The sequence below is a fragment of the Erythrolamprus reginae genome, unplaced genomic scaffold, assembly GCF_031021105.1.
Source record: "Erythrolamprus reginae isolate rEryReg1 unplaced genomic scaffold, rEryReg1.hap1 H_49, whole genome shotgun sequence".
Classification (NCBI taxonomy): Eukaryota; Metazoa; Chordata; class Lepidosauria; order Squamata; family Dipsadidae; genus Erythrolamprus; species Erythrolamprus reginae.
In genome coordinates this window covers 211,448-278,967 of record NW_027248505.1, presented here as the reverse complement: position 1 = coordinate 278,967, position 67,520 = coordinate 211,448, and the positions used below count along the sequence as shown (strand labels likewise).

Sequence of the window (67,520 nt, the reverse complement as noted above, 5' to 3'; positions counted from 1 at the left end):
TTGATCTTTCCCCCAACTAACTTCAGATTGTGTCCCCTTGTTCTTGTGTTCACTTTCCTATTAAAAACACTTCCCTCCTGGACCTTATTTAACCCTTTAATATATTTAAATGTTTCGATCATGTCCCCCCTTTTCCTTCTGTCCTCCAGACTATACAGATTGAGTTCATTAAGTCTTTCCTGATACGTTTTATGCTTAAGACCTTCCACCATTCTTGTAGCCCGTCTTTGGACCCGTTCAATTTTGTCAATATCTTTTTGTAGGTCAGGTCTCCAGAACTGAACACAGTATTCCAGATGTGGTCTCACCAGCATTCTATATAGTGGGATCATAATCTCCCTCTTCCTGCTTGTTATACCTCTAGCTATGCAGCCAAGCATCCTACTTGCTTTCCCTACCGCCTGACTGCACTGTTCACCCATTTTGAGACTGTCAGAAATCACTACCCCTAAATCCTTTTCTTTTGAAGTATTTGCCAACACTGAACTGCCAATACAATACTCAGATTGAGGATTCCTTTTCCCCAAGTGCATTATTTTACATTTGGAAACATTAAACTGCAGTTTCCATTGCTTAGACCATTTATCTAGTAAAGCTAAATCATTTACCATATTACAGACGCCTCCAGGAATATCAACCCTATTGCACACTTTACAGTCATCGGCAAATAGGCAAACCTTCCCTACCAAACCTTCCCCTATGTCACTCACAAACATATTAAAAAGAATAGGACCCAGAACAGACCCTTGTGGCACACCGCTTGTAACCTGACTCTGCTCAGAATACTCGCCATTAACAATAACTCTCTGATGTCTACGCTTCAGCCAGCTGCAAATCCATTGAACTATCCAGGGATTAAGTCCAATCTTCACTAATTTATCTATCAGCTCTTTATGTGGAACCGTATCAAAGGCTTTGCTGAAGTCCAGGTAGGCAATATCCACGGCACCACCTTCATCCAACACCTTTGTGACATAGTCAAAGAAATCAATGAGATTAGTCTGACATGATTTGCCTTCAGTAAAGCCATGCTGATTTGGGTCCAATAAGTTATTGTTTTTTAGGTGCTGATTTACCCTCTTTTTGAGTAGAGTCTCCATCATTTTAACTACAACTGATGTCAAGCTAACTGGCCTGTAGTTACCAGCTTCTTCTCTACTGCCCTTCTTGTGAATAGGCACAACACTGGCCATTCTCCAATCCTCAGGAACTTCTCCTGTTAACAAGGATTGGTTAAACAAATCAGTCAGGGGGGTAGTAATGACAGATCTGAGTTCTTTAAGAACTCTGGGGTGGATGCCATCTGGACCCATTGCCTTATTTATCTTTAATCGTTCAAGTTCTTCTAAGACATCGGCTTCTAAGATCACTGGAGCTGAATCCGTACAGCTGGAAGCAATGCTATATCCCTCTATAGTATTATTTTGTAAGGTGTCTTTTGAGAAAACTGAACAGAAGTAGCTATTGAAATGGTCAGCGATCTTCTTATTCCCATTAATGCATGTATTATTCCTGGTAGTAAGCTTCGTGATGCCGCAGTTTTTCTTCTTCTTATCACTAATATATCTGAAGAAGGTTTTATCCCCCTTCTTTACAGATTTGGCAATTTCTTCCTCTTTTGAGGCTTTAGCAGCATATATTATCTGTTTCGCCTCCTTCTGTCTCATTTTATATACCTCCCTATCAGCTATACTTCCAGACTCTTTATACCTCCTATAGGCAGCCTTTTTTTCATTGACTATAGCCCTTACATCATTGCTAAACCATAGCGGTTTCTTCTTCCTTTTACCTTTAGTTATTTGTCTTACATACAGTCCAGTGGCTTTTAAGATGGCCTTTTTTAATACAGTCCACTGGATGCTCGCTCCTGCCATTTTATCCCTCCCCTTTAATTCATTATCTAAATATTCTCCCATTGCATTAAAATTTGTTTTTCTGAAATCCAATACTTTGGTTGCATTATAGGATTGCTCACAATGAGTTTTTACATCAAACCACAAACATAGATGGTCACTGCAACCTAAATTTTCTCCCACCTTGACATCTGAAACCCAATTCCCATTCGTAAAAACTAAATCTAGAATATTCTCCCCTCTAGTTGGTGTCTTAACCAACTGTGCCAGAGCTGCTCCTGTAAAGGCCTCTACTATATTCTTACTTTTGCATGTAATGGCACTGGGGATATTCCAGTCAACATCAGGCATGTTGAAATCACCCATAACCACAATATCTCCCTTTACTGCCATTTGGGTAATTTCATCCACCATCTTGTTGTCATATTCCTCGGATTGCCCTGGAGGCCTATAGATCACCCCAATTCTAATGACAGAACCTTCTTTATTTTGCATGCAAATCCAGAGAGTCTCTAGATCTTGACACGTATTTTGAATTAGTGTTGTTTTTAGATTTTCTTTAATATAAATGGCTACTCCACCTCCCCTTCTCTCTATTCTATCCTTCCTATACAGTGTATATCCTGGTATGGATATTTCCCATTCATTAGAATCCTTAAACCATGTCTCAGTTATGGCAACCAGGTCCAAATTATCTCTAGATATTATGGCCATTAATTCACAGAGCTTGTTGCTCAAGCTTCGAGCATTTGTGCACATTACCCGAAGAACATTATTTTCGTTATTAGTTTGCCCCTTATCATCAACAACTACATCTATATTATTTGCAGCTCCCTTTTCATAAGCTTCCAAAAACTGCTTTATCCTCATTGGTCGGGGACAGAAATCACCCACATCAGTTACATCTCTGTCCCCTTTACCTAGTTTAAATGCCTGTCCAAAAAAGTTCTGAATTCCTCACCGAGCACCTGGGTACCTCTGTATGATGGATGCAACCCATCCCTCTTAAACAACTCCCTATTAGACCACCTACTGACATCATCACTTACATAGCCAAAACCTTCAGCTTTACACCACTGCCTTAACCACACATTAAACTCTCTGATACACGTTGTTTTATCCTCTTGGCCACAAACCGGAAACACCTCTGAGAAAGTCACTGAATCAGTTATTTTACCCAGCTCCACACTTAGACATTGAAAATCTCTTTTTACTACATTAACATTTCTCTGGGACAAATCATTTGTGCCAAGATGCACCACCACATCAATGTTATTACCTTTACTCACAGTCTTAATAATGTTTGTAATCCGCCTCCTGTCCCTGCTGGCAGTGGCCCCTGGGAGACACCTCAGCACCTTCACCACATCCTTGCTCTGTCCCAAATCAACACCTCTAACGGTCGAATCACCCACAAGAAAATGTGTCCTCTTTTTATTTCTACTAACTGCACTTGATGGTTTGGTGACATTTACGACAACTTCCCCTTTGAACATCCCCTCAGATATGGCTCTGCATGTCACCTGTGGCACCCGTGCCATAACTTCGCCATCACTGTTCTAGGGCAAGCCCACCAGAATATAAACTGACAGCAAACTGCAGTCCCTCCTAGCACTGCTGATGCTACCTAATTTGTGTAATGAAACATCTGCAAAAAAATAAGGAAGTTCAGAGTCTATGGAGATTCTCAGTCATCCAGGTCACGGTTGTCCCGAAAGAGGAAACTTTTCAAAAAGGCAGCTGGACTTTCTGGTTTCTCTGAAGAAGTTTCACTTCTCATGTCATTGCAAAGAAGCAATTCATTAGAATTAATTCTGTAGGACCTTTCTGGAAGCTTTCAAGAAGAGATTGGGCTGCCGTTTGTCACAAAAGGTGTAGGGTCTCCTGCTTAGGTGGATGGGGGATTGGACTAGATGACCCACAAGGTCCCACCCCATTCTTTTAAACTGCTTAGGAGCTACAGGCTTCACTTCCAAAAAAAGCAAAAGCAGAGCCCTCTGGTGTCTAGAGGGAGGCATTACTTCTTGTTTCACTTTCCGATTCTCTGAAAGCTTTCTGTTTCCTGTAAGAGGTGGCGTCTGGGAAAGCAATTTGTTTTCCGTGTGGGCTGAGCGGCAGTCCATAAAAGTCATAAATAAATAGATCGTTAGATAGATAGATAGACAGACAGACTAGATAGATAGATAGATAGATAGATATAGATAGATAATAGAGATATAGAGATATAGAGATATAGAGATATAGATAGATAGATAGATAGATAGATAGATAGATAGATAGATAGATATAGATAGATAATAGAGATATAGAGATATAGAGATATAGATAGATAGATAGATAGATATAGATAGATAATAGAGATATAGATAGATAGATAGATAGATAGATAGATAGATAGATGATAGATAGATAGTGTTGAGGGAATTATTTGTTTAGCAGAGTGATCGTGTTTAGTTGTTCTAGTGTGCAGTGCAGTGCTCTATAGCATAGTTTTGAGGGTAGCAATTAGCACCGAGAAATACCGGCTGTTGGTTCTTTGAAGCAGCCGCTGCTGCCGCCACCGGGTAAGTCAGAATATTCAGGTAAATCGGAATATTCCGACTTACACCAAACTCAGCTTACGATGGGCCGTGGGAACAGATCCCTGTCGTAAGTCGGGGACTGCCTGTACAGGTCCTCAAAGGAAGGCAGGTTGGTGGCAATTGTTTTCTCTGCAGTTCTAATTATCCTCTGAAGTTTTTGTCTGTGTGATTGGGTTGCAGAACCAAACAAGACAGTTATAGAGGTACAGATGAGGCTAGTGTCAAATGAAGGTCCCTGTGTCTGAAGGTGTGTATGTGTGCCCAATACCTGAAAAGAAAGATGTAGGGACTGGGGAAACTGTTACCTCTAAGCTGTGCGGGCACGCGCCCGCACAGCCATTAGGAACCCCCGGCGCAGAAACTTTTGAAGTGGCGCAAAGCCATGCAGTCCCGGATCGCTCGCTTCTTCTTGTCTAAGATCGCTAAGGTGAGCAGTGCCCTGCGCCGGCCAGCAAAGCCGGCTGCCCAGGAAAGCGGCGCGTTTGAAAAGCTTTTTAGGCAGCCAACTTTGCTGGCCGGAGAAGAAAGTGACCTGGGACTGCATGGCTTTGCGCAGCGACAATAACAACAACAACGGTGAGTGGCGGCCTTCAAGCACGGCCGTTCGCGGCGCCCCACCACCTGTTCCTGCAGGTAGAGATCGGGCGCGCTACCAGGAGGCGGAGGCAGCGCAGTACCGGGTGCTGGGCGCCGTGGACAGCGTGGAGGATGAAGGGGTGGATGTGGCTGCTGCCTCTTAGCTCTGAGAGCCAGATGCGGGTGGAAGTGATGACGGAGTCTGGCGCTGGGGCCATGCGGTACCGCTCATCCAGGGGCCACGGACTGGCAAACCGCCCTCCGCTCTCTCTCCGCTCTCTGTTTCTCTCTCTGTTTCTGGCATGGTGTACGAGAGAAAGAGAGAGAGAGAGAGAAAGCAAGAGAGAGAGAGAAAGAGTGTGAGAGAAAGCAAGAGAGAGAAAAGGAGAGGTAGAGTGAGAGAGAAGAATGGGGAGAGAGAACAAGAGAGAGAGAAAGCAAGAGAGACAGAAAGCAAGAGACAGAGCAAGAGAGAGAGTGAGAGAGAAGGAGAGATAGCAAAAGAGAGAGAAAGAGAGTGAGTGAGAAAGAAAACGAGAGAGAGAGAAAAGGAGAGGAAGGGATAGAGAAAGAAATGAAAGCAAAAAGGGGAGAAAAAAGAGAAATGAGAAATATTTATTTATTTATTTATTTCGACTTCTGTGCCGCCTCCGCTTAGACACTATACTTTTCCGCCCACACCAAAAAAAAAATTAGAGGGAACATTGACTGGGGAGGAGGGACCACTCCCTAAACATAGAAACATAGAAACACAGAAGACTGACGGTAGAAAAAGACCTCATGATCCATCTAGTCTGCCATTATACTATTTTTTGTAATTTATCTTAGGATGGATATATGTTTATCCCAGGCATGTTTAAATTCAGTTACTGTGGATTTACCAACCACGTCTGCTGGAAGTTTGTTCCAAGGATCTAATACTTTTTCAGTAAAATAATATTTTCTCATGTTGCTTCTGATCTTTCCCCCAACTAACTTCAGATTGTGTCCCCTTGTTCTTGCGTTCACTTTCCTATTAAAAACACTTCCCTCCTGGACCTTATTTAACCCTTTAACATATTTAAATGTTTCGATCATGTCCCCCTCTTTTCCTTCTGTCCTCCAGACTAGACAGATTGAGTTCCTTAAGTCTTTCCTGATACGTTTTATGCTTAAGACCTTCCACCATTCTTGTAGCCCGTCTTTGGACCCGTTCGATTTTGTCAATATCTTTTGTTTGGTTTACCACTCTGTTGAACTCAGCTTATCCTTTGCTACTTGCTAAATATCCCAGCAGTTAAAAAGCTTATAAACATCTGAATATATTTGCAAACATTTCATCCATTCAATTGGACTCCGAACAGCTCTTGCATAGCTACCGATAGTAAGACACCCCCGATTGTAAGACGTATCGGAGGTTTCAGGGGGGTCGGCTAATATAAGTTGTACCCCGAAAGTAAGACATATGTCTTACTTTCGGGGAAACACGGGGGTATTGCCACCTCCCTCTCATCTAGCTGCCTTCCTTTTTTAAGCGGGAAGAAGGGTGCGCTTTCGCTGCCTTCTTCCGGGACCGGGGAGGGGAGCTGTGAGGGAGGCGGCCTGCTGAGGCCCAGCCCGCCGGGGAGTTTGGCTGACGGAGGGACGAAGCCAGACTGCTAAGCTTCGGCTCGTTAGAGGGAGCTGTCGGCCGGAGACGGCGGGGCTTGCTGCAGCGAGCGACCTGCCCCTGCCTTCGCTTTCACCTCCTCGAGAGCCAGTGAAACTTGCTGGTGGAGCCGAGTTAGCCGCAGGGAGGAAAGAGGCGGCATCGAGGGGTCACGGCGCAGCCTCTCCGCGGCAGTCGAGATGGGCGAGAGCCCTGCCTTGGCGGCTGCGGGTTCCCACCGTTATGAACCCGGCGGGCTCCTCAGAAACGGCCCTGCAAGGGAAGCCGCCCGGCCAGAGGTAGGAAAGTCCCCACCCATCCTTTGCCCGCGTCTCGAAGAGGGGAAGAGAAGGGACTGTGGTGATGGTGTTGGGGGGGTGCGAGATAAGTGAGGGAGCCTCGAAACCGCTTGTCGCCTTCGCTTCCACAGGGCTTTTGAGGGAAATAACAGTCCCTCCTGGGGGAGAAGCAGGGGACAGGCTCTCGGAGCCCTTGAAAGGACCCCCCCCTTTCCACCCCTTGTTGCCCGAGACGAGGTCGGGGCACTTCCTTCCCATTGGCGCTCTCTTCAGATCCTCCTCCCCTCGCTCTGGGTGAGCAGCGCGGCGGCGGTGATGGAGGAGGAGGAAGAGGAGGAGAACGAGGGCGGCTGTCGCCCTTGAGGAGGCTGCCCTGGAGCCCTGAGGTTGAACTTGGAAAAGGGCTCACGAGGCTCCTGTCCCGCGGCTGCCCTTCTGGACTCTGGGGAGATGCCGCCTTCGGGAACGCGACCCTTTCAAATTTTTTCCAATATAAGACATACCCCGAAAGTAAGACATTGTGGGGCTTTTGGGGATAAAAAGAAAGTAAGACACTGTCTTACTTTCGGGGAAACACGGTAGGAAGTCAACATCTTGAAATGAACAAAGAGCCACGTGGGAATCTTTCCTGTGCTCCTATCCAGTCGTGGGTTCTAAATCCCATTGCTACAGGTTTGCATATGTGCAGAAGCATCCCGGGAGGGTAGATGGAGACTCTCGCTGCTACGGTTCCCTGAACTAGGCCTAACTGGGAGCAACCCACTGCTGCTCAAATCTCATTTCACTTTGGACTGTGGAGAAAACACAGGACAAAGGTCAATCAACACTGCAGAAAGGTCAAGCAATGCCCGTCGAAGTGTCAGAGCTGCAATCTAGGTGCAATAAATCTAGTTTTGTTCCTGGGTGAAGACAACCCAGGATGCCGAGGTCCATCTTGGCAGGTCAAGGTCATGCATGGTGACTTCAAATTGGACTGTGACTCTGACCAATTCAGATGGATCTTGGCTTTCTTCTCAGGATCAGTTGTCCCCCAGCTCAAAACAAACATGGGTTTCATTCAGATGGTGGAATAAAATAAAATGTACCAATAAAGGAGAATATTTGCATCTCAGGTTTGAAATAAAGAGTCGTAGGTGTTGTCTATACTTGCTTGTTTTCCTGAAGATATTTCATTACCTGACTAGGTAACATCATCTGTGCTAGTAAGGAGTGTGGTTCTCTGACAGGAAGCTCAGAGACTGCCGAAAACCCCCAGTGGGAGGGAGAGGGAGTTTTCAATTTATGATCATAATTGAGACTACTGTCCATTGTCATGATGATCGTAAAAACAGGTCGTCCTAGTGTTGACCAACGCAATTTTTACAACTTGTTATATGTTCTGTCGGGCTCTCTGGTAGAATCCTCCCAAAAATTCACAGGTACAAATTTCAGACACACACACGTTTGAAAATTCAAAACAATGTTCTTTATAATGAAAATTCACTTAACCTAAGCCCTCTTTTGGTATAGCAAAGAGCACTCGTCTCCAAACAAAGTGGTAATTTATACAAGTCACTTATCAGTTCTGTGATACTTAGCTTGCAGCTGTGAGGCAATTCAAAGTCCTTCTTTCACAAAGTGAAACACACTTTGCTCTGGTTTAGTTTCAAAGCAGGGAAAAATCAGCACACAAAAAGTCAAAGTCAGTAAAGCAGTCATGAAACACAACAAACGATAATCCTCCACAATGGCCAAACCCACAGGCTGCTCTTTATAGCAGCCTCACTAATTACCACAGCCCCACCAACCACAGGTGGCCTCATTTTCTTTGATAATAATCTCTCAGTTGTTGCTGCCTATGCATCGCTCTCCGCATGCGTGGCTGTATCATTAACTCTTGTTCTGAATCCAAGGAGGAGCTAGATAATTGATCTCCTTCTGAGCTGTCTGCCACACTCTCCTCCTCCCTGTCACTCATGTCTTCTTAGTCAGAGGAGCCTTCATCATCAGATTCCACTGGGGCAAAACAGGCCTGCAGCATGTGGATGTCTCCCCCACATCCACAGTCCTTGGGGCAGGAGCTGGACCCGAGCCAACCACAACAGTTATACAAACTGAAAAATGCAAGTAAATGCTGGCATTTGACAAAAACATCGTCAAACATGGTCCTTTGACTGCAGGAAGTTGCAAACCCCCATAAATGCTACAAAGTGGTGGGGGAGGTGGACAGCCATCACCATTTTGGAAGTAAGTTTTAAGTATCCCTGAGGAGGTCAATTCTATCTTCAAACAATTACTCAAGAACTGGTCATAAGTGAACATGTACCTGTAGGGGAAAACAAAAAGATTAAGAGAAGGCTAATGTGAATGAAATCATCTTGGAGAGCTTCAACCAAGCCTAGAGGTGGAGCTCTTGCCTCACAATGAGGTGATTGTGAATTTGATCCTAGGTAGAGGCACGTGTAGGGTCCCTGCTTGGGCAGGGGGTTGGACTAGATGACCTGCAAGGTCATTACATATTTTTGCTATCTGATGAGGCCAGAACAAGGCTGAAATAGTGCTATCCTAGTCTCTCTTAATTTTAAAAATTCAGCAAAAACATGTGATACATACAGAATATAGTTTGTCGGCTATGAATAAATTAACTGCCTTGAAATGGCCCTGGGTTGGGCCTAGAGGCAAAAAGGAATTGTGATGCTCATTCAATATACCAGGCTGATCCAACAGAAAAACACTCACTCACTCTCTCTCTCTCTCTCTCTCTCTCTCACACACACACACACACACACACAGACATATTTGCATAGATTTTCATGGGTACAGGTATGAAGGTCTTGGCATATTTAGGTTCTGAATATGAACCGAATATATCCGAATATATATATATTCTTGGCATTTTTGGGTTTCTTCCCATGTAAGTTTCAGAGATTTCTGGCAATGTTTCAATGAGGTCCCACTTGTCATCTTCAGGCTGGTGTTTTTCTCCTTGTGCTAGGGCGAACACAGCGAGTCCTGAGCTGCCTTCCCTCTATAAATACTGGTGGGTGGGTGTGGAGTGCTGGCTCAGCAGCTGCAAGCTGTGTTGAAACATCCAGGCGAGTCAGTGGGGTAACACCTGGGGTCATTGATGTAATTGATGTATGCTGATTAGTTGATGTTTGTGGATTGGGGGTGATATCCTGAGTAGTTGGAGCTTGCAGGCTACTTAGCTGTTTTGTAATGTGTGTCTGGGTGTAGCTGCCATAGCATGTTAGGATAGGATTACACTATATCTGGACTTCTAACATAAATGCCTTATACACTCTGATTCCATTAGCCAGGACAGGACTGCACGTAGGTCACATAGTGAGTCTGCATTTCTGGTGAAATCTGCTTAAGGAAGTGACTGGCCATAAAACGGTTCAAGCCACTCTCCTCGGATAACAAGAATGTGTCGACAGGAAAAGAACTGTGTGATCAAAGGATGCAATTTACATTGCCTGGGGTAAACAGGACGAAGGCTGTGATAAAAGCCCTTGCTTTGTGGTAAACAGGAGATAGCTGTGTTAAACAACAAAGGATCCCAGGAAATTGGCCATGAGAGACATTTGCTCAGTGGAAACTGGTTACGTGCCATATGGAGATAGGAAGGACTCGGAAGTTGTGTCATATCTTAGAGTTACGTTATTGGATGTTTGTATATCACTTGACATGTACATGTAATCATTCCCATAACAATTTTTGTTTGGCTGCGAGTCTGTGGTCTGGTCATGTGTTTATGGTGTTTGTCAGTTTGCTTTGTGTGCATGCCAGAGGGGGCTGCAACATTTGGGGGCACTGCTGTAGTGTGGCTCTGGTCCAGGGTATCCAGAGAGGCCTGGCTCATCCTCTTCAAAATCTGACGTGACCTGAGGTAGACAAGGAGCACTCACAATACCATGTATGTATTTTTGCTCAATTCTTTTTGCCTTTGGACATGTCTACCACATATGATAATCCAAGCCCAGTACAGTGATACCTCGTCTTACAAACGCCTTGTCATTCAAACTTTTCGAGATAGAAACCCAGATTTTTTTGCCTCTTCTTACAAACAATTTTCACCTTACAAACCCACCGCCGCTGCTGGGATGCCCCACCTCCAGACTTCCGTTGCCAGCGAAGCACCTGTTTTTGCACTGCTGGGATTCCCCTGAGGCTCCCCTCGCTGGGAAACCCCACCTCCGGACTTCCGTGTTTTTGTGATGCTGCAGGGGAATCCCAGCAGCCAAAAACGGGTGCTTCGCTGGCAACGGAAGTCCAGAGGTGGGGTTTCCCAGCGAGGGGAGCCTCAGTGAAATCGCAGCATCGCAAAAACACAGAGGTCTGGAGGTGGGGTTTCGAGGACTTTGGTGTTTTTGCGATGCTGCGATTTCACTGATGCTCCCTTCGCTGGGAAACCCCACCTCCGGAAGTGCTCGTTTTTGCGATGCTGGGATTTCCCTGCTGGGATTTCCCTGCAGCATTACAAAAAAACAGAAGTCTTGAGGTGGGGTTTCCCATGGAAGGGAGCCTCAGGGGAATCCCAGCAGCGCAAAAACAGGCGCTGCAAAAGGGGTGAATTTTGGGCTTGCACGCATTAATCGCGTTTCCATTGATTCCTATGGGAAACATTGTTTCGTCTTACAAACTTTTCACCTTAAGAACCTTGTCCCGGAACCAATTAAGTTTGTAAGACAAGGTATCACTGTATCTGATTACCTTTCCAACATTTAGCGGGCCTGTTACATCTTATAAGGCTACCAAAAAGAGCTCTTCAGCCCTTTCTGAACCAGCATGGGAATTCTGGGAGTTGAAGTCTACAAATCATAAAGGGGCCACAGTTCCCTATCCCTGGTCTAAAATGACAGACGTGGAGCCAAATAGTCACTGCAGAGCAGTTGGTTGGAAGAGGTTCAATCTATAGGTAGCTTGGTCTAGTAGTGAAGGCACCAGGCGAGTTGAATGAAAGCTTTCTGAGGCCTGTCACTCTCTTTCAGCCCAATCCACCTCACAGGGTTGTTGTTGTGGAGAAAATAGGATGAGGAATGTTTGTTGGAGATGTTACTTATAAAGGTGCAATAAAAATCTAATAAAGATGTCTAATTTGATCTTTTTTCTCCTTAATTTTTTTACTTTTTGGATTTAATTGCAGCTCTGTTTCTATTTGTTTTAATTCTTGTTCTAATTTCTCCTGTTTAATCTTTTTTTTGTTTATGTTTCATTGCCATATATGATGTTGTTAAACCTCTGATGTAAGCTTTTGTCGTGTCCCAAAGTGTTTGTGGTGAAATTTTGTCTGTTTTATTTATTTCAAAAAATATTTGTAATTCTTTCTCTAGCATTTCAGTGTACTGCTTTTTCTTTATTATTTTTCTGTCCATAATTCATTTTATTTGTTTTTTGTTATTTCCCTTTCTCCAAGTTAATGATATTGGGTTGTGGTCTGCCCAAGTGTTTGCTTCTACAGTAGTACCCCTAGATACGAGCATAATTGGTTCCAGAAGGGAGCTTGTATCTTGAGCAAACTCGTATCTGGAACAAATTGCTTTAGACTTTGTTTTCCCCTCCGAGATAACCAAAAACAAGGATTCTAGCGCCACCTAGTGGACGCTCGGCTCGTATCCCGAATTTGAGCTCGGAACTTGAACAGAAATGTCTCTTCCTTCCTAGCTCGTATCTGGAAATGCTCGCATGTAGAGCAGCTCGTATCTTGAGGTACCACTGTATTTCAATTTTTACAATTTCATTGTTTATCTGCGGTGTTGCCCAAACCATGTCTATACGCGACCAACTCTGGGGTGGATTTGAATAATATGTACAGTAATACCTCGTCTTACGAACTTAATTGGTTCCAGGACGAGGTTCGTAAGGTGAAAAGTTCATAAGATGAAACAATGTTTCCCATAGGAATCAATGGAAAAGCCAATAATGCGTGCAAGCCGATTAGGAAAATCCAAAACATTAAGGCCTCCCATTTTTTCCCACCCTGTCCTGCACCTTTCTCCCCTCTTGATCTCCATGGGTCCCTCCTGTTTTTTCCCACCCTATCCTGCACCTTTCTCCTCTCTTGATCTCCATGGGACCCTCCCGAAAGGTGCAGGACAGGGTGGGGAAAAATGGGAGGAACCCATGGAGATCAAGAGGGGAGAAAGGTGCAGGACAGGGTGGGAAAAAATGGGAGGAACCCATGGAGATCAAGAGGGGAGAAAGGTGCAGGACAGGGGGGGGGAAACGGGAGGAGCCCATGGAGATCAAGAGGGGAGAAAGGTGCAGGACAGGGTGGGAAAAACCGGGAGGAACCCATGGAGATCAAGAGGGGAGAAAGGTGCAGGACAGGGTGGGAAAAACCGGGAGGAACCCATGGAGATCAAGAGGGGAGAAAGGTGCAGGACAGGGTGGGAAAAACCGGGAGGAACCCATGGAGATCAAGAGGGGAGAAAGGTGCAGGACAGGGTGGGAAAAACCGGGAGGAACCCATGGAGATCAAGAGGGGAGAAAGGTGCAGGACAGGGTGGGAAAAACCGGGAGGAACCCATGGAGATCAAGAGGGGAGAAAGGTGCAGGACAGGGTGGGAAAAAACGGGAGGAACCCATGGAGATCAAGAGGGGAGAAAGGTGCAGGACAGGATGGGAAAAAATGGGAGGGACTCAAGTCTGGAGGTGGGGCATCCCAGCGGCCGGTTCGTAAGGTGAAAAAAGTTCGTAAGAAGAGGCAAAAAAATTCTGAACCCTGGGTTTGTATCTCGAAAAGTTCGTATGATGAGGGGTTCGTATAATGAGGTACCACTGTATATTGTTTCTATTTTTCATGTTTTTCTCTCCAAGAGTCTTTCAAATTTAGCTCCTTAACTATATCCCAAAAGGTTTTAGGGAGGTTTTTCTTTTTTTTAATATTTCTGTTTCCTTTATAATCTAATTTCTTATCTGCTACCACATTGAAATCGCCTAGTAGAATTATGTTTTCTAAATCTAATTCAATGATTTTTTTTCATGTAGTTTTTTATAAAATTCTAATTGATTTTCATTCGGTGCATATATTACTATTAATGTTAGCAATTTCTGATTCTTTTCTAATTCTATTATTAAAATTCTGCCTTCCTTATCCTTGTATATTTCTTTTGCATTCATCGTTTCTTTCACATATATTGCCACCACCACCCTTTTTTTCCCCTGCTAAAGATGTATAGAGAATTCCTAGTTTCTTATTTACTAATAGGTCTACATTTCGTTTGCATATATGTAATTCTTGCAAAGCAATCACGTCCATTTTTAATTTTTTTTTAATTTTGTGAATATCAATCTTCTTTTATTAGGATTATTAAGTCCATTTACATTAATAGATGTCCCTCTGAGAAAATTTTGAATCTGGACTGTCCCCCTACTCCACCTGACCATCATTCTCACTGACATCTTTGCTAGGGTTTGCTCTCAACTCACAGCCTGACTTGATTCTCAGATGCAAAACATTAAAAATATTTGGTAATAATTCTACTCACGAGGGTCATTCCTTGGTTCATCATCTCCTTTCTTGAATCCTAGGTTGTATAAAGAGAGACAACCACAAGAAGAAAGCTTGTTAGTGGAGAAAATCACAACAGAAGCCAATCAATGACAGGAAGGCATAAACTTTAATGAGCTCATTTTGAACGGAATGGGACAACTTATTACAGCCAACTCGCTATGGTCATCTTGCCAGAGTCAATTCACCTTGGCCAACTCACATACGGGATAACTTGCCACAGCCAACTGGCGACAGGACAATTCAACAATTGAATTTCATTACTTAAAATCATTTTAAAAGCATTTTAGTTTTTGCCATTCACCTTTCATTTTGTCCCTCCCTCGAAATCCTTTCTTTAATGATTCTATTCCTCAATTTTTTCCATTTTACTCGTCCCACAGGAAGTTGGCCATGGTGAGTTGTTCCACGGTAAGTTGGCCATGGCGAGTTTGCCGCAAATTGTCCTGAACCCCATTTCAAAAGATGCTTATTGTTAGAATATTCGTGACTGAAATAGCCAGTGGTAACAAGGTCAGCCAATGAATAAGGCATAGCAACTAAGTCAGTCAATGGGAGTGAAGTATATTTGAGTCTGTGCAGAGAATTGAAACTGAAAACTTAAACAAGGCTGGGCATGACTGCAGGTCCACTCTGCTCTCTCCATTCTCTGAACTCTGAACTAAGTTGGTGATGACCTATAAAGCCCTTCATGGCATCGGACCAGGATATCTGCGAGACCGCCTTCTGCCGCACGAATCCCAGCGACCGGTTAGGTCCCACAGAGTTGGCCTTCTTCGGGTGCCGTCGATTAAACAATGTCGTCTGGTGGGACCCAGGAGAAGAGCCTTCTCTGTGGTGGCTCCGACCCTCTGGAACCAGCTCCCCCCAGAGATCAGGCTTGCCCCCACCCTCTTTGCCTTTTGTAAATTTCTTAAAACCCACCTCTGCCATCAGGCATGGGGGAATTGAAACATCTCCCCCTTGCCCATGTAGTTTTTGTATATGATTCGATTGTGTGTTGTTTTTTATATATTGGGGTTTCTTTTTTGGACTTTTTAATCTAAAACTGTAATCTAGATTTTTAAATATTAGATTTGTTACTATGTACTGTTCTTCACCATTGTTGTGAGCCGCCCCGAGTCTGCGGAGAGGGGCGGCATATAAATCCAATAAATCTAATCTAATCTAATCTAAAAGCTGCTTGTGTTTTACTTTTAACTGTTGCTACATTATTATTATTATTATTATTATTATTATTATTATTATTATTTATTAGATTTGTATGCCGCCCCTCTCCGAAGACTCAGGGCGGCTAACAACAATATAAAAAGACAAACATTGGAAAACTCTGCTAATAGTATTGTAAATATATATGTGATATTACTATGTTTATAAATAAGTTAATCAATCCAGCTGAATCAGTCATTTGTGTGTGCTTCTGGAATTGATTTTGATGCAACAAACTCTAATACATATAACAAAAGCTGGTGCCTGAAAAGAGGCTCCCAAGGCCTGGGGGAAAATATAGGGGTTAATACTCTCCAAGGGAAGAAAGGTTTGGGAATAACCGAAACCTTGGTGACGGGGGTATTGTCGTAGTTCCAAAAAGAGGAACAGCTGTAGAGAATAGCACACTTCTTGGAACGACTGAAAGACATCACTGAAAGCATGTCAATCTCACTCAATGCATGGAAACAGGCCAACCAAATATCATCCAAGCACTTATTGCTTAGGATGAAGACTCCCAGGATATTTGCTTTGATACAAATGGAACCCTTGATTGATCAGTGATCAATGGATCATTCCCCTGGGTGGAAGTTAAATGGGGAAAACAGCAGCAGAAGCAACAACTGGGAGTGGAATAATGTTTTCACCGAAACCCTTCTCTTTGACCAAAGCCTTTGAAAGAGGAAGATCTGTGGTGCCCCTTCCCAACTCAGAAGGAGACTGGGCTGTCTGAACCTCCGACTAAACTGAATTAAGGTTGGAGTTCCAGCAAGAGGCTGAGATCTCAGATGCTCCACAAGAGGGTAGGAAAAACAGGGAAGGGAGGGAGGAGGAGAAAAAGAAAAAGGAAGAAGGAAAAAGAAGAAGAAGAAGAGGTGGAGGAGAATGAGAAGAAAGAGAAGAGGAGGAAGAGGGAGGAGGAGAGGACGAGGAGGAAGGAAGAAGGAGAAGAGAAGGAGCAGGAAGGAGAAGGAGGAAGAAGGAGGAGAAGAGGAGGGGGAGGAATGAGGAGAAAGAGAAGAAAAGGAGGTAGAGGTGGGAGGAGAAAAGGACAATGAGGAGCAAGGAGGAGAAAAAAGAGGAAGAAGGAAGAATGAGGAGAAACAGAAGAAGAGGAGGAGGAGGGAGGAGGCGGAGGAAGGAAGGAGGCGGAGGAAGAAGGAGAAATGGAGGAGGAGGAAGGAGAAGACGAGGAGGCAGTTTGGTCCAGTGATTAAGACACCAGGCAAAAAGCAGACGACCAAACATGAGTTGTTTACCTTGGCCATGAAAGTCAGCTATTTATTTTATTTCATTTATTTATTTTGTCCAATACACAATACATATTGAAGAGAATAGACATGAAGTATTATATATAAAGAGAAGATATAAAAATAGAGAAGATATATGAAGGAAGAAAAGATATATGAGATATGAGATAAGGAGAGACAATTGGACAGGGGACGAAAGGCACACTAGTGCACTTATGTACGCCCCTTACTGACCTCTTAGGAACCTGGAGAGGTCAATCGTGGATAGTCTAAGGGAGAAATGTTGGGAGTTAGGGGTTGACACTACTGAGTCCTGTAATGAGTTCCACGCTTCGACAACTCGATTGCTGAAGTCATATTTTTTACAGTCAAGCTTGGAGCGATTAATATTAAGTTTGAATCTGTTGCGTGCTCTTGTTTCGTTGCGGTTGAAGCTGAAGTAGTCATTGACAGGCAGGACGTTGCAGCATATGATTTTGTGTCAGCCCAACCCACCTCACAGGGTTGTTGAGGTGTGTGTGTGTGTGTGTGAAAATAGGAGGAAGTTGTGTTGGATATGCTTACTGCCTTGAGTTATTTTTGAAAATAATAAAGGTAGGTAATAAATACATGAATAAACAAACACACAAGCAGCAAGTAAGCAAACAAGTTAGCTAGCTCCCTCAAGGGAGACACATGGGAGGAATCGCCCCATCTTCTTTCAACCACCCAGAAAAGGATACTTACTGCGAAATACCAAGATCCCAACAATTGCAGACGCTACGATAATGCCAGCCACAACACCACCGATGATATACCAGTTGAACCTGGATTGAGGACCTGGATTGAGAAAAAGAGGAAATCACTCAATGGGAACCACAAATATCTGCTTATTGGGCAAAAAGATCCCCAACAGTGAGAAAAATAAAGAGATCTACCAAGTTAAGAAATGTCAGATGTCTTTACGTCATAGGAGATGCTCAATTTTTTATTCCACACATTCCACATCTACACCAGCAGTCACTTACCTCGGGGACCACTAAATTATTTTTATTTATTTATTTATTTATTATTTAGATTTGTATGCCGCCCCTCTCCGCGGACTCGGGGCGGCTCACAACAAAATACAACAAATCGTAAGAAATCCAAATAAATTTCAATATTTAAAAAAGTTTAAAAAGAACCCCATTTACTAACAAACACACACACAAACATACCATGCATAAATTGTACATGCCCGGGGGAAATGTTTCAGTTCCCCCATGCCTGACGGCAAAGGTGGGTTTTAAGGAGTTTACGGAAGGCAGGGAGAGTAGGGGCAGTTCTAATCTCTGGGGGGAGTTGGTTCCAGAGAGTCGGGGCCGCCACAGAGAAGGCTCTTCCCCTGGGGCCCGCCAACCGACATTGTTTAGTTGATGGGACCCGGAGAAGGCCCACTCTGTGGGACCTAATCGGTCGCTGGGATTCGTGTGGCAGAAGCCGGTCTCGGAGATATTCTGGTCCGATGCCATGAAGGGCTTTAAAGGTCATAACCAACACTTTGAATTGTGACCAGAAATTGATCGGCAGTCAATGCAGACTGCGGAGTGATGGCGAAACATGGGCATACTTAGGTAAATTAGTAATTTTAAATCCCGCGGATCACTAATATGAATTTTTTTAAAAAGATAAATAGCCTTAAAGACGCTGAGCAACACCACAGCGACTGGAGAAGTGGCAAGTGAGACCAGCCATCCCTGGGGGCGGTGCCTGAGAGACCTCCCTGTGTGTGCATGGGAGGGGTCTGCTGGTGCCTTAGAAAAGCCTTAAAGACGCTGAGCAACACCACAGCGACTGGAGAAGTGGCAAGTGAGACCAGCCATCCCTGGGGGCGGTGCCTGAGAGACCTCCCTGTGTGTGCATGGGAGGGGTCTGCTGGTGCCTTAGAAAAGCCTTAAAGACGCTGAGCAACACCACAGCGACTGGAGAAGTGGCAAGTGAGACCAGCCATCCCTGGGGGCGGTGCCTGAGAGACCTCCCTGTGTGTGCATGGGAGGGGTCTGCTGGTGCCTTAGAAAAGCCTTAAAGACGCTGAGCAACACCACAGCGACTGGAGAAGTGGCAAGTGTGGAAAACTGGAGATGCCTCCTGAGAGGAACAGAGGACATTGGGGAGTGACCGGAGGGATTGATAGGAGTCAGGGGAGATACAAAGACAGAGAAGTCCCAGGAGACAATAGCCAATCACATGGACATGAACTGGGGGTGCTGGTTGGTGGCAGCAACCAGCATTGCAGTGGTCATTTTTACCCAGAAACCTGGACATTTGGGGACCTGGACTCTCATTCAAGGTCTGATACTAGACTTTTCTGGAACTTAATTGATTCAGAGCCTAGCGCCATCTGCCTGCTGCTATTAAGAACTGCTGATTGATTACTTTTTCCTATGTTTCCTATTACTATAGTTATTTCTTATTGTTTATTGTTTTTGTTTTTTTAATAGTTTTTAACTGTTTTTAGCTAATTTATTGGGGGATCTTTTTAATTGATGGATGTGTATGATTATTGGAATGAATGGGGCTATATGCATTGGCTGGATGATTACGGGATGAATGGGGGTGGGTGGGATGGATATGCAAGGTGGGACTACGGTGTGGGTGAGATGAATGGAAATAGCATGAATGATATATTTGGCCAACCTGACGCTGGAGAGGAAGGGGGGAGCACCGATCTCTGGGGTGGCAGAGGGTCGGAATATCCAGGTGTTGCTGGGGAGAGGCAGATATGGCGGGGGCCACAGAGCTATCCGTTCCAGGGTAACGAGGGATTGTTGCTTAATAACAATCCCTTGTTCTGCCTCTGTGAGCTCAACCCTGGGCACTGGTGATGAGTGTAATTCTGGCCCTGGGCTCAGGCTGCTGCTACTCAATGCCAGGTCAGTGGTAAATAAAGCTCTCCACATCCGGGATCTGATCCTGGATGAGGAGGCCGACCTGGCATGTGTAACTGAAACCTGGCTGGGCCCGGAGGGAGGAGTTCCTCTCTCTGAAATTTGTCCAGCAAGGTTTCAGATATGGCATCAACCTCGACCCCAGGGAAAGGTGGGAGGAGTGGCTATTATAGCCAGGGAGAACCTTTGCCTACATAGACTCGTTGCTCCAGAGATTGCGGGTTGCGAGTTCCTCTTGGTGAAGTTGGACTTAGGGGTTCAGGTGGGCTTATTTCTCACGTACCTGCCTCCCAGCTACGTGTCACAAGCCCTGCCTGTGCTACTCGAGGAGGTAGCCGGGTTGGCGGTGGAGTTCCCCAGACTTATTGTCTTGGGGGACTTTAACCTGCCATCATTCTGCGAAACCTCTGGACTGGCACAGGAGTTCATGGCCACCATGACAGCCATGGACCTGACTCAAGTAATACAGGGTCCGACTCACGAAGGGGGACACGCACCCGACATGGTATTCCTCTCTGAGCAATTGAGTAATGGTCTGAGACTAAGGGGCTTAGAAGCGTTGCCTTTGTCATGGTCAGACCATTTTCTACTACAGCTTGACTTCCTGGCTCCAATCCTTCCCTGCAGGGAGGCGGAACCAATTAAGTTGTTCCGCCCCAGATGCCTGATGGATACAGAGGGCTTTCAGAAGGCGCTTGGGGTTATTCCAGATGCACTCGTCCACAGTTCGGCAGAGTCTCTTGCTGAGGCCTGAAACAAGGCTGCAGCGGGGGCTCTTCACTGGATTGCACCATTGCGACCTCTCCGTGGCACTAGACATCGTAGAGCTCCATGATTCAACGAGGAGCTCCGGGAGTTGAAACGCCAGAAGAGACGTCTAGAGAAGCGATGGAGGAAGAGTAAGTCTGAATCCGACTGAACACTTGTAAGAGCTTTTATTAAGACTTTTATTAAGTTAGTTTATTAAGTTAGTTCCGCCTTGATCGCATCAGCGGAATCCCGCCCGGCTGCTGTTTAGGGTGACCCACTCCCTTCTTAAGCAGGGGGGAGTTGGGGAGCCCTTACAGAGTAGTGCCGAGGATTTTAATACATTTTTCGCTGATAAAATCGCTCGGATCCGGGCGGACCTCGATTCCAATTGGAAAACAGAGTCGACTGACAATGGGTCAGTTGAGGTGACTGGAGCCCGTACTTGTCCACCTGTCTGGGAAGAGTTTGATCTGGTGACACCTGATGAAGTGGACAAGGCCATTGGAGCTGTGAGTTCCGCCACCTGTTTGCTGGATCCATGTCCCTCCTGGCTGGTTTCGGCAGGCAGGGAGGTGACACGGAGCTGGATCCAGGATATTGTCAACGCTACTTTGGGGAGGGGGTCCTTTCCGGAACCCTACAAGGAGGCACTTGTGTGCCCCCTCCTCAAGAAGCCTTCCCTGGACCCAGCCATTCTCAATAACTATCGCCCAGTCTCCAACCTTCCCTTTATGGGGAAGGTTGTTGAGAAGGTGGTGGCACTCCAGCTCCAGCGATCCTTGGAAGAAGCCGATTATCTAGGTCCCCAGCAGTCAGGATTCAAGCCCAGTTACAGCACAGAAACTGCTTTGGTCATGCTGATGGATGATCTCTGGCGGGCCCAGGACAGGGGTTTATCCTCTGTCCTGTGCTTCTTGACATCTCAGCGGCTTTCTATACCATTGACCATGGTATCCTTCTGCGCCGGCTGGAAGCGTTGGGAGTGGGAGCCACTGTTCTTCAGTGGTTCTACTCCTACCTCTCAGGTCGGTCGCAGTCAGTGTTAGTGGGGGGTCAGAGGTCGACCTCTAGGTTGCTCCCTTGTGGGGTACTTCAGGGGTCAGTCCTCTCCCCCCTGCTATTTAATATCTACATGAAACCGCTGGGTGAGATCATCCAAGGGCATGGGGTGAGGTATCACCAGTATGCAGATGATACCCAGCTGTACATCTCCACCCCTTGTCCAGTCAGTGAAGCAGTGGAAGTGATGTGCTGGTGCCTGGAGGCTGTTGGGGCCTGGATGGGTGTCAACAGACTCAAACTCAATCCTGATAAGACGGAGTGGCTGTGGGTTTTGCCTCCCAAGGACAATTCTATCTGCCCATCCATCACCCTGGGGGGGGGGGGAGTCATTGACCCCCTCAGAGAGGGTCCGCAACTTGGGCGTCCTCCTCGATCCACAGCTCACATTAGAGAAACATCTTTCAGCTGTGGTGAGCAGGGCGTTTGCCCAGGTTCGCCTGGTGCGCCAGTTGTGGCCCTATTTGGACTGGGAGTCACTGCTCACAGTCACTCATGCCCTCATCACCTCGAGGCTCGACTACTGCAATGCTCTCTACATGGAGCTACCTTTGAAAAGTGTTCAGAAACTTCAGATCGTGCAGAATGCAGTTATGAGAGCAAGAATTCATAACTTTTTGAACCTATAGTTTTGAAATTTTATAAGTTAGAGTTTAATAGTTTAAAAAGGTTTACAGTAGAATAAATTTAGATATGCTATCTACTATATTATATTTTTTTGAATAAGTATTTTACAGACAAAGTAATTAATTAACATATAGAGTCAAATTTAATAAATATCTAATATAAATGTATGCTATTTTTCTATTGATTTGACTATAGTTAGGTTTTTATTTTTTGTAGTAGTTAGACTTCTAAGATAAGCGGAGCAATGGCAGCTCCTTGAGTGTTCAATGTTGTGTGTCTTTGTTTGTCCTTTTAAAAAAATTCAATAAAAATATTTTTAGAAAAAAAAGGTCACCCTTTCCCACCCTGCAGCCTTTCTCACCCTTCAGGGCCAGTTCCAGAGGCTCCGGCAGACTGTCATGTTCCACGTGGCACCGATAGCGGCCCCTCTCTTTGGGGTCGATGCGGATGCTGACCCAGTAGTGGTAGGTCCCATCCGAATTGGGGGCCACAGATGTAGCATAGTGGGTGTCCACCTCCCAGACCTCCCCGTCCCTCGTCCAGAAGGCATCAATCTCCCTGGGGTAGAAGCCATAAGGTTCGCAGATGTGAGTTTCCATCCCATCCTCGGGCTCTGTCCTGCTGCTCATCTTCACCATTGGAGGCTCTGGGAAGAAAAAAAGGGGTTATGATCAAAACTGAGCCTCCCCAGAAATCATCATGATCTGTGCATCCTGAGTCATGGTGGCACGGTGGTTAGAGTGGAGTACTGCAGGCTACTTCTGCTGCCTGCTGGCTGCCTGCAATTTGGCAGTTCAAATCACGCTGGGCTCAAGGTTCACAACTTGGGTGTCCCCCTAGATCCGTAGCTGAGACTAGATCAATATCTCTCAGCTGTGGCTAGTGGGGGGGGGGGTTTCTTTGCACACATTCATCTTGTGCACCAGTTGTCTCCCTACCTGGACCAGGAGGCACCTCGGACAGTCACTCATACTCTCATCACCTCATGTTTTGACTATTGCAACACACTCTACATGGGTGGAAGGTCTTAAGCATAAAATGTATCAGGAAAGACTTAATGAACTCAATCTGTATAGTCTGGAGGACAGAAGGAAAAGGGGGGACATGATTGAAACATTTAAATATGTTAAAGGGTTAAATGAGGTCCAGGAGGGAAGTGTTTTTAATAGGAAAGTGAACACAAGAACAAGGGGACACAATCTGAAGTTAGTTGGGGGAAAGATCAAAAGCAACATGAGAAAATATTATTTTACTGAAAGAGTAGTAGATCCTTGGAACAAACTTCCAGGAGACGTGGTAGATAAATCCACAGTAACTGAATTTAAACATGCCTGGGATAAACATACAGTATATCCATCCTAAGATAAAATACAGAAAATAGTATAAGGGCAGACTAGATGGATCATGAGGTCTTTTTCTGCCGTCAGTCTTCTATATTTCTATGGGGCTACCCTTGAAAAATATTCGGAAACTCTAGTTGGTTCAAAATGCAGCCGCGCCAGCCATAGGGGATATGCCGAGATATTACTCCAACTCTCTGCAGACTGCATTGGTTGCGAGTTGCTGTCTGAACACAATTCAAGGTGTTGGTTATTACTTTTAAAGCCTCACATGGCCTAGGACCAGACTATTTACGAAACCACCTTCTACCTCATACTTCCCTACGACCAATAAGGGCCCACAGAGTTGGCCTTCTCCAGGTCTTGCCTGCCAAACAATGTCAGCTGGCAGGATCTCAGGGAAGGACCTTTTCAGTCACAGCTCCATTGCTTTGGAACCAACTGCCCCCAGTCCTTGCAAAGGGGCAGCATACAAATTTAATATATGATGATGATGATGATGATGATGATGATGATGATGATGTCAATACAACACAGCAAACGAGATCACTATGCTGGATTTCGTATTTCATCACCAGTCGAGTGCTTCCCAAGCACCTAGGACTGCGTGATGTAGCCGCGAATTATGTTTGCCGATCCCAGTAAAGCGGCCTTTTGCAATTGACAGATGGAGATTTTGTCAATTCCGATGGTTTTCAAATGTCCGCTGAGATCCTTTGGCACTGCGCCCGGAAAAGTATAGTGTCTGGGCAGCATAGAAGAATGAATGAATGAATGAATGAATGAATGAATGAATAAATAAATAATATTCCTTCTTTTTATTAAAAGAAATTAATAATAATATAATAATAATAATAATAATAATAATAATAATAATAATAATAATAATAATAATAATAAAACAAAACCAAAACCTATTAATATTATTACTCTCTTCTCCTCTTTTTCCATCCCTGTCTCCTCCCCCCTTGTGTGTTTGTGTGTGTGTGAATTCTTGAAGAACCATTTCCAGTAACAGGTGAGGGCTATTGGAAATGGTTCAAGAGTTCACACACACACACACACACACACACACAAACGGCTGGGATTTTTTTCCTCTGTTATTATTTGGGTGCTTTTTACCATATGCTTTAAATCAAGAGTCATTTCTCTCTCTTTCTCTCTCCCCCTCTTGCTCTCTCTCTCTTTTTCTCACTTTCCCTTTCTTTCTATCTCTCTCCCCCTCTTGCTCTCTCTCTTTCTCTCTTGTTTTCTTTCTTTCTCTATTGCTTTCTTTCTCTCTCTCTTTCTATCTATCTCTCTTGTTTTCTTTCTCTTCTCTCTCTTGCTATCTCTCTCCCCCCTTTCTCTCTCTCTCTCTTTCTCACTTACTTTCTCTCTCCCTCTCTCTCTCTCTCTGTGTCAGCGAGGGGGCTGCGAGAGCGTTTTCTCCGAGTGCTTTGGGAGCACCTGCCCTGCCTCTACTGCAGCCCCCTTGCTGAAAGTCCAGGACGAAAGCGCTCCCAGTGAAGGGGCTGCGAGAGGGGCGAGGCGGGAATTCCCGAAGCGCGCGGAGAAAACCATCTCGCGCAGCCCCTTGGCTGGGAGCGCGGATGAGAAGCCGCGGCCACCACCGCAGGAGAAGTCGCACCCCAAGGCAGGAGGCGGCGGAGGAAAGGGGGCGGATCGGGCGGGGGGGGGGCAGGGCTGAGAGGCCAGGGGCGCGAGGGGGCCGGAGGCACCGTGGGGAGGCAGGGGCGGCCATGGCTCCCTTTCCTTCTACTGTCGACGCCTCCCCCCCGCAGGCTGGCAGGGGGATGGGGAGCGTGCGCCCGTGGAAAAGGGTGCGCGGGGGGGTATTTTGGGGCACGCGCATGCGCACACATGTAACTTACAGGGAACGCTGGTGCCAAGTACCACTGGGACCACTTTCACTGGCTTATGCAAGAGTTGTTGTAGCTCGATTTTTAGATCTTCGTATTTCACTAATTTCTCTAGCTGCTTCTCCTCAATTCTGCTGTCTCCTGGGATTGCGATGTCGATGATCCATACTTTCTTTTCCCCCACAATCAGGATGTCTGCTGTGTTATGCTTCAGAATTCGGTCAGTCTGAAGTCAGAAGTCCCACAATAGTTTTGCTTGGTCATTTTCGACCACTTTTTCGGGCTTATGATCCCGTCAGTTCCTTGCCACTGGTAAATGGTAGTTCCGGCACAAGTTCCAGTGGATCATCAATAATGTTGTTGTTGTTGTTGTTGTTGTTGTTGTTGTTATTATTATTATTATTATTATTATTATTATTATTATTATTATTATTATCCCCCCCGCCCCTACCGGTCTTCAGGAAAGCCGTCAAGACCTGGCTTTTCCAGCAGGCCTGGGACCACAAATGAGTGAGAGTATGAATGTCTTTTTGCGTTATAATGTATTTATACCATCTTATTATATTTATTGATCTTGCTCTTGTTTTATACTGTTGGTGTTTATTCTTATAGCTGTAAGCTGCCCAGAGTGCAGCTGGAGTTGGGCAGCAGATAAATCCAATCAAATAATTAACTAAATAAATGGGCCAGATCTAAGCACCCCAGATCTGGACTTTGGGTCTTCAGTTTGACAGCCCTTCCCTACAGCATTTCAGACCAGTGGCTACCCAGTCTCTACTTAAAAACCTCCAGTGATGAACCACCCACAACGTCTGAAGGCAAGGCAAGCAATGAACAGGACAAATCCCTGTAAGGCCTGAACCTACACAGGAAACACTTGCCCCACTGAAGCTAAATGTGGAGTAGAAACATAGACGTCTGACGGCAGAAAAAGACCTCATGGTCCATGTTGTCTGCCCTTATACTATTTCCTGTGTTTTATTTTAGGATGGATATATGTTTATCCCAGGCATGTTTAAAATCAGTTACTGTGAATTTATCTACCACGTCTGCTGGAAGTTTGTTCCAAGGATCTACTACTCTTTCAGTGAAATAATATTTTCTCATGTTGCTTTTGATCTTTCCCCCAACTAACTTCAGATTGTGTCCCCTTGTTCTTGTGTTCACTTTCCTATTAAAAACACTTCTCTCCTGGACCTTATTTAACCCTTTAACATATTTAAATGTTTCGGTCATGTTCCCCCTTTTCCTTCTGTCCTCCAGACTATACAGATTGAGTTCATTAAGTCTTTCCTGATACATTTTATGCTTAAGACCTTCCACCATTCTTGTAGCCCATCTTTGGACCCATTCAATTTTGTCAATATCTTTTTGTAGGTGAGGTCTCCAGAACTGAACACAGTATTCCAAATGTGGTCCCACCAGCGCTCTATATAAGGGGATCACAATCTCCCTCTTCCTGCTTGTTATACCTCTAGCTATGCAGCCAAGCATCCTACTTGCTTTTCGTACTGCCCAAGCACACTGCTCACCCATTTTGAGACTCAGAAATCACTACCCCTAAATCCTTTTCTTCTGAAGTTTTTGCTAACACAGAACTGCCAATACAATACTCAGATTGAGGATTCCTTTTCCCCAAGTGCATTATTTTACATTTGGAAACATTAAACTGCAATTTCCATTGCTTTGACCATTTATCTAGTAAAGCTAAATCATTTACCATATTACAGACGCCTCCAGGAATATCAACCCTATTGCACACTTTAGAGTCATCGGCAAATAGGCAAACCTTCCCTACCAGACCTTCCCCTATGTCACTCACAAACATATTAAAAAGAATAGGACCCAGAACAGACCCTTGTGGCACACCACTTGTAACCTGTCTCTGCTCAGAATACTCGCCATTAACAATAACTCTCTGATGTCTACGCTTCAGCCAGCAGATGCAGCTCCCTCAGGCTTTTCTCCCTCGCCGTTTCTCTGTACCTTTCCTCAAGGATGAGGTCGATCCATAGTGGTTGTTCTTCTCCAGCCAGTCCGGGCAAGTGCTCTCCAGGAAGGCCCTGAAGCGCTGCATGATGGCGATTTCACTCTGCCATTCCCACTTGACTCCCAGGGCTTCCTTGTCGGCTGCAAACCAGTTGGAGGTCCCTATGTTGGACTTGAGGAAATGCCTCCCGTCGTAGCCGTACTGCCAGTGCCCACTCCTGGTCCCGTCTTCCCATATTTCACAAGTGACGATCATCTGGACGATGTGATACCCTGAAAGAAGCATCCCCAGAGTTAAGGAGGAAAAACTCCCTCTTGGGAGCTTCAACCACAACAACACAAGAGCACACAACAGATTTAAACTTAATATTAACTGACTGTAAAAAATATGACTTCAGTAACTGAGTTGTCAAAGAGTGGAACTCATTACCGGACTCCATAGTGTCATCCCCAAACCCCCAACACTTTACCCTTAGATTATACATGGTTGACCTATCCAGATTCCTAAGAGGTCAGTAAGGGGCGAGTACAAGTGCACTAGAGGGCCTTCCGTCCCCTGTCCTATTGCTCTCCTATATCTCCTATACCTTTCTTCTATTAATAATAATAATACGAATCCCAGCACGAATCCCAGCACCCGATAAGGTCCCACAGAGTTGGCCTTCTCCGGGTCCCGTCAAGTAAACAATGTCGTTTGGCGGGTGCCAGGGGAAGAGCCTTCTCTGTGGCGGCCCAGGCCCTCTGGAACCAACTCCCCCCGGAGATTAGAACTGCCCCCATCCTCCCTGTCTTTCGTAAACTACTCAAGACTCATTTATACCGCCAGGAATGGGGGAGTTGAGATAGCTCTTCCCTCTAGGCCATTACAAGTTATGCACGGTATGTTTGTGTGTATGTTTGGTTTTATAATAGAGGTTTTTAGTTGTTTTTTATTACTGGATTGTACATGTTGTGTTTATTATTGTTGTTAGCCGCCCCAAGTCTGCGGAGAGGGGCGGCATACAAATCCAATAAATTATTATTCTTTCTTCTATTCCTATATCTCTTCTTCTATTCTTTCATTGATATGTTCCATTCCTATATCTTATCTTATCTTCTTTTTTAGATATATATTACTATGAGTATCTCCTCTATAACTTTCATTATGTATTTTACTATGTGTATACCCACTAAACCCCTCATTTTTGTACTGGACAAAATCAATCAATCAATCAATCAATCAATCAATCAATAGATCTGGGAAAGCCACTCCCTGCAGGGGCTCCAGATTCTGTGACTGCTGAGACAAGAAAGCAAGGAAGACAGGGATTACAGGAAGAGATTTTGGAGACCAGCTGAGGTCAAGACAGAATCTGGGATCTGTACAAAGGGAATTATTTCTTACAACGCAAAGGGGAGAGAGGAGGCAAGGGGCAGCAAGGAGGGAGGGAAGACTTTGGCAACCAGCTTATTGAGACAATTAATGAGGAAGGCAGGAAGATCCATAAGAAAAATAGAGCTTCTCCTTTAAATTGCCTTCCTTTTGCAGGATTGCATCCACTTCCCGCTCACTGCTCACTCACCTCCACTTTGGTTATAGAATTTCTGGAGCATGTGCACGTCCTTCTGAAACTCCCTCTGGTCATATTGCAAAATCGAGGTGTATCTCTGGAAGAATCTAGGATCCTCCTTCTTCAGTGTATTTATCCAGTCTACCCGAGGATGCATCTTTTCGGTGTGGCTGTCGTAGCGAATCATGAGCTGATCGTCCCTGTAAGCCTCGGCGGAGAAGAATGGCAGCCCCGGACAATCCTCAGTCGCAGACGAGTAGCTAACACGCATGACGTAGGGGGAGGAGCCTAGGGAGAAACAAATACAGTGGTACCTCATGATACGAATGCCTCGCCATACGAACAACCCGAGATACGAACCCGGGGTTCAGATATTTTTTGCCTCTTCTTACGAACGTTTTCCATCTTACGAACCCGCCGCCTGGCTGTCACCTTTTGAAACAGCCGGGGGGCGTCCCAGCATCCTCCTGAACCCGAATGCCAAACCTGAACTTCCAGGTTTGGCGTTCGGAAGGCCGCCGAGAAGCCCCCCAGCTGTTTCAAAAGGTGACAGCCGGGCGGCAGGGCTTCTCGGTGGCCTCCTGAACGCTGAACCCAGAAGTTCGGCAAACGTTCGGGTTCGGGAGGCCGCTGAGAAGCCCAACCGCCCGGCTGTCACTTTTTGAAACAGCCGGGGGGCTTCCCGGCGTCCTCCTGAACCTGAATGCCAAACTTGAACTTCCAGGTTTGGTGTTTGGGAGGCCGCCAAGAAGCCCCCCGGCTGTTTCAAAAGATGACAGCTGGGCAGCGGGGCTTCTCAGCGGCTTCCCGAACTCCGAACCTGGAAGTTTGTGTTTGGTGTTCGGGTTCAGGAGTACGCCGGGAAGCCCCCCGGCTGTTTCAAAAGGTGACAGCCAGGCGGCGGGGCTTCTCAGCAGCCTCCCGAACCTGAACTTTTGCTGAACTTCCGGGTTTGGCATTGGGAGAACGCTGAGAAGTGCCCGGCTGTTTCAATTGAAACAGCCGGGCAGGGCCGCCGATAGACGGGTACTACAGGGAGCCCCGTACCGGGCCCGGTGATTAGAGGGCCCCCGCATTAACGCCGTCAATCAGAGCTTCCCTTCGGTAAAAGAAAAATAACCCGGATGAATGGACGTGAGGGAAACTCGAGGCGCCTTCCCAAAGCAAAAGAAGGGAGGTTTGTTGTCGTGTGGGGCTGGTCTTCAGAACCCGGTTGTAAGCGTTTCCCAACCGGTGCGCTCCTGCTCGATGCCGCGGTTTTCGGCGCTCTCCTGCTGGGCCCCAAAGAAGGAAGGCAGGAAGAAGGAGAGCTTCATTCTTTGCGCCTTTTTCCCGCCTTCCTTCTTTGGGGCCCAGCAGGAGAGCGCCGAAAACCGCGGCATCGAGCAGAAGCCGAGGGACAGCTGCGAGCGGGAGCCCCAGGACGGAAGTACTGGCAGCGCCCCACCCAGCTGGAACTTTCCTGACGTCGGTGGCAAGTGTCCTTTGTGGCCCGGTGGGAGGGCACTGGTGGTAGGAGGTGGGGGGGCGGCCGCAGGCAGTCGCGGGGAGATGGCGGCGGTGAGAGGGAGCTCCAGGCGGCGGTGAGAGGGAGCGCTCTCTCTCTCTCAGCTGACTGCAAGCGGGAGCCCTGACGTGCGGTTGGACGTGCTGCTGGACGTCGTACATGCTGGCGCTGCGGGCCTGGCATATACGGTGTCCAGCAGCATGTCCAGCTGCCGCCGTCAGGGCTCCCGCTTGCAGTCAGCTGAGAGAGAGAGAGAAAGAAAGCGAGACATATAAGAGAGGCAGAGAGAGAGAGAAAGAGAGACATAGCAAGAGAGGCAGAGAAAGAGAGAAAGAGCAAGAAAGAAAGACAGCAAGAGAGGCAGAGAAAGAGAGAGAGAAAGAGAGACATAGCAAGAGAGGCAGAGAGAGAGAAAAAGAAAGAGAGACATAGCAAGAGAAAAAGAGAGACTTAGCAAGACAGGCAGAGAGAGAGAGACAGAGCAAGAAAGAAAGACAGCAAGAGAGGCAGAGAAAGAGAGATAGAGAAAGGGAGACATAGCAAGAGAGGCAGAGAAAGAGAGACAGAGCAAGAAAGAAAGACAGCAAGAGAGGCAGAGAAAGAGAGATAGAGAAAGAGAGAGAGAAAGAGAGACATAGCAAGAGAGGCAGAGAGAGAAAAAGAAAGAGAGACATAGCAAGAGAGGCAGAGAAAGAGAGACAGAGCAAGAAAGAAAGACAGCAAGAGAGGCAGAGAAAGAGATAGAGAAAGAGAGACATAGCAAGAGAGGCAGAGAGAGAGAAAAAGAAAGAGAGACATAGCAAGAGAAAAAGAGAGACTTAGCAAGAGAGGCAGAGAGAGAGAGAAAGAGAGATAAAGAAAGAGAGATAGCAAGAGAGGCAAAGAGAAAGAAAGAGACATATAACAGACAGTGAAAGAGAGAGAGAAAAAAGCAAGAAAGAGATAGCAAGGGAGACAGAGAGAGAGAGAGCAAGGGAGAGAGAAAGACAGAGGAAGGGAAGGAGGGAGAGAGAAAGAGAGCAAAAAAGAGAGGAAGAAAGAAAGAAAGAAAGAGGGATGGAGAGAGAGAAAGAAGGTAAGGAAGGAAAAGAGAGAAAGAGGGAAAAATAGAGCGAAAGGGAGGAAGAGAGAGGGGTTTTTTGTCCAAACCTTTCTTTAGCCCCCCCCCCCCCCCGCCCCTCCCTTTCAATGTTCCCCAGGATTTTGAAAATATGAATAATGTGCCATGGCTCAAAAAAGGTTGGGAAACACTGACTTATACAACGATAGAATCCCTGTATTATCAGAGGGTCTCCAACCTTGGCGACTTTAAGACTTGCAAACTTCAACTCCCAGAGTTCCCCAGGCAGCTTCGCTGGCTGAGGAACTCTAGGAGTTGAAGTCTGCAAGTCTTAAAGTCACCAAGATTGGAGACCTCCTGCTCTATCTACACTGCTCAAAAAAATAAAGGAAACACTTAAACAACACAATATAACTCCAAGTAAATCAAACTTCTGTGAAATCAAACTGTCCACTTAGGAAGCAACGCTGATTGACAACTTGGAGTTTATATTGTGTTGTTTAAGTGTTCCCTTCACTTTTTTTTGAGCAGTGTACTTTGAAATTAACTTGGATACCACGGGCTCGTTCAGACCTGCGTTCACCGATGGGCGTAAAAACTAGATCGAAAAGGATATTGAGATGTGAAGCAATATGAAATTGTATTTGGGTTTTTTTTAACAGCTCCTATTTTAATACCACTGATAACTACACAACCCCCTGGATAATTAGAATAGAATAACAGTGGGAAGGCACCTTGGAGGTCTTCTAGTCTAACCCCCTGCTTAGACAGGAATCCTACACTACTTCAGACAGATGGTTTTTTTAAAAAAAAAGTAGTTATTATGTAAACATTAAAAAAATAAGATAGTACATAATCTATCATTTTACAATATACTTATTTGTTTGTTTAAATTTTGTATTTGCATTTTATAAGACAAGCAACAAAACAACATAACAAACACCACCCCCGTCCCTTTTGAACTGTTATCCTCACAGTTCCTTCTTTATATAGTTATACGGCCTGTAACATCAACGGTTATTATATGATTATTCTATAGTTCCAGTAAAACTAAGGTCAAGTTGTTGCTATCATAATCTTATGAATAAAGTTAATTCTGGGAACATCGGGTTTTATTTACAGCTATTTTCAGATGATTATCTAACATCTTCTTAAAAACTTAAAAAAAGTAGTTTTAAAATGGCGGGGGGGGCAGACACTTAGGCTGTATGGGGCCCCAAAATTCCTGATGGCGGCCCTGCAGCTGGGCGGCGGTGTTTTTTTGGGTTTTTTTTTAAATTGCATGCATTAATTCATTTTTCATTGTTTCCTATAGGAAACAATGTTTCACCTTACGAACTTTTCCCCTTACAAACCTCCCCCGGGAACCAATTAGGTTCGTAAGACAAGATATTACTGTACAGGGTGGAGTTGGGGGGGGGACCTTGGAAACGGGTTGCTGGCTGGGGAATTCTGGGAGTTGAAGTCTAGATCTCTTCAAGATGCCAAGGTTGGGAAACACTGCTCTAGAGGAGTTGCAGCATGAGAGGTAATAAGGGACTGTAACTAGTTGCTTGTATGAGAGGGGCGGCATACAAGTCTAATAAATTATTATTATTATTATTATTATTATTATTATTATTATTTTTATATTGTTTCCTGATTACTTATTTGTGCCCTATGACAATCATTGTTGTACTTCATGATTCTTGACAAATGTATCTTTTCTTTCATGTACCCTGAGAGCACCTGCAACAAATTCCTTGTGTGTCTACTTGGCCAATAAAAAAAATCCTATTCTGTTCTATTCTATTCCATTCCAATTCCAATTCCAATTCCAATTCCAATTCCATTCTATTCTCCTAAATGGTGGTGGGCTAATCTTATTATGTCGTAAAATGTCCTGTCCTTAATCCCATCTCCCTATAGCTGAAGACCTTTCTTTTATGAATAGATTGGCCCAGTTTAAATAGGAACAAATATCCATTTCTAAAGACTTCTTGCATCTGTTGGAGCCTGTTTTGCTATGCAGGAAGTTCCAATTTTTCCTTTGGGTAAATACAATATCCTGCCTCTTTTAATATCCCCCAAAATATTTCATTCTCTAGGAGGGTGGGTGGATGCTGACTTTCTACAAGATTGATCCCCCTCTTCTCTGTGACAGTCCCTCAGATGTCACAAAACTGCTATCATGTTAGCCTTAGATATACCCAGTTCCCACAATCATTCATCATAAGAGTTTAATTTTTGTACAATAAAGCAACTTTATGTGGGAAAAGCAAATGCAGCCTTTGGGTCTTTGTTCTGTACCATGTTAAGAAAAACCCTCAGAGTGTCCGTTTTGGGAGAAAGAATGAGTTGAGCCTTGAAAAAAATGGGGTGGGAGGACTTTCTATGGAGGTTCAGCCTGTTTTGTTTTCAATACACAATTAACTGTGACACCAAAACTACTGAGATCCTCTTTCCTTCCACAAGGTGGCAGCACCAGAATGAATACTGAGTCATCCCGTGTGAAAAGGACCAATTTTAAAGATCATCCCCACCTTACCATCTCAGATTTTGATGGAATTTGGTACATAGTTTCTTTATGATATAAACTATGCTTTTTCACCAGCCGATCAAAGCAATCAGTGAAGAACTTTTGGAAATTTAAGATTTTGAATGAACGAACATTTACATTTTTATTTATATAATACTGTGTTCAGTTCTGGAGACCTCACCTACAAAAAGATATTGACAAAATTGAATGGGTCAAAAGACGGGCTACAAGAATGGTGGAAGGTCTTAAGCATAAAACGTATCAGGAAAGACTTAATGAACTCAATCTGTATAGTCTGGAGGACAGAAGGAAAAGGGGGGACACGATCGAAACATTTAAATATATTAAAGGGTTAAATAAGGTCCAGGAGGGAAGTGTTTTTAATAGGAAAGTGAACACAAGAACAAGGGGACACAATCTGAAGTTAGTTGGGGGAAAGATCAAAAGCAACATGAGAAAATATTATTTTACTGAAAGAGTAGTAGATCCTTGGAACAAACTTCCAGCAGACGTGGTAGATAAATCCACAGTAACTGAATTTAAACATGCCTGGGATAAACGTATATCCATCCTAAGATAAAATACAGAAAATAATATAAGGGCAGACTAGATGGACCATGAGGTCTTTTTCTGCCGTCAGTCTTCTATGTTTCTATGTTTCTATATAGATTTAAGATGTCACAAAATCATTGGATCCCATTTCCAAATGACAAGTCCAACAATCAAAGCTATTGCTGACAGGCTATAATTTAGCCTACAAATATTTGTTGCTAAAGGAGACATTTGTTAAGTGAGTTTAGACCCATTTTATGACCTTTCTTGCCACCGTCATTAAGTGAATCACTGCAGTTGTTAAGTGAATACAGTACTGCAGTTTTTAAACAAAACTGCCTTCCTCGGTGACTTGACTTGATGGGATCTCATGATCCCAGGACACTGCAACCATGGTTAACAGTCAAAGGAGTTGCCAAGCCTTTGAATATTGATTAAGCAACCATGGGGATGCTGCAATGGTTTTTAAGTGTGAAAAAATGGCCATAAATTACTTTTTTCAATGCCCTTGTTAAATCTGAATGGTCACTAAATCTGAATGGAACTGTGGTGTGTTGAGGATTGCCTGTATCCAGTTATGAATTGTTCATTCATGCTCCTTCTGGGGGGGGAGGAATCAAGAAGCTATGGTTGCTTATTATTAAAAGAATTTAAAAGGCAATGAATCAAATCAATAATTCCATGAAAATACTCTGAAATGAATGTATTTAACAGGGGTCCTCAAACTTGGCAACTTTAAGACTTGTGGATTTTAATTCCCAGAATTCTTCAGCCAGCATAGCTTAAAATTCCCCGAATTCTCCAGCCAACCAATGCAATCCTAAATTGCACTAAGAGAGAGATAGAATCAAAATCAAGTGAGGTATTACTACCACTCTATAAAGCCTTAGTAATGATAATAATAATAATAATAATAAGAAGAAGAAGAAGAAGAAGAAAAAGAAGAAGAAGAAGTATGGATCATCGACATCGCAATCCCAGGGGACAGCAAAATTGAGGAGAAGCAGCTAGAGAAATTAGTGAAATACGAAGATCTAAAAATCGAGCTACAACAACTCTTGCATAAGCCAGTGAAAGTGGTCCCAGTGGTACTTGGCACGCTGGGCGCAGTGCCAAAGGATCTCAGCGGACATTTGAAAACCATCGGAATTGACAAAATCTCCATCTGTCAATTGCAAAAAGACCGCTTTACTGGGATCGGCAAACATAATTCGCCGCTACATCACGCAGTGCTAGGTGCTTGGGAAGCGCCCGACTGGTGATGAAATACGAAATCCAGCATAGTGATCTCGTTTGCTGTGTTGTAGTGAGATAATAATAATAATTAATAATAATAATAATAATAATAATAATAATAATTTATTAGATTTGTATGCCGCCCCTCTACGAAGACTCGGGGCGGCTCACAACAATGATAAAGACAATATTATAGCGAAACAAATCTAATACAGTGGTACCTCGAGATACGAGTTTAATTCGTTCCGGACCTGGGCTCTTAAGTCGAGCAGCTCTTATCTCGAACGACTTTTCCCCATAGGAATTAATGTAAATAATTTTAATTGGTTCCAGCCCTCAAAAAACTCACAAAGTTAGTCTAAATTATGCAGAAAGACATGTTTTTAATGAAGAAATGTACATGTACATATAAATGAATAATGAAGTTTCTTTCACTTAACTTGTAAACTTTCTTAAACTTTTAAATTTACATATGTTCAACTTCTCTGCCACCCAATCCTGTAGGACAGAGGTCCCCAACCCTTTTTGCACCAGGGACCGGCTTTAAGCGATCAAGAGAGGAATGGGATAAATGAATGGACGGAGGGTGGGAAGGAAGGAAGAAAAGAGGGAAGGGACAGGAACAGAGGAAGGAAGCAAGGAAACTTATGAAAGAGGAGAGTAAGAGAGGAATGAGTGAAGGGAGGGAGGGAGGGAAGAAGGTGGGAAGGAGAAAGAAAAGAAGAAATAGAGGAAGGGAAGGTAAAAGAGAGAAAGAAAAAGAGCTAACTTCCGCGTTCAGCTTCAGGAGACAGCTGCGAAGCCGCGCGCATGTTTTAAAAGGTTGCAGCCGGCCTGGGGGGCTCGGGGGGGTGCTGGCAAGCCCCCCAGGCTGGCTGCAAGCACCCCCCGAGCCCCCCAGGCCGGCTGCAACCTTTTAAAACACGCGCGCCGCTTCGCAGCTGTCTCCTGAAGCCGAACGCGGAAGTTAGCGTTCGGCTTCAGGAGACAGCTCCTTGGCGCTTGTATCTCGAATTTGGGCTTGTAAGTAGAACAAAAATATCTCTCCCCTCCCAGCTCTTATCTCGAGTTGCTCTTAAGTAGAGCAGCTCTTATGTCGGGGTTCCACTGTATTAAAAAGAAATATATAAAACCCTATCATATTAAAACCAGACAACACATACATACCAAACATAAATTATAAAGACCACACCTAGAGTATTGCATCCAGTTTTGGTCAATATGCTGTAAAAAAGATGTTGAGAGGAAAAGTGCAGAGAAGAGCAACCAGGAGGATTAGGGGAGAGTATATACACATAAAAGGTGTTTGCAGGAACTGAGCATGGCTATTCTAGTGAAGAGAAGGACCAGTGGAGACATGATAGCAGTCTTCCAATATTTGAGGGGCTGTCACAGGGAGGAGATGGGCAACCTATTTTCCAAGGCACCTGAAAGCCAGACAAAGAATAATGGACAAAAACTCAACAAGAAGAGATTCAACTAGAAATCGGGATAATTTTTCTGAATGTGAGAACAATCAAACAATGGAACAGCTTGCCTTTGCAGGTTGTGGGGGTTCATCCCTGGAGGCTTTCAAAGAAAGTTTGGACTGCCATTAGTCAGAAATTGTGTAGGGTCTCCTGCTTGGGAGGGGCAGGGTTTGGACTAGATGACCTACAATGACCCTTCCAACTGTTCAATCTAATCTGACCTTTCAAGGCTAGAGGCTACATTCCCTGCCTCACCCTTGGCTGTCATGGAGATGTGGTTGCTAAGAGTCCACAATGTATTAAATTACAGAAAATCAACCAACCAATAAATGAGCCTTGAGGTCATCCACCAGGAAGGCCAAGGCCAAGTAGCAACAGACAGAAAATAATCAAGGAGAGAAGCAACCTAGAACTAAAGAGAATTTTCCTGAGACTCAGAGCCATTAACAACTTGCCTCCAGATTCAAGTCCCAGTGGGTATGGCTACCTGATGAGGCCAAAATAAGGCTGAAATAGATCTATCCTAGTCTCCCTTAATTTTCAAATTCAGCAAAAAAAACATGTGACACATACAGATAGAATTGTCGGCTATCAATAAAATTAACTGCCTTGGAAATAGCCCTTGTGTTGGGCTGAAAGGCAAATAAGGAGCTGTGATGTTCCTTCAATACACCAGGGTGATTCGACACAAAAAATGTAACCCTTCCCTGGTGCAGAGCTGAAGGGATTGGATACTGTAGCCTAGAGGGTAATTCTCTGCCTTACAAGGCAAAGGTTGCAGGTTCAAGTCCCAGTGGGTATGGCTAGCTGATGAGGCCAAAATAGATCTATCCTAGTCTCCCTTAACTTTAAAATTCAGCAAAAAAACATGTGACATATAGAAACATAGAAACATAGAGCACTGACAGAAAAAGACCTCATGGTCCATCTAGTATGCCCTTATACTATTTTCTGTATTTTATCTTAGGATGGATATATGTTTATCCCAGGCATGTTTAAATTCAGTTACTGTGGATTTATCCACCATGTCTGCTGGAAGTTTGTTCCAAGGATCTACTACTCTTTCAGTAAAATAATATTTTCTCACGTTGCTTTTGATCTTTCCCCCAACTAATAATAATAATAACAACAACAACAACAACAATGACAACAAACATTATTATTATTATTATTATTATTATTATTATTATTATTATTATCATCATCCCCACCCTACTGGTCTTCAGGAAAGCCATCAAGACCTGGCTTTTCCAGCAGGCCCGGGAGCACAAATGAGTGAGAGTATGAATGGCTTTTTGCATTATAATGTATTTATACCATCTTATTATATTTATTGCTCTTGTTTGTTTTATACTGTTGGTGTTTATTCTTATGGCTGTAAGCTGCCCAGAGTCCAGCGGGAGTTGGGCATAGAAACATAGAAGTGTGACGGCAGAAAAAGACCTCATGGTCCATCTAGTCTGCCCTTATACTATTTTCTGTATTTTATCTTAGGATGGATATATGTTTATCCCAGGCATGTTTAAATTCAGTTACTCTGGATTTATCTACCACGTCTGCTGGAAGTTTGTTCCAAGGGTCTACTACTCTTTCAGTAAAATAATATTTTCTCACGTTGCTTTTGATCTTTCCCCCAACTAACTTCAGATTGTGTCCCTTTGTTCTTGTGTTCACTTTCCTATTAAAAACACTTCCCTCCTGGACCTTATTTAACCCTTTGACATATTTAAATGTTTCGATTATGTCCTCCCTTTTCCTTCTGTCCTCAAGACTATACAGATTGAGTTCATTAATTATTACATTTGTATGCCGCCCCCTCTCCGTAGACATACCGTATATATATGAACGGTAGGCTCGAATCCAAGGACGACAATCACAAGCGATTCTCCTTTAAGGAGTCTATTCAAGGCAGAGTTTCTTTACCTGCATTCACACGGTCGCTCAATAATACTGCGGGGAGGGGAAGGGAGAATTCCTGAATAAATTCCGGCCAGCCAAACAAAGGTCTGCAAACCCCACGCAGCCCAGAAAGCGCTTACCGGAGGAGCCTCTTAGCAGGAGCAGCAGCAGGAACTCCAGGGGCGCCCGGTAAAGCCTCATCGCGTTCCCGCACGTGGATTTCTCCTACTGCTCGCAGGACTCCGGCGAGAGAGAGACTAAGTGTGGTGTGTGGTGTTTGAAACGTAAGCTGTTCCGCCCCGTGGACATTCACTGGGGGAGGATTCCAATCTTTCTATAAACAAGTTAGAACGGTTGTAGTAGGAGGGAAATACGAGAAAGAAAAATTCCGCAGGGCTTGCAAAAAAAGAAATGGGGGAGGAGAAGGGGAAAACCCTCCTTTCGAAATGGAAAATGTTGGGGGCGCTAGAAAAAACCGCGACATTAGAGTTGTTAATCTAATCCTACGTAGCGTCTGCTTTGGAAATCTCACACTACTTTGTTTGTTTGTTTGTTTGTTTACTTACTTACTTACATACTTACTTACCAGAGTTTACAAAACTTTCGCCAGACCCATCCTCGAATACAGCTCATCTGTTTGGAATTGGAACCCATACCACATTTCTGACCTTAATACTCTCGAAAATGTCCAAATGTCTAATTACTTCACCAGAAGAGCCCTTCACTCCTCTACCCGAAACAGAATTCCCTATGAAACTAGATTTACAATCCTAGGTCTTGAAAGCTTAGAACTACGACACCTTAAACATGATCTAAGTATTGCCCACAAGATCATATGCTGCAATGTCCTGTCTATCAAAGACTACTTCATCTTCAACCACAACAACACAAGAGCACACAACAGATTCAAGCTTAATATTAGCCGCTCCAAACTTGACTGTAAAAAATACGACTTTAGTAATCGAGTTGTTGAAGCGTGGAACTCATTACCGGACTCTGTAGTATCATCCCCTAACCCCCAACATTTTACCCTTAGACTATCCACGGTTGACCTCTCCAGATTCCTAAGAGGTCAGTAAGGGGCGTGCATAAGCGCACTACAGTGCCTTCCGTCCCCTGTCCTATAGTCTCTCCTATATCTCCTATATCTTCTCTACTATACTGTATCTCTATAAGCTTCATTGTATATTATTGTGTATTGGACAAAATAGATAGATAGAGAGAGAGAGAGAGAGAGACAGACAGACAGACAGACAGACAGACAGACAGACATCTCAGAGTCTGTAACACCTGGCACAGAGCCCCCCCCCCCCCGCCAGCCCTTTTTCTCAGCCCTAAGAAGGAGGCAATGGCAAACCAACTTCTGAAATGCTGTTCTAGGGGCTAGTCCAGGCAGTCGCCAATGTGTTTAGAGTACAATAGAGTAGACTAGTGTAGAATAGAATAGAATAGAATAGAATAGAATAGAATACAGTACAGTACAGTACAATACAATACAATAGGTGCAGAGAAGAGCCCAAAGATGATTAGGGGGGTGGAGGTTAAAACATATGAAGAACAGTTGCAGGAACTGGGCATGGCTAATTTAATGAAAAGAAGGACCAGGGGAGACATGATAGCAGTGTTCCAATATCTCAGGGGTTACCACAAGGAAGGAGTCAACCTATTCTCCAAAGCACTTGAGGGTAGAACAAGAAGCAATGGGTGGAAACTAAACAAAGAGAGAAGTAACTTAAAACTAGCACTTGAGGGTAGAACAAGAAGCAATGGATGGAAACTAAACAAAGAGAGAAGTAACTTAAAACTAGCACTTGAGGGTAGAACAAGAAGCAATGGGTGGAAACTAAACAAAGAGAGAAGTAACTTAAAACTAGCACTTGAGGGTAGAACAAGAAGCAATAGGTGGAAACTAAACAAAGAGAGTAGTAACTTAAAACTAGCACTTGAGGGTAGAACAAGAAGCAATGGGTGGAAACTAAACAAAGAGAGAAGTAACTTAAAACTAGCACTTGAGGGTAGAACAAGAAGCAATGGGTGGAAACTAAACAAAGAGAGAAGTAACTTAAAACTAAGGAGAAATTTCCTGACAGTCAGAATGGCTGATCAGTGGAACAGCTTGCCTCCAGAAGTTGTGAATGCCCCAACACTGGAAATTTTTAAGCAGATGTTGGATAACGATCTGTCTGAAGTAGTGTAGGGTTTCCTGCCTAAGCAGGGAATTGGATTAGAAGACCTCCAAGAACCCTTCCAACTCTGTTGTTGTTGTTGTTAGATGACTAGACTAGACTAGACTAGACTTGAATTGAATAGAAATAGACTAGAATAGACTGGAATGAAATGAAATGAAATGGAATAGAAAATAATTCTTTATTGGCCAAGTATGATTGGACACACAAGGAATTTATCTTTGGTGCACATGCTCTCAGTGTACATAAAAGAAAAGAAACATTTGTCAAGAATCGTGAAGTACAACACTTAATTTAATAATAATAATAATTTATTAGATTTGTATGCCGCCCCGTTCCGGAGACTCGGTGCGGCTCACAACAATAATAATAACAATATAACAATGTAACAAATCTAATATTTAAAAAAAGCATCTAAAAACCCATCATTTAAAAACCATACAACACAAACATGCCATACATAAAACTATTATTATTATTATTATTATTATTATTATTATTATTATTATTATTACTACTACTATTATTATTGTTGTTGTTATTGTTATTATTATTATTATTATTATTAATTAGATTTGTATGCTGCCGCTTTCCGTAGGCTCAGGGCGGCTCACAACAATAATAAAACAATGTATAACAAATCTAATAATTAAAAGTCACTAAAAACCCCTTATTAAAAAACAAAACATACACACAAACATACCATGCATAAACTGTATAGGCCCGGGGGAGATGTCTCAGTTTCCCCATGCCTGGCGGCAGAGGTGGGTCTTAAGTAATTTGTGAAAGACAAGGAGGGTGGGGGCAGTTCTAATCTCTGGGGGAAGTTGATTCCAGAGGTCTGGGGCCGCCACAGAGAAGGCTCTTCCCCTGGGGCCTGCCAGATGACATTGTTTAGTCGACGGGATCTGGAGAAGGCCAACTCTATGTGACCTTATCGGCCACTGGGATTTGTGTGGCAGAAGATGGTTCCGGAGGTATTCTGGTCCGATGCCATGAAGGGCTTTCAACTCCTGAGTTCTTTGGTAAACCAAGTGTTATGGTTCAGCCTGAGGCCGATCAGGGTCCAGCTGCGTCTTTGCTGGCACCATGCCCGGATGAGGATGAAAGTGAAGAGGAGGGGGCTGAGCAGTCGGACGGGGGAGAGTATAGTCAGGAAGGTGACGAGGAAGAACAGCATGAGGGCCCTGGGGAGGGGCTCTCCCCAGCCAGTAGCTTGGAATCACTAGGGGACAAAGCTCAAGCTGTCATTGACATGCAACAGAGACGTTCAGATCAAAGAAAGGAGCAATTGAAGAAATACTATCAGCAGTGAATTAGGAACAGCTGGGCTTGGGTGTGGTCCTCCTTAGCAGGGAAAGGGTATATAAGGCAGGCCAGCCCTTGAAGCCATGTGGAGTGTTATCAGTTTGGAGTTGCGTTATCCTGTCTTGTTTCTTGGCGTCTCTGTTCCTGGCTTGTGGCCCAGCAGTTTGGAAGACCCGTGGGAGGTGTAGGTCTACTATCTACAGCCTCGTCTTGGCAGCAAAAATCCTGTATTGCTGCATGGACTATTGCCTTCGTGGATATATTTGGAGTTCCAGTGTTTTCCTGCTTTGTAAGAACATTTTCTGTTAGTTTTGTTTCTCTTGAACTTTATAAACTGCATTTGCATTGCACCGGTGTGTCTGGCTTATCTTTTTGGGTTGGTCATAGCTTCCGGAGTGACCTAGACAGAACACCAAGGGGCTCTCCAGGGTCTAGTGCCACAGAGAGGTCACAATGGCACAATTCGGTCAAGAGCCTCCATCGCAGCCCTATTCCAGGCCACAGGAAGAGACTCTGCCGAGCCGTGGACGACTGAATCTGGTAAAACCCCAAGCGCCCTCTGAAAGCCCAGGATTGTCATAGGGTACAGATAAGCAATCAGGCTTGCAATCAGTGTTGGAAGAAATGTCCACCTGCATTCCATTCTAAGAGGGAGAAAGACACTGGAAACATGGAGACTGCTTGGAAGGATGGTGTAGGACAGTGATGATGAAACCTTCTGCCCCCTCAGGTGCTGAAAGCATGCGTACGCACCGGAGGTGACATTCAAAATTTGTCCCTATCAGTTCTGTGGCCGTGGCTTGATGGGCATGGCAGAGGAAGGATACTGCAAAGTCTCCATTCCTAACCCACTCTGGAGCCAGTGAGAGTTGGTATTTGCTGGTTCTCTGAACTACTCGAAATTTCCACTACTGGTTCTCCAGACCTGCTGAATTTCATCTCTGGTGTGCATGCGTGTGTGCCCGCACCCATAATTTAATGCCCCCTATGCGCCTCACCCTCCTGCATCCCCAGGCGTGTGTTGTGTTTGGGCCTGGGCCAGCCGTTGCTCCCACAGATGGGAGAGACGCGGCACAAAGTGAATGTGAAAGCCTGGCTGACAGCCAGGAAGATGTGGCAGACAGCCAGGAAGATGTGGCAGACAGCCAGGAAGACGTGGCAGACAGCCAGTAGGACGAGGCCACTGGGACGCAGGATTCAGCAGACAGCCCAGGGGATTTGGATGCAGTCCCTCAGACAGTCTTTCGTCCCTGGGTTCTTCTGCAGATCAATATATTGATCTGCGTGGCCAAAGAGCTATGCAATGAAGGGATCGCTTTAAGGAGTATTACAAGTCATTATAGGAGCACCTGGGCTGGGTGTGGTTCTTATACTGAGGGTTGGGTGTGGTTCCCTTAATGAGGGCTAAAGGTACAAAAGGGAACAACGGCCCAAGGCAAACTGTGACTGTTTATCTGTGTTATTTTGTGGTTCCTGCTCTGAAGTTTCTGTTCCGTGGCGTTGGAGTTTTCAACCCAGCTTTTTCAGACAAGTGGGAGGTGAGAACTCTGGGACTTGGTGTTTGCTCCAAAGATTCAAAAGGACTCCAGAAACATCTTTGCTCATTCCAGGTTGTCTTTGTTTGTTTTTTCCTGTGTTTTTGTATGCGGCTGAATTAAGCCTTGCACTCTCATTGTTTTCGGACACTAAGAACTGTTTTTGAGTAACCCTTTTTTGTTTATCTAATACAAGTTTGCTGATTAGCAGAGCATGTGTGTGTTTGATTTCTTTTCCTTGGACTGCTATGCATTGCCTGAGCCCAGTCAGGCAGAACAGCGTGTACACAATGAATTGACTTAACGAACTCAATCTGTATAGTCTGGAGGACAGAAGGGAAAGGCGGGACATGATCAAAACATTTAAATATGTTAAAGGGTTAAATAAAGTTCAGGAGGGAAGTGTTTTTAATAGGAAAGTGAACACAAGAACAAGGGGACACAATCTGAAGTTAGTTGGGGGAAAGATCAGAAGCAACGTGAGAAAAAATTATTTTACTGAAAGAGTAGTAGATGCTTGGAACAAACTTCCAACAGATGTGGTTGGTAAATCCAGAGTAACTGAATTTAAACATGCCTGGGGTAAACATATATCCATCCTAAGATAAAGTACAGGAAGTAGTATAAGGGGAGACTAGATGGACCATGAGGTCTTTTTCTGCTGTCAATCTTCTATGAAACTGTGCCCCGTTTTGGGCCTAGCACGCCTCCCTGAAGCCCAGGTTTCTTGCCACAGTTGTTAAGTCAATGTTAAGTGAAGCAGTTGATAAGTTAGTAACCCGGTTGTTAAGTGAATCTGGCTTTCCCCATTGAGTTGGCTTGTCACACTGCAACCATCATGAATAGGAACCGGTATCTTGAATTTTGAATACATGACCATGGCGACGCTGCAAAGGCCATTACTCTGAAAAATGGTCCTAAGTCTCTTGCAACTTTGAACAGTCACCAAATGAACTTCTGTATTCTAGATCAGGGGTCTCCAATCTTGGCAGCTTTAAGACTTGTGGACTTCAACTCCCAGAATTCCTCAGCCAGCCAGTTGCCAAGGTTGGAGAACCCCATTTCTAGATTAAAAGAGTCTACGGAGAAGGGCGGCATACAAATTTAATTAATTAATTAATTAATAATAATAATAATAATAATAATAATAATAATAATAATAATAATAATAGTGTTCCTTTTTATCAAAGCTCCAAAGTTCTTGGTTGCTTTGCAATAAAAAACCATTTGAAAAATGTCAAGTTAAATTTTAAAGGATTAAATTGGTTCCCATCCACCCTCCACAAAAAATTGTTAGATTAAAATCCCAACTCTGCCCAACCTCAATCACCCTGGAAACAGATAGAAACATAGAAACATAGAAGACTGACGGCAGAAAAAGACCTCATGGTTCATCTAGTCTGCCCTTATACTATTTCCTGTATTTTATCTTACAATGGATATATGTTTATCCCAGGCATGTTTAAATTCAGTTACTGTGGATTTACCAACCACGTCTGTTGGAAGTTTGTTCCAAGAATCTACTACTCTTTCAGTGAAATAATATTTTCTCAAGTTGCTTTTGATCTTTCTCCCAACTAACTTCAGATTGTGTCCCCTTGTTCTTGTGTTCACTTTCCTATTAAAAACACTTCCCTCCTAGACCTTATTTAACCCTTTGACATATTTAAATGTTTCGATCATGTCCCCCCTTTTCCTTCTGTCCTCCAGACTATACAGATTGAGTTCATTAAGTCTTTCCTGATACGTTTTCTGCTTAAGACCTTCCACCATTCTTGTAGCCCATCTTTGGACCCGTTCAATTTTGTCAATATCTTTTTGTAGGTGAGGTCTCCAGGACTGAACACAGTTCTCCAAATGTGGTCTCACCAGCGCTCTATATAAGGGGATCACAATCTCCCTCTTCCTGCTTGTTATACCTCTAGCTATGCAGCCAAGCATCCTACTTGCTTTTCCTACCGCCCGACCACACTGCTCACCCATTTTGAGACTGTCAGAAATCACTACCCCTAAATCCTTCTCTTCTGAATCCTAGCCCGCCACAGGTGGGCTGCACAATGTGCCAAATACTGTACTCGATGCATCGTTTTTTGTGTGGTTTCCTTTTCCTTTCAGCTGTTTACCGGCTGTATGAATAGTCCGTTTGCCGGATGGAGTTGCACCTGATTGAACCCCTGTACTGAGTGCACAGTCTACGTGGAGGAAGTTATGCGGTGGGGTATCTGAAGGTCTGGCTGGGGCCCAAGTCTTTTCAAGATTTTTATCTTTATTTTTATTATTTTTTATTTACCCACCTGTAACAACGTTGCCGCAAAGGCACTAAGAGTTGTCAATCTAATATTGCGTAGCTTCTTCTCTTCTTCACCAGAAGAGCCCTTCACTCCTCCACTCGAAACAGAATACCCTACGAAAGCAGACTATCAATCCTAGGTCTAGAAAGCTTAGAACTATGTTGCCTAAAACGCGATCTAAGTATTGCCCACAAGATCATATGCTGCAATGTTCTACCTGTCAATGACTACTTCAGCTTCAATCGCAACAACACAAGAGCATGCAACAGATTCAAACTTAATATTAACCGCTCCAAACTTGACTGCAAAAAATATGACTTGAGCAACCGAGTTGTCGAAGCATGGAACTCATTACCTGACTCAGTAGTGTCAACCCCTAACCCCCAATATTTTTCCCTTAGACTATCCACGATTGACCTCTCCATGTTCCTTAGAGGTCAGTAAGGGGCGTGCATAAGCGCACCAGTGTGCCTTCCGTCCCCTGTCCAATTGTCTCTCCTTATCTCATTTATCTTTTCTTCCTTTCAAATTTGTCCATCTATACTTTTATATCTTTTCTTCTATTCATTTCTTTAGTTATATTACTACATATCTATTCTCTTCAATGTGTATTATGTATTGGACTAAATAAATAATTACATAAAAATAAATAAGTGAAAAAGATTTTGGATTCCTGCATTTTCCGGGGTAAATTTCAGTACCTGATTCATTTTAAGGGGTACCCTCTGTCGGAGGCTACCTGGGTTAAGAGTCCGGATGTCGAGGCTGATAAATTTTAATTAAGCAGTTCCATTAAAATTACCCGACCAAACCAAAGTATCCCCCTGGGTGGGGAGGGTTTAAAAGTGGTACTAACCCCTGTATGTTTTATTCTATTGTTTCAGGAGGTGATGCTTTGCGAAGGGGGGCTGCCTGTCAGGACGAAGCCATCATGTGGAGTTAGGGACTTTGGTATGCCTCAATTTTCGCAGGGATGCATTCCGAGACTGCCCGCAAAAGTTGAATTTCTGCGAAGTAGAGATGCGGAAATAAATACACTATTTTTGGCTATGAACAGTAAGTAGCACAAGCCTTCCCTTAACACTTTAAACCCCTAAATTGCAATGTACCATTCCCTTAGCAACCATTTGGATTATTACTCACCATGTTCGTTTATTAAAGTTTATTTAAAAAAATATTTATTAAGTTTCGATGAAAAGCAACATGAGAAAATATTATTTTACTGAAAGAGTAGTAGATCCTTGGAACAAACTTCCAGCAGACGTGGTAGATAAATCCACAGTAACTGAATTTAAACATGCCTGGGATAAACATATATCCATCCAAAGATAAAATACAGATAAAATATGTTATCATAATGATGTTAAACACGATACATTTACTCTTCCTCCCTTTGTATATACTTTTTTGTAAACCAATAAAAACTATTTTTTTTAAAAAAATACAGAAAATAGTATAAGGGCAGACTAGATGGACCATGAGGTCTTTTTCTGCCGTCAGACTTCTATGTTTCTATGTTTCTAAGTTTGGCGATGACATATGATGTCATCAGGTGGGAAAAACCGTGGTATAGGGAAAAAACCACGAAGTATTTCTTAATTAATATTTTTGAAAAACCATGGTATAGACTTTGCGAAGTTCGAATCTGTGAAAATCTGGGGAACACTGTACAGCATTGGGGGAATTGGGAGGGGTAGTAGGTAAGAGGGAAAGTTACTAGCCACAACAAATTCCTTTCTTCGAGCCAAAGTCATCTTTTGTTCTGCATCAACTGAAGAAAAGAGGAAGTTGGTGAAATCCCTGCACTCGGATTGGTTCTCGTGATGAACTTGTGGGTGTAGCGATGTAGGAGGAACCTTAACCTGGGTGGGGTAATGGGAAGATGTTAGTATTGGAATGGCGAGGGCATGACCAACATGGCTCTATTAATAAATCAAACCTTGAGTGAGAGAATTGGACTGGAACTTGATATATTTCACAGATGCTATTTGGGGCGCTGACACAATCATGAATAAGGAACAGAAAATGTCTGGAATCTTTCTTATGAATCATGCTTACTCAAGGAGCAGCATACAGAATTAGCTTTCCTTTTTCTGAGTGTTTTAAATATTTCAGTTTAGACTTCATTCTGATTTTCCCCGTTGGCCTCCCATCCTGTTTGACACCTGTTCTCTTAGGTGGATCAAGGTAATCTATGTGCTGCTCAGTAGCCAGGTCCTTTCGTAAAAAGGGGATAAAACCGTATTGCCAAAGAACTTGTCACAGCTGATAGTTACAAAGAAGAGTGAGGTTATCCTTCCCAAAATTGCATTAAAAATATTTTTACATGTGGTCCTGGGCAAAAAAGAGCTCACTCATGCCCTCATCACCTCGAGGCTCGACTACTGTAACGCTCTTTACATGGCGCTACCTTTGAAAAGTGTTCGGAAACTTCAGATTGTGCAGAATGCAGCTGCGAGAGCTATCATGGGCTTCCCTAAATATGCCCAGGTCACACCAACACTCCGCAGTCTGCATTGGTTGCCGATCGGTTTCCGGTCACAATTCAAAATGTTGGTTATGACCAAGTCTACCGAGAGGGGCGGCATACAAATCCAATAAAAAATAACAACAACAATAATAATAATAATAATAATAATTATTATTATTATTATTATTATTAATATTATTATTATTATTATTATTATTTGTTATTATTTGTTATTATTTGTTATTTGTTGTTGTTGTTGTTGTTGTTGTTGTTATTATTATTATTATTATTATTATTATTATTATAATAAAGCCCTTCATGGCACAGGACCAGAATACCTCCGGGACTGTCTTCTGCCGCACAAATCCCAGCGACCAGTTAGGTCCCACAGAGTTGGCCTTCTCTGGGTCCCATCGACTAAACAATGTCGTTTGGCGGGACCTAGGGGAAGAGCCTTCTCTGTGGCGGCCCTGACCCTCTGGAACCAACTCCCCCCAGATATCAGAGTTGCCCCCACACTCCTTACCTTTCGTAAGCTCCTTAAAACCCACCTCTGTCATCAGGCATGGGGGAATTGAGATATTCCCTCCCCCCTAGGCTTATAAAATTTATGCATGGTATGTCTGTATGTATGATTGGTTTCTTAAATTGGGGTTCTTTACATTACTTTTAATATTAGATTTGTTCATATGGTCTTTTTACTGTTGTTAGCCACCCCGAGTCTACGGAAAGGGGTGGCATACAAATCTAATAGATAGATAGATAGATAGATAGATAGATAGACAGACAGACAGACAGACAGACAGACAGACAGACAGATTGATTTATGGCCTCTGTTGTGCTTTGAATTTGAGCTTTTTATTAAAGCTAACTTTGTAGGTTGTCTTGCGTCCCAAGACTTGGTTGAATCTTACTGGGTGATATATTCTTCCCAGGTACTATGTGGTGAGATGGATAGAAGGCTAATTCTATCAGGTCCTGAGGGCCATGTCTTAATCCCATCATCCTGGAGCTGAAAGGGGGGCAGGCTGCAGGATGCTTTAAAAACATGTTTCTCCTTTTCTCAACCAGGGAAATATAATATTCTGCCTTTTTATTATTTCCTAGAATATTTCATTCTTCTAGGAGATGGGTGGGTGCTAATTTTCTACAAGATCAAAGTTTAAAAAATCAACAGCAGCCCAATCTAGAAACTGCCAAAGATGTCAACAAAAGAATTTCTTAAGATCTCCCCCCATCAACACTTGTAGGGCAAACCCATCAGAATATAAACTGACAGCAAACTGCATTTCCTCCTAGCATTGATGATGTCATCTATTCTGTGTAATGAAACATCTGCAAGAAAATAAGGACGCTGTCTGTAGGGATTCTCAGTCATCCAGGTTGTCCCAAAGGTGCTTTTTCAAGGGGCAGCTGGACTTTGTTTCGCTTCTCATCTCATTGTAAAGAAGCAATTAATTTTAATTTTTATTTTTTGGTAAAAGAAGCTAGGTGAAAACATACAGGTGAAACTTGAAAAAGTAGAATACTGCACGAAAGTTCATTTATTTCAGTAATGCAGCTTAAAAGGTGAAATGTAATATATATAAAAGAGACTCATTGCATGCAAGGCAAGACAGTTCAAGCTGTGATTTGTCATAATTGTGATGATTATGGGGTAACAGCTCATGAAAGCCCCAAATCCACCATCTCAGCAAATTAGAATATTACATGCAATCAAAACAAGGATTGTATGTAGAACTATGTTGGACCTCTGAAAAATATAGGCATGCATATGTACTCAGTACTTGGTTTGGGCCCCTTTTGCATCAATAGTGTCAACCCCTAACCCCCAACATTTTTCCCTTAGACTATCCACGATTGACCTCTCCAGGTTCCTTAGAGGTCAGTAAGGGGCGTGCATAAGTGCACTAGTGTGCCTTCTGTCCCCTGTCCAATTGTCTCTCCTTATCTCATTTATCTTTTCTTCCTTTCAAATTTGTTCACCTATACTTTTATATCTTTTCTTCTATTCATTTCTTTAGTTATATTACTACATATCTATTCTCTTCAATGTGTATTATGTATGGGACTAAATAAATAAATAAAATAAATAAATAAATAAATAAATAAATAAATAAATAGAATTAATTTTGTAGGACCTTTCTGGAAGATATTGGGCTGCCATTTGTCAGAGATGGTATAGGGTCTCCTGCTTAGGTGGATGGGGTGGGGTGGGGTTGGACTAGATGACCTACAAGATCCCATCCGAATCTTTTAAAACTGTTTAGGAGCTGCAGGCTTCACTTCCAAAAAAGCAAAAGCAGAGCCCTCTGGTGTCTAAAGGGAGGCATTTCTTCTTGTTACATTTTCCGATTCTCTGAAAGCTTTGTTTCCTGTAAGACTGGTGGCGTTGGGTTGGCTTTCCCCCAACTTTCTTGTATGTAATTGTAATCTTAAAGTGACAGCTAGGAACATTGATGCTTTTTAAAGAGGCTGAAGGGATCAGGGCTGCCTTCTTCCAAATTGTCCATGAATCTGCAAAAAAGAAAAACCAACAATTGCCTCTTCTCTATATTTGTTTATTGGAGCGGGAGGGGTTAGGATATATCTCCTATACCTTTCTTCTATTCCTATATCTCTTCTTCTATTCTTTCATTGATATGTTCTATTACTATATCTTCTTTTCTATTATTTCTTAGATATATTTTATTAGGAATATTGGTAGTGAAAATGGGTGAGCAGTGTGGTCAGGCGGTAGGAAAAGCAAGTAGGATGCTTGGCTGCATAGCTAGAGGTATAACAAGCAGGAAGAGGGAGATTGTGATCCCCTTATATAGAGCGCTGGTGAGACCACATTTGGAATACTGTGTTCAGTTCTGGAGACCTCACCTACAAAAAGATATTGACAAAATTGAACGGGTCCAAAGACGGGCTACAAGAATGGTGGAAGGTCTTAAGCATAAAACGTATCAGGAAAGACTTAATGAACTCAATCTATATAGTCTGGAGGACAGAAGGAAAAGGGGGGACATGATCGAAACATTTAAATATGTTAAAGGGTTAAATAAGGTCCAGGAGGGAAGTGTTTTTAATAGGAAAGTGAACACGAACAAGGGGGCACAATCTGAGGTTAGTTGGGGGAAAGATCAGAAGCAACGTGAGAAAAAATTATTTTACTGAAAGAGTAGTAGATGCTTGGAACAATTTTCTAGCAGACATGATTGGTAAATCCACAGTAACTGAATTTAAACATGCCTGGGATAAGCATATATCCATCCTAAGATAAAATACAGGAAATAGTATAAGGGCAGACTAGATGGACCATGAGGTCTTTTTCTGCCGTCAGTCTTCTATGTTTCTATGATCTCCTCTATAACCTTCATCATGTATTTTACTATGTATATATATACCCACTAAAACTCTCATTGTGTATTGGACAAAATAAATAAAATAAATAAATAAATAAATAGGAAATAGGAAAGGGTAGAATTCAATTGAATTCTTTATTGGCCAAGTGTAATTGGACACACAATGAATTTGTCTTGGTACATGCTCTCAGTGTACATAAAGGAAAAGTTCATCACGAATCATAAGTTACAACACTTAATGATAGTCTGGGCACAAATAAGCAATTAAATCCTATAAGGAACCAGTCACTATAAATAGTAAGGATACAAGCAATGAGGTTGTAGTCATATAGTCATTAGTGGGAGGAGATGGGTGATGGGAACAATGAGATTAATAGTAGTGCAGACTTAGTAAATAGTTTGACATAGTTTAACAGAGGGGAAAAACCTGTCCTTGTGTTTAGTTGTTCTAATGTGCAGAGCAGTGCTCTTTGCTTTGTTTTGAGGGTAGCAGTGGATACAATTTGTGTCCAGGGTATGAGGTTTCACAGACCTCAATTTGACTTGTGCAGTATACCGGTCCTCAACGGAAGGCATGGCTTGAGCCTTGAGTTGATGAGCCTGTGAGTGACTGTGAGAAGTGACTCCCAATCCAAATAGGGCCGCAACTGATGTACCAGGAGCACCAATGCAAAGGTACCAACTGCTACAGCTGAGAGGTGGTGTTCTAAGCTCAGCTGTGGATCAAGGAGGTCACCCAAGTTGCGGACGCTCTCAGAGGGGGGCAGAGACTTCCCCCACAGGGTGATGTACAAACATATGGGGTTGTCCTTGGGAGGCAAAAGCCACAGCCACTCCATCTAGTCAGGGTTGAGCTTGAGACTGTTAACACCCATCCAGACCCTAACAACCTCCAGAGAGTGGCACATCACTTCCACTGCTTCACTGAGTTGATACGGGGTGGAGATTATCATCAGCATACTGATAGTAACTCACCCCGTGTTGTCGGAGGATTTCATCTAGCTGTTTCATGTAGATTATTATTACAGTATTATTTATTAGATTTGTATGCCGCCCCTCTCCATAGACTCGGGGCGGCTCACAACAATAACAAAGACAATGTAAGAACAAATCTAATAATTTAAAAAACACTAAAACCCATTATTAAAAGCAAGTATACACACAAACATACCATATATAAACTGTATAGGCCCGGGGGAGATGTCTCAGTTCCCCCATGCCTGACGGCAGAGATGGGTCTTAAGGCAAAAGGCAAGGAGGGTGGGGGCAGTTCTGATCTCTGGGGGGAGCTGGTTCCAGAGGTCGGGGCCGCCACCAAGAAGGCTCTTCTCCTGGGTCCCGCCAAACGACATTGTTTAGTCGACGGGACCCGGAGAAGGCCAACTCTGTGGGTCTTAACCGGTTGCTGGGATTCATGCAGCAGAAGGCGGTCCCGGAGATACTCTGGTCCGATGCCATGAAGGGCTTTATAGGTCATAACCAACACTTTGAATTGTGACCGGAAACCGATCGGCAACCAATGCAGACTGCGGAGTGTTGGAGTAACATCGGCAAATTTAGGAAATTTAGGATATTAGACATTGGGTGGAGAGGACCGTCCGCTGAGGAACCCCACAAGGGAGGGACATAGGAGCCGACCTCTGACCTCCTGCCAACACCAACTATGACCGACCCAAGCTCCAGTCAACACAGAAGGATACCATGGTTGATAGTACTAAAAGCCGCTGAGAGATCAAGAAGCAGCAAGATAGAGGAATGACCCCTGTCCCAGGCCAGCCAGAGATCATCCCTCAATTAATCAATGGAACAACTTGCCATCCACAGGTTACAGAGGCTTTCCTGAAGCCTGGGGAGGGTGAAAATGGTACAACAGGCCTACTGGAAGTCTGGAGTGTTGTATCCGTAATGGCTACTTTGTATCCTTGTAAATAGTTAGTTCCATGTGGAAACGCTGTCTGAGCTAGAATCAGGAAGTCGCTCCTGATTGGCTCAGACGCGCCTGCTCTTTCTTTGGCGGGAACCGCAAATGTATAAAAGGAGCGGTTTCTCCCAGGTAGAGCAGACGGTATCCGCTGATTGTCACTTACCTTCTGAGCTGAATAAAAGGAACCGTCTTTCACCTAACCCTGTCTCTGGGTCTACTTCACTGGCGACGACGGACGGAAGAACCACGCGTGCACAATGAACAGCCATCAAATCGGCCGGGCTCCTGAGTTCTTCGATCCGGAGAAAACCTCCTGGGACGCCCACATAGCCAAGTTCGAGATCTTCCTCGAAGCAGCGGGAATAAGGGACGCCGACGCCGAACGAAAACGGGCCATCTTCCTGAACTACTGCGGTCCAGAAATCTTCGACCTCGCACAGACTCTCACCGATCCGGTGCCAGCCAAATCCGTTGCTTGGGACGTCCTGCAAGCCAAGCTCGCGAGCCACTTCAACCCAAAGAAACCAGCCATCGTTTTCCGGCACCAGTTTTCCAGAATGGCTCAGCTCGAATCGGAATCCATCAATCAATTTGCAACGCGACTTCGAACGGTGCTTGCGAAATGCAAGTTTGATAACCCGGAAGCTCGCCTCACCGATGCCTTAGTCTTCGGCATGAGAAACGCCACGGTCAGGAACAAACTCCTCACCGAAGACGAGCCGACTCTACAGGCAGTAATAAAGCTGGCACAAACCGCGGAGATCGCCGACGCCGCTGCCAAAGAGCTGAAGGAACACGACAAACGAGAAGTCATCGCCAAGATCGACTCCACGTTTTCCCGCGCCGAGGCCCCAGACGACCTCAGCCCACCAGCTCTCAACGAGGACAGCTGTTTCCTGCTGCAACAGGACCAGCCGAGACAACCCAGGTACCCTCGCCCCGTCGCCCCCTGCGCCGGCTGCCGAGGAAACCATCCGCGCCAACGATGCCCTTTCCGGGACGCCTTTTGCCGCCGCTGCAACCGACGCGGCCACATCGCCGAAGCCTGCAGAGCATCGGTGCCTGAAGAAGCCTTCTCCACTCCTCGTCCTCAGCGTTTCCAGAATCAAATACCTCAACCGTGCGAAAACCGTTCCTTCTGGTTTTCCGGCCGCAAGAACTACTCAACCGCTAACCGCAACTACTCAAGAGGTAACACTCAATTTTCCGTGAATAACACGGCAACTAAAAATGGGGGCAAGATTGTAGTTTCACTACTTTTGAACAACAAGCCATGCTCTATGGAACTTGACACGGGGTCTAAATACACCATTATGCCTTGGGAGAAGCTTAAAATGTACATGCCTAGCCTCTCTAAATCTGAGCTATTACAAACCTCATTGGTAATTAGAGATTTTCAAGGGGGAATAATCTCTGTTCTGGGCAAAGTGAATGTACCTATCGTGTTTAAGAATGTTAAATGTACCCTGCCTATGATTGTTGTTACAGGGGCTAAGCACTCTCTCCTGGGGTTGGCTTGGATGGAACCTTTGGGAATTGAAATTTCTGGTATTTGTACTGTTAACTCTGATAGCATGCCTAACTTTTTACAAGAATTCCCAGAAGTGTTTAGCCCCACCTTGGGATCGTATAAAGGGCCCCCTATCTCATTTTCTATTGACCCCAAGGTCCCACCTGTTCGGCTCAAACCTCGCAGGGTACCCCTTCCGCTCTTCCCCAAACTTGACCTGCAGCTGGATAAGCTCATAAGCCAAGGCATTTTAGTTCCTGTAGAGCAGGGGCCATGGGAAACACCCATAGTCACGCCTCTAAAACCAGATGGCTCCTTAAGAGTTTGCGCTGACTACAAATCCACGCTCAACAATGCCCTCCAACATCACCCTTACCCCATTCCTGTGGTACAACAGCTACTTCACTCCCTGGGGGAAGGAAAAAGGTTTGCAAAGATCGATTTAGCACAAGCTTATCAACAATTGCCTGTCGATGAACCGACAGCACGCGCACAAACAATTGTAACCCACAGGGGTGCCTTTAAATGTACCAGATTACAGTTTGAAGTAAGCATAGCCCCAGGGATATTTCAAAGCATAATGGAACGTTTGTTATCAGGGATTAAAGGGGCCATTCCCTATTTTGATGACATCTTAATTGCAGGGGAAAACCAAGAACAGCTCAACAAAAGAATAAGGGAAGTACTTCAGAGACTGCAGGACAAAGGGTTAAGAATTAAACCTGATAAATGTGTGTGGGGAACCAACAGTGTAGAATTCCTAGGATATAAAATCGATGGGGAAGGTATCCACCCCACTACTGAAAAACTGAGAGCCATTAGGGAAGCCCCAGAGCCACAGAATAAGACAGAATTGCAAGCTTTCTTAGGCCTTCTTAACTTTTACTCCGTCTTTTTAAAACAGAAGGCAACAGCAGCAGAGCCTCTACACCGTTTGCTCCAGAAAGAAACCCCTTGGACATGGGGGAAAACTGAACACGAAGCCTTTGTACAAATTAAACAGTTGTTAACTTCTAAAAGTGTGGTAGTCCAGTATAGTACTTCACTACCCATCAGGCTTACGTGCGACGCTTCCCCATATTGCGTGGGAGGAGTCTTGGCACACGTCTTGCCTAATAAGACAGAGGCCCCAATTGCTTTCTTTTCCAGAACGATGACCAATACTGAAAGAAATTACAGCCAACTAGATAAGGAGGCTCTAGCTTTAGTGGCGGGGTGAAGAAGTTTCATAATTACCTTTTTGGCAGGAGTTTTGAATTGGTTACTGACCACAAGCCTTTACTAGGCCTCTTAGCCCCCAACAAGCCTACTCCCCCATTCATGTCTCCAAGGTTAATCAGATGGGCCCTTTTCCTCTCAGGATACCAGTACGATCTCATTCATAAAGGGGGTAAAGCCATCAACCACGCAGATGGTCTCAGTAGGTGCCCCATGGCAGAGTTAGTAGAGGACCCTGCCCCATCTGCTGATGTCCTAATGATAGAACTCGAAGACAACCCACTAACTACTGCAAGGGAGGTGGCTGCACACACGCAGCAAGATCCAATCCTAAAAAAGGTGGTAAACTGTGTACTTAAGGGCTGGCAGAATGACTCTGTGGAACCTGAATTGTGTGACTTCAAAACCAAAAGACTAGAATTGTCATTTGTGAAAGGTTGCCTGTTGTGGGGTGATAGAGTAATCATTCCTGAAAGTCTAAAGGTCAAAGTACTCAAGATGTTACATGTGGGCCATCCTGGGATTGTCAGGATGAAGGGCCTAGCTAGGGGGCACTTATGGTGGCCAGGTTTGGATACTGATATTGAAAACTGGGTAGCCAAATGTGATCCATGCCAAGAGTCACGGCCTAACCCCCCCAAAACAACTCCAGCAGAGTGGGAACAACCTGCAGGGCCGTGGTCCAGGGTCCATATTGATTTTGCAGGGCCAGTGGGGTCACAATACTTCTTAATAGTAGTTGATGCATTTTCCAAATGGGTGGAAATCATAGCAATGAACAATATAACTACAAGTGCCACCATTAAGGTTCTGCGCCGTTTGTTTGCTACCAATGGTTGTCCTGATATCTTAGTGTCTGACAATGGTCCACAATTAACAGCCAGGCAATTTGAATTGTTCTTAGATAATCTAGGAGTCAGACATGCTCTCATCTCGCCTTACTCGCCCTGGGCTAATGGTTTGGCAGAACGTTACGTTCGGGTGGCAAAGGAAGCATTGCGCAGGTCAGGCCCTGGAGATGTACAACAGAATTTGGACCAGTTCTTGTTAACCCAGCACATTACCCCAAACTCTCACACGCACGTAAGCCCTGCTGAGATACTAATGGGAAGGAAACTGAGGTCCCCACTGGATAGGTTACACCCAAGGTTTTGTACCAATAACCCTATGTATGTAAACCCTGAAAGACAAATGTATTTGGGACAAAATGTTTTTGTAAAAATTTTTGATGGAGGTGTAAATTGGATGAAGGGAATTGTTGTGAAACAGACTACTCCTAAAACATATATTGTAAAACTGGAAGATGGTCGAATGTGGAAGCGGCACATTGACCATGTACGAAAGCGCATGGAAAACTCCCTGGAGCAAACCGCTGACACAGACTCTCCCATTTTAACAGACTGTAACACGCAACCCGATTTAATAGACATTCAAATGGACTTATTGGGTCAGGAAGGATCCTCCAGCGACGCCGAACCATCTTCATCCTCCGAGGTCGGCGTTGTGCCTGCCAGACCGATTCAGCAGGCTGGAGCCCAAACCAGGCCTCAGCCGCAGGGCCGCCATCAGGAATTTTGGGGCCCCATACAGTCTAAGTGTCTGCCCCCCCCCGGCCATTTTAAAACTACTGCCCCCCAAATCCGGTGCCATGCCCACCATGGCCACACACCCTGGGCAAGCCCTCCCCCGGCCCTCTGAAGTCAAACACAGCCCTGATGTGGCCCTCAATGAAATTGAGTTTGACACCCCTGGCCTAGAGGCTAAATCCTATGAACAAGGGCTAAGAGAATGAGTATGTTTAACTCAATAAATAGAAAACTGAGGGGGAATATAATAGTAGTTTCCCAATCCTTAAAGGGCTGCCACAGAGCAGATGGCATCTATTTATTCTCAATGCCACCTGAAGGTAGTACAAGAAGCAATGGGCGGAACCTCACCAAGAAGAAATGCAATCTGGAAATAAGGAAAAACTTGGGACTGGGTGACATAGAAATAAAAAATAAATAAATAAATCCCTTCTTTTTTATTAAAAGAAATTAATAGAAACATAGAAACATAGAAGACTGATGGCAGAAAAAGACCTCATGGTCCATCTAGTCTGCCCTTATACTATTTCCTGTATTTTATCTTAGGATGGATATATGTTTATCCCAGGCATGTTTAAATTCAGATACTGTGGATTTACCACGTCTGCTGGAAGTTTGTTCCAAGCATCTACTACTCTTTCAGTGAAATAATGTTTTCTCAGGTTGCTTTTGATCTTTCCCCCAACTAACTTCAGATTGTGTCCCCTTGTCCTTGTGTTCACTTTCCTATTAAAAACACTTCTCTCCTGGACCTTATTTAACCCTTTAACATATTTAAATGTTTCGATCATGTCCCCACTTTTCCTTCTGTCTTCCAGACTATACAGATTGAGTTCATGAAGTCTTTCCTGATACGTTTTATGCTTAAGACCTTCCACCATTCTTGTAGCCCGTCTTTGGACCCGTTCAATTTTGTCAATAATAATTTTTAAAAACCAAAATCCATTACTATTAAAACTAAAACAACCAGCAAAACTATTAATAAAAACAGGTGAGGGCTGGGTTTTTTCCTCTGTTATTATTTAAGTGCTTTTACCATATGCTTTAAATCAAGAATCACTTCTCTCTCTGTTTCTCTCTCTTTTCTGTCATTCTCTGCCTCAATCATTTTCTCATTTCTCTTTTTTTCTCCCCTTTTTTCTATCATATCTCTCTCGCTTCCTTCCACTCTTCTCTCTCTCTCTTTCTTCCTCTCTTTCACTCTCTTCCTTTCTCTCTCATCTTTCTTTCTTTCTCTTTCTCTTGCTTTCTTTCTCTTTCTCTCACTCCCTTCCTCTCATCTCTTTCTTTCTTTCTTTCTCTATCTTGCTTTCTTCCTCTCTCTTACTCTCTTCCTTCCTCTCTCATCTCTGTCTTTCTTTCCTTCTCTCTCTCTCTTTCTCTATCTTGCTTCCTTCCTCTCTCTCACTCTCTTCCTTCCTCTCTCATTTCTCTCTCTCTTTCTATCTCTCTATCTCTCTTTCTCTATCTTGCTTTCTTTCCCTCTCTCTCTTTCTTTCTCTCTCCCTTTCTCTATCTTGCCTTCTTCCTCTCTCTCTTCCTTCCTCTCATCTCTCTCTCTCTTTCTTTCTCTCTCTATCTTGCTTTCTTCCTCTCTCTCTCTTTCTTCCTCTCTCATCTCTTACTTTCTTTCTCTCTCTCTCTTTCTCTCTCTTGCTTTCTTCCTCTCTCTGTCTTCCTTCCTCTCTGATCTCTCTCTCTTTTCTTTCTCTCTCTTTCTCTATCTCTCCCCCTCTTTCTCTCTCTCTCTCTTTTTCTCACTTTCCCTCTCTTGTTTTCTTTCTCTCTCTCTTGCTTTCTCTCTCACACTCTTTCTCTCTCTCGTTCTCTTTCTCTTGCTATCTCTTTCTCTCCCCCTATTTCTCTCTCTCTCTCTCTCACTTTCTCTCTATCTTGTTCTGTCGTGGCTCTCACTCTCTCTCATTCTCCGGAGGCTGGCAAAAGTAATTTTCAATTACTTTCAATTGTAATTTTCAATTACAATCAACCCTTCTTCCTTTCCCCCCTCCCTCTTTTCCTTTCCTTCCTTCCCTTCCCCTTTCTCCTTCTTTCCCTTCTTCCTTCATTCCAACCAACCTATCTCTTCTTCCTGTTTCCTTCTCCTCCCTCTTCCCCTTCCTTCCCCTCCGTCTTTCCCTTCCTCCCCTCCCTATTTTTTCTTCCTTCCTTCCCTTCTGTGTCCTCCTGGCCCTCTCTTCCCCTCCCCTCTCTTTCCCCGACGAGGGCAGCCGTAGAGTCACACCCATCCCGGGCCGAGTTACAAGAGCTGCAGCCGGGCGGGGAGCGCCCCACTCGCTTCGTTCCCACCGCAGGGCTCGGTCGCCGCCACCAGGAATCCAGGAAGCCGGGGTCGGGATGGCGCCTGGAATGTCGGCCGCGTGGATTGACGCGCGCTCTCTCCACCCCCCTGCTGCCCGGAAAATTCAAAGTAAGAAAAACCGCTCTTACTTTGAATGCTCCGGGCAGGCTAGCAGGGAGATAGAGAGAGCGCGGTGGCCCCCGCTGTGAGAATGCCTGCAGGGAAGAGAGGCGGAGCGGACGGGCGGGCGAGGGCAGCGGCGAGTAGCCACGGGGACGCGAGGGGGCTAGAGGCGGGGGGAGGCGGGGGCCGCCGCGGCTTCGTGCGCGCCTTGGAAAAGGGGACGCTGGCGCACGCGTGCAAAGCCTACAACTTGCGCTTGTGTTAAATTTTGTTTCTTTCCTAAGCAGCCTTCTGTGTAAAAAAATCCATTTGGGAACGACTCGTTCCCAAATGGATTTTTTTACACAGAAGGCTGCTTAGGAAAGAAACAAAATTTAACACAAGCGCAAGTTGCAACCGCCACCCCAAAGGGGCTCCTACCTTCGCCGCACGCTCTGGGACTGGAGGACCGCGCTGCTTAAGGCTCCGTCGGGGCTTCTTCGAGTCCTGCCTCGCGAGGGCCAGAGGGCCCGCCTTTTTCGTTGGTGAGGCAGGCAGCCAGCAAGAGAGGGCCAGTACTGCGCATGTGCGACGGCGGCCAAAACCGGGGGCCCCTCATGGCCGGGCCCGGTACACCAGTACCAGTAATACCCCTCTATCGGCGGCCCTGCTCAGCCGCGCCAGGAAAGTACCAGCGAACCAACCTCCACCGGCGGCAGCGAGGACTCAACTGAACTGCGCAGGTTGGAGCGAGCCTCGCGAAGACCCAGCAGATTGGAGGACTTCGTCACGTGGCTTTCGTGATTGATGTATCCAGACTAAGGAGGGAGGGGTGTTGTATCCGTAATGGCTACTTTGTATCCTTGTAAATAGTTAGTTCCATGTGGAAATGCTGTCTGAGCTAGAATCAGGAAGTCGCTCCTGATTGGCTCAGACGCGCCTGCTCTTTCTTTGTCGGGAACCGCAAATGTATAAAAGGAGCGGTTTCTCCCAGGTAGAGCAGACGGTATCCGCTGATTGTCACTTACCTTCTGAGCTGAATAAAAGGAACCGTCTTTCACCTAACCCTGCCTCTGGGTCTACTTCATGGAGGTTTCCGTGAGGTCTGATCACATGCGCTAGGGAGGCAGTGTGGGGTGTGGCATGCGGAGAGAGGGGGATATTGCATTATGGGTGCAGGTCTGCGCACTATTTAAGCACCCAGGCAAAAAAAAAAGGTTCACTATCACTGATCTAGAAGCTGAATTTAAAGAGAAAAGATGGGAAAGAATTCAGTGTATTGCTAAGGTGTGGTGTAAAAGAAATCACATTTTCATTCACACGTATTAAGATTCTTAGGAATCTTGTCAGTTATCAATGCCTTTCTTTGAAAGGAGTGTATCTGAATTTGGGGGGCTGTGCCTGTAATATTTTTCCAATGTTTCAAAAGTTCCTCCCCTGGCTCCACACAACCAAAAGCCCGAGAGGATGGACAGTGGAGAAGCGGCAAGAATGAGGCTCCAGAGGCACTTGTGGTTTACCCGGAAGTTCATGGCCAATATGATTCCTTCAACTTCTAAAATTGTTGGGAACAATTGTCCTTTATTGGGGAGTCACAATTACATAGTGGTTAGAGTGCAATATGGCAGGCTATTTCTGCTACCTGCAATTTGGCAGTTTGAATCTCACCAGGCTCAGGTTGACTCAGCCTTCCATCCTGCCGAGGTTGGTAAAACGAGGACGAAGATTGTTGGGGGCATTAGCTGACTCTGTAAAACCACTTAGAGAGGGCTGTGAAGGCACTGTCCAGAGGTATATAAGTCTAAGTCAGTGGTTCTCAACCTTTCTAATGCAGAAACTCCTTAATACAGTTCCTCATATTGTGGTGACCCCCAACCATAAGTCTAGCACCAATTCTCCCAAAAGAGCTTTAAGCTGATTGGCAGGAAGGTCAGAGGGACACCCCCATTGTAAATGCCTGATTGGTCGGATTTTAAAAATATGTTCCAAGGCACCAGAAAAAAAATCTTTACTTCTGAACGCCATGGGAAATTTGTCTTTTTCCATGGTCTTAGGCGACCCCTATGAAAATGTCGTTCGACCCCCAAAGGGGTCCCGGCCCCCAGGTTGAGACCCACTGGTCTAAGTGCTATTGCTATGACTTGTGGACTTCAATTTCCAGAATTCCTGAGCCAGTCAAGAGACACAACCATGTCCAAACCAGACTGTTAACCTCATTGGGTTTACCATACCGTGTTTAACTTGGCCTAAGTTTTGCTACTTGCGAAGCATCCAGGCAGTTAAAAAGCTTACGGTCATCCAAATACATTTTTCAAACATTTCATCAATTCAATTGCAGTCTGAATAGATCAGTCAGAGGCAGTAAGTCATTATCTTGCTGTGAATGTGACCGACCCAGATGGGATCTTGCCTGGGGGATTCTGGGAAAGGAAGACCACACATCTTAAAGTTCTAAGATTGAAAAATACTGTTCTAAATGTTAAAACTTGGAGGCAACCAGACTGGATTTACACCCCAGCCCAGAACTTCTCCTAACTTTTCTTCATTTGTCACCTCTTGGTCTTGTCTCAAACCTTAAGACTCACTTCACAGAGTTTGCTAAGTTAAGCTTAAATTGTATTGGGCAAGTGCATTAACAAACTTGTTGTTTATCTATTTCTTCCTCTATTAGTATCTATCCTATATAAAAATAAAGCAGAACTCTTAACATAATATCATAATAATTATATAGATTACATCATTAGCATCAAAATTCACTATATTTTTGTATCAATTTTGAATCAATGGTAAAGATGGCTACACAGACTTACCAAAAGATACTAGAAGTACAAGGGCAACTAGACCCAAATACAAATAACTCAAATTTAGCTCCACAAAGGATGACAAACTGGGGAATTGAACTGTATTCAATTAATATAAATGGCCTGAATTCGCCGAATAAAAGAAATAAATTAGCCAAGTTGAATGTAGATATAATTGCCATGCAAGAGGTACACATTAAAAATAAATTTGAACATCTGCTTAAAAGGAATAAACTAGGGAATCTATTCTCATCTTTAGCACAAGGAAAAAAGAGAGGAGTAATTTGTTATATTAATTCAAATATACAAGCTAAACTAAAATATAAAGATACTGAAGGTAGAATTTTAATAGTCGAAATCCAAAAAGAACAAGAAATAATAGCGCTAATCAACATATACGCCCCGAACGAAGGACAGGAAAAATTTTACAAAAAACTACAAACTATTATTAGTGATCATGCTACTGATAATATTTGTCTGTTAGGGGATTTTAACGGAATAATTAATAAGGAATTAGATTATAATAATGGCGGAAAAAGAAAACAAAATAAAAAAGTTCTCCCAAAATCTTTCTTTGAATTTTGAATCAATTAGTCCTTTATAGTTTCACATAATAGCCATTCAGTTTTACCTTTAACCAAATTTTTTAAGTGGAAGTTACTTCTACTGTGTATTCATTTAATCCAAAAGGTGCAGCAAAAAGAGAAAACTAATGTCTCCACTATTCATCATCTATTCATCCCTCAATATATAATTTTATATTGTATTGAAATGAAGAAAAAGAAACATATTGCATTATAACCCAACAATTAAATTCATTATATACAGTATATCAAACCTAAACAATTCATCTTCTTATCATTATTCAAATCTAATTTAATGCTTTTAGGGATAAAAGAAACAAAATGGCAAAGACAGTCTTTGGTGTTCTAAACCCCACCATCCATTGTCTTTTAATTTTTCTACTCTTTCCTTTTGATATTTGTATTTTCTCCATCCCCACTTATTTAACTTATCTTTTTTCTTATCTTTTTTTCCTTTTCTTCTCATCTCGCTGTCTACTCTTTTCCCAAACTCCTTTTCTCCTTCTTAAATCTATTATTTGATCCTTATTGGTCTCCATGAAATAAATCTAGTTTTGATCCTGGATGATGACAACCCAGGAGGCTGAGGTCCATTTTGGTCAGTCAAGGTTACAAGAATTAGAGAGATGAGAAGGAAAATTTTACATAAATGGTATTTCACGCCAGTAAAACTAGCACACTTCCAGAATTGCTGGCATGGTTGCCAAATAAAAGGAGTTTTTATGCATATGCTCTGGGAATGCGATGAAGTTCAAAAATTTTAGAAGGAAGTACAGAATGAAATTAATAATATGCTAAACATTAATTGGATAATCACGAAAGAATTAGCAACACTAGTTAAATATGGGGAATTACAAGAATTTAAAGAAATCAAAACAGCAGCTTTGGAAAGCGCTCAAGCAGTAGTGGTATTAGGGTGGAAGGATAGCAATAAATGGACAATCCAAAATTGGTACTGGTACATGGTGGACCACATCCACTTCAAAATTATGGAAATAAGATTAAATAACTTTGATGAAAATAAATTGGAGAAGCTGATGGCACGATGGAATAAGGTGAAAAATTCTATCTTAAGTAGAATTTATGACGACAATGTGAAAAATAAATTCCAATCACTTTTTGTATGTAAAGAAATGTAAACCGGAGCTAAGGAAGAAATTGAAACTTATTGCAAATAATTTAACCCCCTAAATGGTGGTGGGTTTTTATTGGTGTTGGGCACTTTTTCTTTAAGTATTTTGTTTGTTTGTTTGTTTGTTGTAATAAAATTTAATAAAAATATATATATATTTTTTAAAAAAGGTTGCACCACTGTGACTTTAAATTAGAATTTGTTCTGATCAATTCGGATGGACCTTGACTTTCTCCTTGGGATCGGTTGTCCCCCAGCTCACAACAAACATGAGTTTCATTTAGGCGGTGGAATAAAACAAAACATACCAATAAAGGAGAATAGTTGCATCTCTAGTTGCATATTTGAAATAAGGAGTCCTTGGTGCTGTCAGAGCTTGCTTGTTTTCCTGCAGACATTTCAATACCTGACTAGGTAACGTCATCAGTGTTAGTAAGGAGTGTGGTTTTCTGACAGGAAACTCAGAGACTGCCGAGAACCTCTCGGAGGGAGGGGGAGGGAGTTTTCCATTTATGATCATAATTGAGACTACTGTCCATCGTCTTGATGATCGTAAAAACAAGGTCGCCCTACCGTTGGCCAACCCAATTTTACAACTTGTTCACTAAGGGCTGGTTTTGCTGAAAAATGCTGGCTTTTTGACAAAAGCATCGTAAAACATGGTCCTGTGACTGCAAGAAGTTGCAAACACCCATAAATGCAAGTTTTAAGTATCCCTGAGGAGGTCCATTCTATCTTCAAACGATTACTCAACAATTGGTCATAAGTGAACTTGTACCTGTAGAAGAAAACAAAAAGATGAAGAGAAGGCTAAGATGATTGGAATCATCTTGGAGAGCTTCAACCCAGCCTAGTGGTGGAGCTCTTGCCTCACAATCAGGAGGTTATGAGTTTGATCCTTGGTAGTGGCAGATGTAAGATCTCCTGCTTGGGCAGGGGGTTGGACTAGATGACCTGCGAGGTACCTTCTAATCTGTTAAAGGAGATCAAGAAGCCTTCTTTGACACTAAGTTGCCAGGAACCAAAATAGATTCTGTGTCCCCAAATTTATTTAATTGAAATTCACAGGAGACCAGAAAAGGAACCGTGGCCAACGTCATGCTCAAATTTTATATACTGCTAAAAAAAAAATAAAGGGAACATTTAACACAAAAATAACTCCAAGTAAATCAAACTTCTGTGAAATCAAACTGTCCACTTAGGAAGCAACACTGATGGACAATCATTTCTACATGCTGTTGTGCGCATTCAACTTTGTAAAGTATTCAATGAGAATATTTCATTCATTCAGATCTAGGATGTGTTCTTTGAGTGTTACATTTATTTTTTTGAGCAGTGTATATATAATATATATATTTAATTAAGTATAAAAAAATCTGATGTCTACATAGACAGTGTGTTTTGAGAAATAAAAAATGGTAATAATAGCAATGATATTCATTATACTGTATTAATAACAATCACGTAATAATAGTATTTGCTTAACCATTTTAGTAAACCCTTATATAATTAATAATTCTCTTAAACCTTTCAGTTTCTAACTTATGTTTCTGTTAGTTAGCTATTGGTAAAACAAATCCCATGCCAAAAAATATTCTGTTTCTTCCTTCTCCTTAATATTATTATTATTATTATTATTATTATTATTATTATTATTTGTTAGCTTTGTATGCCATCCCTCTCCGTAGACTCGGAGCGGCATATACATTATCCATTTGTGTACATTCTAATTTTTTTTAAATTACACTTTCATTCGTAGGGATTTCTTAATTCTTCCAGTGTTGTGTTCCAGTGTTGTGCAAGCCCAATTCTAGCCACTGTTAGCACATATAAAATTAAATATGTATTCCCTTTATTGTATTTTTCTGGTAAGATACCCAAAAATATTTCTGGTTTTAAATCTGTATGTTGTTTTACCATATTTTCTATATGTTGTTTTACCATGTATGCATTTTTGTTCAATATATTTTTTTGCCTTTGGGCATGTCTACAACATATGATAATACAAA

The 67,520-nt window shown here is 43.6% G+C and overlaps 2 protein-coding genes across 3 annotated transcripts in view; both read right to left on the bottom strand.

The window, feature by feature from the left end:
• Positions 1–8,379: 8,379 nt before the first annotated feature.
• On the bottom strand, positions 8,380–39,477 carry LOC139155713 (class I histocompatibility antigen, F10 alpha chain-like). 2 transcript variants are annotated; one of them, XM_070730976.1, is made up of 7 exons: positions 39,356–39,477; positions 28,987–29,262; positions 27,422–27,697; positions 22,595–22,879; positions 17,618–17,710; positions 14,410–14,448; positions 8,380–10,803 (listed from the first exon to the last, which is right to left on the bottom strand). In XM_070730976.1, exons 1-7 carry the CDS (start codon positions 39,414–39,416, stop codon positions 10,787–10,789), a joined length of 1,047 nt encoding a protein of 348 aa, XP_070587077.1. In that variant the 5' UTR covers positions 39,417–39,477; the 3' UTR covers positions 8,380–10,786. The 2 variants fall into 2 exon arrangements, with proteins under 2 accessions (XP_070587077.1, XP_070587076.1); XM_070730975.1 differs by having other exon boundaries at positions 8,380–9,242.
• A 26,138-nt stretch (positions 39,478–65,615) lies between these two features.
• LOC139155712 (class I histocompatibility antigen, F10 alpha chain-like) overlaps positions 65,616–67,520 on the bottom strand; it is an 18,273-nt gene continuing 16,368 nt past the window's right edge. Inside the window, exon 7 of the mRNA XM_070730973.1 lies at positions 65,616–66,289. Coding sequence (XP_070587074.1) covers positions 66,261–66,289 — 29 coding nt within the window. The 3' untranslated portion in view covers positions 65,616–66,260. The remainder of the gene's footprint in view (positions 66,290–67,520) is intronic.

Bases quoted from the DNA above. Each gene is read 5' to 3' on its own strand.
- LOC139155713 (XM_070730975.1), bottom strand. From the start codon at position 39,416: ATGAGGCTTTACCGGGCGCCCCTGGAGTTCCTGCTGCTGCTCCTGCTA. The intron at 27,698-28,986 runs GTGAGTGAGCAG...TGCTTCTTTCAG, and splicing joins ATTCTATAACCAAAGTGGAG to GGTATCACATCGTCCAGATG. The intron at 9,243-14,409 runs GTGAGTAGAATT...TTTCCCCTACAG, and splicing joins TGAACCAAGGAATGACCCTC to GTACATGTTCACTTATGACC.